The sequence below is a fragment of the Rhinatrema bivittatum genome, chromosome 4 (genome assembly GCF_901001135.1).
Source record: "Rhinatrema bivittatum chromosome 4, aRhiBiv1.1, whole genome shotgun sequence".
NCBI classification, from domain to species: Eukaryota; Metazoa; Chordata; class Amphibia; order Gymnophiona; family Rhinatrematidae; genus Rhinatrema; species Rhinatrema bivittatum.
This window is the reverse complement of record NC_042618.1, coordinates 1,260,674-1,332,762: the sequence shown is the minus strand read 5'-3', so window position 1 is coordinate 1,332,762 and position 72,089 is coordinate 1,260,674. Positions and strand designations below refer to the sequence as shown.

Genomic DNA, 72,089 nt, shown 5'->3' with positions numbered 1-72,089 from the left:
AGAGGTGGAACAGAGGGGACGTGATAGAGACGTTCAGATATCTCACGTCCCGGCGCACTGCCCGAGAAGCACTGCTCTACAGGAGGAGAGGTGGAACAGAGGGTACATGATGGAGACGTTCAGATATCTCAAGTCCCGGCCCACTGCCCGAGAAGCACTGCTCTGCAGGAGGAGAGGTGGAACAGAGGGTACATGATGGAGACGTTCAGATATCTCAAGTCCCGGCCCACTGCCCGAGAAGCACTGCTCTGCAGGAGGAGAGGTGGAACAGAGGGTACATGATGGAGACGTTTAGATATCTCAAGTCCCGGCCCACTGCTCGAGAAGCACTGCTCTACAGGAGAGGTGGAACAGAGGGGACATAATGGAGACGTTCAGATATCTCAAGTCCCGGCCCACTGCCCGAGAAGCACTGCTCTACAGGAGAGGTGGAACAGAGGGGACGTGATAGAGACGTTCAGATATTTCATGTCCCAGGGCACTGCCCGAGAAGCACTGCTCTACAGGAGGAGAGGTGGAACAGAGGGTACATGATGGAGACGTTCAGATATCTCAAGTCCCGGCCCACTACCCGAGAAGCACTGCTCTGCAGGAGGAGAGGTGGAACAGAGGGTACATGATGGAGACGTTCAGATATCTCAAGTCCCGGCCCACTGCTCGAGAAGCACTGCTCTACAGGAGAGGTGGAACAGAGGGGACGTGATAGAGACGTTCAGATATCTCACGTCCCAGTGCACTGCTCGAGAAGCACTGCTCTGCAGGAGGAGAGGGGGAACAGAGGGGACATGATAGAGACGTTCAGATATCTCAAGTCTCGGCCCACTGCCCGAGAAGCACTGCTGTGCAGGAGGAGAGGTGGAACAGAGGGTACACGATGGAGACGTTCAGATATCTCAAGTCCCGGCCCACTGCTCGAGAAGCACTGCTCTACAGGAGAGGTGGAACAGAGGGGACGTGATAGAGACGTTCAGATATCTCTGAAATAATGCACAAGAAAACATTTCTCCGTGGAAAGGACCTGGTCTGAAGATCTAAGGGGGCAGAGTCAAGAGTAACATCAGAGAATATTTCTTAATGCAAAGGGTGGTTGATGCATGAAATGGCCTCCCAGTGGAGACAAAAGCAGTAACCAAATTCAAGAAAGCCTGGGGTAAGAACAGAGGATCCCTATCTGGTGGAGAAATGAGAGAAAACCAGAGAGCATCTGGGTCTGTGACATTGTACCAGGAAGTAACTTATCTACTTCCCTATTCTTTGTTTCTCTATATATTACTGTGACCAGTTTATCTGCTGTAATCTTCACCTGCAGAACCATTTTGGCAGGTACAGGACCTAGCTCTTGTTTCCAAGATGTTGAGATGAAGGTGTGGTGACCCCCCCCCCCCGGGTCAGCCATTAGATGGCCCTAGTGGAGGAGTAGCCTAGTGGTTAGAGCAGTGGGTTACGAACCAGGAGACCAGGGTTTGAGTCCTGCTGTCGCTCCTTGTGACCTTGGGCAAGTCACTTTACCCTCCATTGCTTCAGGTACAAAATTAGACTGTAAGCCTTCTGGGGATAGGGAAGTACCTGCATGTAATCTGCTTTGAAGCACTGAAAAAAGTGTGAAAAGTGGAATATAAATCTAAATAAATAGATCTGATTGATTTTCCAGTTTAGTAGGAGATCTCAGGCCATTTCAGCCCCTCCACAGAGGCTGACTGTGATTGGAGGTCTTAGTCTAATTGGTGAGGTTAGGAGCAGAGTGGTCATTTTGGTTTGGATTTGGAGCTGAGTTGTGTATTCCCTGCTGGGTTGGGCCTACTTATTTCTGTTTAGAGGAGATTCCTTGTCAGTGTACTCTCCCTGCCTGCGAGGGTCCGCCTCAGTTTTTTTGGAAGATAGATTTTATTAATAGTTTTTAAGATTTGGTGACTGAATTGGGGTCTTGAACCCTTATGGAGAAGATCATTTCCTGGATTCTGAGGACAAGGCCTGGAGAGACCCGTGAACCACCCTTCCAGGTCAGAGAAGGAGCAGTATCCGTGGCAGCAGCATCCGGGCAGAGAAAAGGATGATTCCTCATCCTCCCCTCCCCACAGAGAGCTCGGCTTGTTTAGCTGCTTTCTGTCTGCATCAGACTTTTCCTTCAGAGAGTTCATACCTGCTAGACATTTGAGAAGGCGGCAAGATCTTTGGGGACCCTCCACAGGATCTCCACCCCCAATGGACCAGGACATAGGCTGTGGGCAAGAGACTGAACTTTGGATTCAGGTAGGATTTTCCCTTACTCACTGGGACAGTTTATACACGGAAAGGATAAGTGATAAGCCGCATCCCCAGGAACCTGAGAGACTGGACACATACATAGAGGGAGCAAGCTCATTGTATGACCTTCCCTTTTGTAAATATAGTACGCTATCTTCTGATTGGGCGTTGATGGAACTTTTGGAAAACAATCAGTAAATTTTATTTGAACATCCAGTCTGTGTCCAGCAGCGAATACATCTACACAGAGCTACACACGCTTAAGGAGAAGCACACCATCACCCGGGCCTCGAACGAGTGCCTTCAACCCCCTAGAAAGAATCCACCCTCGGGATCTGCGGTGAGGGGGAATATGCCTCAGAAGACATCTGCCCCAGAGGGGAAATAGCCAATCCCCGGAAAAAAAAGGATGCAAAGACAAGATTTTTCCTTGGCCCAGCTGCCTCGCCAGTTTATTGAGTGGGCACCTCCCAGCTTCTATCCTTGGTGATTCACATACGTTATTTTAGTCAGAGAGGGTGCACTCTGCGTGCACGGCTACTGCGTAAGTAAGCAAGCACATCATATCATGGAGCTGGTGAATGCAAACCATCGGACTCTGCCAGTTTCGTGTAAAGTCTGACCTCCTGGATTCTATCTGTTCTTGAGGTCTTGAGAGTTATTGCTGTTAGGTATTGACTTATAGGTGCTGAGGTTTGCTTGCATGCTCTGTGATGATATTTCTTCCTTCTGCTTTAGTATGCCAGGTCATTCCTGAGCCAGGAACCCTCAGTAAATGAGATCTTTCATGTCAACATTTTTTTTTTCCAAATGAAGATCCACCCATGTAATGTAGAAATGACTTTGCTTCTGGTAGCAAGGAATCGTCATTGCATAAGAGGTGCCATGTTGGGTCCCTGCAATGATGCAGAGAAGCCCGGCATCCTATCTGCCGCAGTGGCCAGTCTGTGTCACTTTGGAGTTCCTACAGATCCCAATGGGGAGATCCCTTCCCTGTTCCTCACTCCATACTTGATTAGTAGTTGTTAATGAACCTGTGCTCCAAGAACTTGTCTAAACCTTTTTTTAAACCCAGGTGTACTACTAACCTTGACCACGTCCTCTAGCAACAAATCTTATAGCTTAATTGTGTGTTGACTGAAAAAGGTTCCTGAAATTTGTTTTAAATTTGCTACTAGATGGCTGAATGGATAGGCCTAGTACTATTTGAAAAGTTAAATACCCATTTTATATTTACCTGCTCCACCCCATCCAGGATTTGTAAACCTCTATCATACCCCGTCTCTGTCGTCTCTTCTCATAAAGGACCTCTTTCTACGGAACAGAAAGTCAAGCTGCGGTTGCACCATGGAGAGAGAGAGGCATTCTGATATTCTCAGTTCTGTTCTGAATAATTCCTGACATTCAATTTTCTTTCTGGACCGCAGCTGCACACTGAGCTGAGGATTTACCTAAATAGGTAAAAATAAAGATCTGGTGAAATCTGAGGGCTGCTGGGAGGAGAGCCAAGACATTGATGAATACCCTCAGGACTGATGTTATCCAAAAGGGAAGGGCAGCTGATTGATAATGGTCCTGCTAAATAGCCAGTCTCAGATATTTTTGGTCCTGTGGCTGGTGTGAGAGCGCTTCTGACGTGCTGTTCCTCTGATAGCCCTTATGATCAGGCTCCATAGCTTGGATACGAAAGTCAGGGGTGCTGGGCTACCGAAAAGCACCACAGCATATTCCTTTCCTCAAACTGAGATTTGTCAAGTTTTTTATCAGGTAATCTGCTGCCTGCTTCCCAGTGGCACCTCAGTCTTAAGAGCGCCATTGTGGAAGAACAGTTCAATTCTAATCAGGCCAGACAATTTTTTCCCCAGCTAGTGCAAAAGATTTTTACACTTGCGTAGGAAGATTCATTCGACAGTCCTTGGGGGTGGAAAGGTTGGATAAGCAACGTTTTTATCCCCAATCCTCCTCTGATAGATAGGCCTAGAGTGATAGGGAGACTGTGCGGAAGAGGACGCCGCTGTGTAGGAGGAGGTGCAGCGTCTTCAGTGAAAGCTATGGTTTATTGCCTCTCTGTTCTTTCTCCTTTCAGGTGAAGCCATCTATCACTTTGGATGCGTGGGCCAAAAATCTAGTGAATGAGGCAAAACCCAAACTGGATCGTCCTCTTAGGTTGACCTGAATCAGGTGGTCGTTCTGGGAAGCCATACTAATACCCTGCTGTCCACTGTTGTCCTTTGCTTGTTCATTCACTTCCAAACGGTCAGCATGGATTTACCCAAGGGAAGTCTTGCCTCACAAATCTGCTTCATTTTTTTGAAGGGGTTAATAAACGTGGATAAAGGTGAACCGGTAGATGTAGTGTATTTGGATTTTCAGAAGGTGTTTGACAAAGTTCCTCATGAGAGGCTTCTAAGAAAACTAAAAAGTCATGGGATAGGTGGCGATGTCCTTTTGAGGATTACAAACAAGTTGTTATGATTTTGTGGATCCAAGGAAGGAAGTAACAGCCTTACGTCAACTAGAGACCAAACTGCGACCTTAGAGGAGTGACGGGGCTCAGTACACAATCCAGTCCACTATCCAGCGGGGTTTGAGGCAGGCAGAAGACAAATCAAATCCAATTCCAGTCAGGGGTCGAGGTAGGCACGAAGAAGCTCACAGTCAGCGAATCAAAGCACTACACAAGCCTGTTGCCAAGGCAGGGAAGTGCAGCAGAGACAGTGTTTAAACCTCTAATGTTCCCGCTCTCACCGTGGGAATTTCCGGCAGGGACTCTCAGCATGATGGGGGGGGGGAGAAGCCACGATGGAGCGTGCTTCCTGTCTCGCTCCTCTCTGAGGACGCCACTGGATCGCCAAAGACAGGCAAGGTCCTGCTCGATTCCTAACACTGGTTAAAAGACAGGAAACAGAGAGTAGGATTAAATGGACAATTTTCTCAGTGGAAGGGAGTGGGCAGTGGAGTGCCTCAGGGATCTGTATTGGGACCCTTACTTTTCAATATATTTATAAATGATCTGGAAAGAAATACGACGAGTGAGATAATCAAATTTGTAGATGATACAAAATTGTTTAGAGTAGTTAAATCACAAGCAGATTGTGATAAATTGCAGGAAGATCTTGTGAGACTGGAAAATTGGGCATCGATATGGCAGATGAAATTTAATGTGGATAAGTGCAAGGTGTTGCATATAGGGAAAAATAACCCTTGCTGTAGTTACACAATGTTAGGTTCCATATTAGGTGCTACAACCCAAGAAAGAGATCTAGGTGTCATAGTGGATAACACATTGAAATCGTTGGTTCAGTGTGCTGCGGCAGTCAAAAAAGCAAACAATGTTAGGAATTATTAGGAAGGGAATGGTGAATAAAACGAAAAATGTCGTCATGCCTCTATATCGCTCCATGGTGAAACCGCACCTTGAATACTGTGTACAATTCTGGTCACCGTATCTCAAAAAAGATTTAGTTGCACTGGAAAAGATACAGAGAAAGGCAACCAAAATGATAAAGGGGATGGAACAGCTCCCCTATAAGGAAAGGCTGAAGAGGTTAGGGCTGTTCAGTTTGGACAAGAGATGGCTGAGGGGGGATATGATAGAGGTGTTTAAGATCATGAGAGGTCTTGAACGAGTAGATGTGAATCGGTTATTTACTCTTTCGGATAAAACAAGGTTTTGGAGGCTCTCCATGAAGTTAGAAAGTAGTACATTTAAAACAAATTGGAGAAAATTCTTTTTCACTCAACTCATAATTAAGTTTTGGATTCATTGTCAGGGGATGTGGCTAAGGGAGTTTAGAACATAAGAACATGCCATACTGGGTCAGACCAAGGGTCCATCAAGCCCAGCATCCTGTTTCCAACAGTGGCCAATCCAGGCCATAAGAACCTGGCAAATACCCAAAAACTAAGTCTATCCCGTACTAACTGTAGCTGGGTTAAAAAATTCTTGGAGGAGAACTCTATTAACTGCTATTAATCAAGTTTACTTAGGGAATAGCCACTGCTATTAATTGCATCAGTAGCATGGGATCTTCTTAGTGTTTGGGTAATTGCCAGGTTCTTATGGCCTGGATTGGCCACTGTTGGAAACAGGATGCTGGGCTTGATGGAGCCTTGGTCTGATCCAATATGGCAACTTCTTATGTTCAGTTCCCTAGTCTGGCAAGGTCCTTCTGCAGGTCTTCTCATTCAGCTTGTGTTTTTAACAGCTTTGAATAATTTTGTGTCATCTGCAAATTTGCCCAACTCGCTCTGAGTTCCTTTGGTTCATTTCTGTAAATGTTAAACACCAGTCCCTGTACAGATCCTTGAGACACTCCACTATTTACCTTTCTCTGTTTGGAAAATTGTCCATCCACCTCTCTGTCCTACCTACCTTTAAACCAGTTACCAACCCACAATAGGACACTGCCTCCTACCCCTTGACCTCTTCATTTCCTGAGAGTCTCAGGAGGAATTTTGTCCAAAGCCTGCTGAAGAACCAGGTACACTCCATCAAGCATCTCAAGGTTATCTCAAGTCAAGTCATCGTTTATGGCACACTTTCCCAACCTGAGAGGTCAAATTGTGTTACAGAATACTGGAAACATTTAAGAATATAATAAATAAATAAATATGAGAATTATAACACATACTGGAAATATTTCAGAATACACTTGGCAACTACATATACAGTGTAACAAAGATTACACACATTTCAGATAGAGTACGACAAATGTAACAAATAGTGCAAATATTTCACAGGACACTGCGTAAAATAAAGTGATTAAACAGTGTGTTGTGGTCCCGGTCGCGTTCTTACCTCCTCTTCCCCCGGGGAGCTGGCGATGGGGTCCGGCGTTCTTCGGGCCTGCTCAGGCCTCTCCGTGGCGGCGTCCCCACGAGGGAGACGCCGCCGAGCTCCAATTCCTGGCTCCGCCCCCCATAGGCACGCGCGGGGGGGCGGGGGGGCATTTAAAGGGACTTTGGTGCGAAACCACTGCCAGCCCCCAGAGATGACGTCAGACGCTGGCAAGGATTTAAACCCGGCGCCTGACTGAAGACTTTGCCTCGCAACAGGGTTCACTCCTCGGAGTTGCTAGTTGCTTCTGTGATCCTGATCCTGCTTCCGTGTTCCTGGTTCCGCTGCCGAGTGCCTGCTCCAGTCTCCGTGTTCTTGGTTCTACTCCTGGGCACCTGGGTCTTGCCTCTCCAGATCCTCGGCTGGTCCTCCTGGTATCTGACCTGGTACGTTTCCTATATCCTTATCTGCTGCCAGCCTTGACCTCGGACCATTCTTCCGGTTGTCTCTGCTCCTAAGTCCCAGCGGCCTGGATCCTCACGAGCTCCTCTCGGGGGGACTGCAGGCGTCCGAGGGTGAAGCGCCAGTCTGGTCCTCTGACTTCTTGCCACCTCCCGGCCATTCTTCTCGGCAGAGGCTCTCAACTCATCATCTCATCCTCTGCCTGGCCAGCCCAAGGGTCCACCACAAAGGCGCTAACAGTTTGCAAGGCCATGGACCCTGCGGACATCTCAGGACTTCAAGCCATTCATGGAATGGCTCAACGGTTGCAGCAGCAGCAGCACTGCCTCGATGTCCTAGCCGCCACCGTCGAACGGTTGGCTAACCGTTTGGATTCCACGCCTCCAGAGCCGCCCCCCGTGCAACCTTCCGTTCCTGTTATGAGCGTGACTGCACCTACTCAGCTGCCCGCTCCTTCTCGCTACTCGGGTGATGCCAAGGGCTGCCGAGGTTTTTTGAACCAATGCTACATAAGATTCTCACTCCTACCTAGCCAGTTTCCCTCTGACTCCGTAAAGGTAGCCTATATTCTGTCATTATTGGATGGGAAGGTGCTGAGCTGGGCCTCGCCCATGTGGGAGCGCAATAATCCACTACTAACTAATTTACAGCAATTTGTAATTAACTTCAAGCAAGCATTTGATGAACCTGCAGGCTTGTCTACAGCAACGGCAGAGCTTCTGCAGTTATGACAGGGACCCCGATCCTTGGCTGACTATGCGATCGAGTTCCACACCCTCGCTCTGGAAGTAGCGTAGTGAGACGACAGTCTGCGGGGAGTCTTCCTGGAGGGCCTATCCGCCCTTATCAAGGACGAGTTGGCAGCCAGAGACGTTCCTGACGACCTTAACGGTGTAACAAACTTGGCTGGGCAAATTGATCGTCGTCTTCAGCAAAGGGCGAAGGAGGGACGTCCGCCACGCCGGACAATACCTTTGGCTCCTGTTTTCTCCAGACCAATGATGTCATCGTCAGGCCAAGCAGCTGTGCACCCAGAGTTGTCGACAGAGGAACTCATGCAGTTAGGACGAATGCCTTTGATTGCAGAGGTGAGGCAACGCTGCCGGGCATTGGGCCTATGCCTGTACTGTGGCAGTAAGGGTCACTTTCTAGCCCAATGTAAGGAGCGTCCGGAAAACGCCAAAGCCTAGGCAATTCCGGGTAGCTACTCCTAGGCTGTGTTAATTCTGCTCCTCAAATGTACGGTGCCTATGACCCTTGAATACCCTGGAGGATCTTTTAATACCCTCGCTTTTATTGACTCTGGGGCAGGTGGGAACTTTATCTTGTCCGACTTGGTGCAACAACTCCAGTTACCCACTCCTCCCCGTATTCCTCCATTACGGATTACCTCTATCCGGTGCACAGTTCTTCCAGGAAGTATCTCGACCTTCACGGCTCCTCTCACTCTCCGAACTGGAGTGCTTCATTCTGAAGAAATATCCTTCTTGATCCTGGAGAGAGCAGTACATCCGGTGGTACTGGGATTACCGTGGTTACAACAACACTCTCCGGTTATCCTTTGGGATACTTTACAAAAAGCTAGATGGAGTTCTTTTTGCTTCTCTAACTGTCTCAAAGTTCCGTGCTTGCCTGGCGTTCCCTTGCTGAACACTTCCGTCTTGCCTCCTATGCCTTACGCAGAATTTGCGGACGTATTTTCCAAGAAGAAAGCAGAGATCTTGCCACAGCATCGCCCCTTTGACTGTGCAATTGAGTTACTACCCGGAACCATGCCACCCCAATGGAGGGTGTATCCGTTATCCCTTCCAGAGACACGAGCGATGTCTGAGTATATTTCCGAAAACCTCGCCAAGGGGTTCATCAGACCTTCCAGATCTCCCGCTGGTGTGGGATTTTTCTTCGTAGGGAAAAAGGATGGCACCTTAAGGCCATGCATTGATTACAGAGGCCTAAACGCCATTACCAAGCGGGATCATTACCCTCTTCCATTAATCCCTGAACTCCTGGACAGATTACAAGGGGCCAAGATCTTTACCAAACTTGACCTTCGGGGTGCTTACAATCTGGTCCGGATGTGCCCCGGAGATGAATGGAAGACTGCCTTCAATACTAGGGACGTGCATTACGAGTATCTAGTAATGCTGTTTGGACTATGTAATGCACTGGCAGTCTTCCAAAACCTCATGAACGAAGTGCTTCGCGAGATGCTACATTCTTCAGTCATAGACGATGTCCTGATTTACTCCCGGGATTTGGAGTCTCATCGGCAACACGTAAGACAGGTTCTACAAGTTCTAAAGGACAACCACCTATTCGCAAAACTAGAGAAATGCATGCTTGAACGAGAATCTCTTACTTTCCTGGGATACATTGTCTCGTCTACAGGATTTCATATGGATCCAGAAAAGGTTTCTGCCATTAAGGAGTGGCCTCGTCTGATAGGAGTGAAAGCATTACAGTGTTTCCTCGGATTCGCAAATTTCTATAGACAATTCATTCTCATTATTCCCTTAAAGTGGCACCACTTACTGCCCTTACTAGGAAGGGAGCTGATGCTAAGGTGTGGCCAAAGGCAGCCTGACAGGCTTTTGAGGACCTAAAGGAAGTTTTCTTACTGGACACTTGTCTACACCACCCGGATCTACAATGCCCCTTTATAGTTGAAGTACTCAGTCAAAACTCCAGTAAGGGAAAACTACTTCCATGCTCATACTTCTCCAAGAAATTCTCTGCAGCCGAGTGTAATTACAGTATAGGAGACAAGGAACTCTTGGCAATTAAGTTGGCTTTTGAAGAGTGGAGACAATGGCTGGAGGGGGCAGTCCATACCATCACAGTTTACACAGATCATAAAAATCTGGAGTTTTTGTGTCAGGCCCAGCGTCTAAACCCTAAGCAAGCCCGTTGGTCCCTCGTCTTCAATTGCTTTGACTTCACACTGCGCTATCGACCAGCATCTAAGAACATCCAAGCGGATGTTTTGTCCCGAACCACGGAGCTGGAGGGAGAGGGGGAGCTTCCCCAGTACATCTTGGATCCGGCAAAGATCAACTTAGCTAGCGCTGTCTTAAGTCCTCTGGGAAGGACAGTAGTCCCACGGCGGCTCCAGAAAAAAGTTTTGGTATGGGTCCACGACTCCCTCACTGGTGGCCATGCAGGTCGAGAAAGAACGCTGGAGCTCCTGAATCGCTATTATTGGTGGCCGAACATGAGGCAAGATGTCTGCACATATGTCAGTTCCTGCCCTACCTGTGCTAAACAAAAGCCCCAATCGGGTCAACTGTGGGGTCTTCTGCAACCCTTGCCCATACACAAAGAACCCTGGACTCACATAGCCACGGACTTTGTGGTTGATTTACCCTCTTCCAAAGGGAAGATGGTCATTTGGGTCACAGTGGATCATTTCTCCAAGATGGCCCATTTCGTTCCACTTCCCAACTTACCATCTGCACCAGAGCTAGCTCAACTCTTCACACAGCACATCTTCCGAGTTCATGGTCTACCGCAGAACATTGTCTCTGACCAGGGACCACAATTTACGGCCCGATACAGGAGGGCATTATGTAAGAAATTTGGAGTTCAGCTTAACCTGACCACAGCCTTCCATCTTCAAAGTAATGGACAAACCGAGAGCATGAATCGCTCATTGAAGACGTTCCTTCGCATCTTTACTACTGAAAGACAAAATAACTGGGTAACGTTACTACCTTGGGCCGAATTCTCATATAATAATCATATTCATTCGGTCACTGGGAAGTCGCCCTTTCAGGTAGTGTACGGTAGGCAACTCAAACCACCGTTACCCTTGCCAATAACTGTTCCTTCGCCAGCAGCTCAACTGTCGTTCAACAGTTACAAAATCTCTGGAGCTCCATTCAAGACAAACTCTCAAGATCGGCGAGATCTGCAAAGAAGTATGCTGATCTGCATAGTCAACCCGTGCCTGTGTTCCTTCCTACTAGGCGACAAAGTCTGGTTAAGCACCAAGAATATACATCTTCGAGTACCGTCTCGGAAATTAGCTCCTAAGTACTGTGTGCCTTTCAAAATCGCTGAGAGAGTAGGGCTTGTTTCGTACCGCCTACGCTTCCCCACTACCCTGCAAATTCACAATGTGTTTCATGTCTCTCTACTTAAACCAGTAATTCTTTCCAGGTTTCATCGTAGACTGCCGGATCCTACAGAGACTCCTGCCAATGAAGAGATGATGTATCAGGTTCGGGAGATCCTAGACGTATGTTTTCACCATCGTCGATGGGAGTACTTGCTTGCCTGGGAGGGATGCGGTCCTGAGGAGAACACCTGGGAGCCCGCTCTTAACATCTTGGACAAATCGCTCCTGCACCAGTTCCATTTGGAGCATCCTGGTAAACCTGGTCCTTTGAGGAGGGGGCATAAGAGGGGGGTACTGTTGCTGGCCTGGTTGCGGGGCTCATGACCGGGTTCTTACCTCCTCTTCCCCCGGGGAGCTGGTGATGGGGTCTGGCGTTCTTTGGGCCTCCGATTCCTGGCTCCGCCCCCCCATAGGCATGCATGCGCGCGAGGGGGGGGGGGCCATTTAAAGGGACTTTGACGCAAAACTATGGCCAGCCCCCAGAGATGACGTCAGATGCCGGCAAGGATTTAAACCCGGCGCCTGACTGAAGACTTTGCCTCGCAACAGGGTTCACTCCTTGGAGTTGCTAGTTGCTTCTGTGATCCTGATCCTGCTTCTGCGTTTCTGGTTCCGCTGCCGAGTGCCTGCTCCAGTCTCCGTGTTCCTGGTTCTACTCCTGGGCACCTGGGTCTTGCCTCTCCGGATCCTCGGCTGGTCCTCCTGGTATCTGACCTGGTACGTCTCCTATATCCTTATCTGCTGCCAGCCTTGAGCCGGGACCATCCTTCCGGTTGTCTCTGCTCCTTAGTCCCAGCGGCCTGGATCCTCACAAGCTCCTCTCGGGGGGCCCGCAGGCTTCCGAGGGTGAAGCGCCAGTCCAGTCCTCTGACTTCGTGCCGCTTCCCGGCCATTCTTCTCGGCAGAGGCTCTCAACTCATCATCTCATCCTCCGCCTGGCCGGCCCAAGGGTCCACCACGAAGGCGCTAACATAGTGGAGGGATAAATTCAGGTAGAAGTACATGGGTGACCGGAGTGGAAGAGGTTCTCGAAGGAATGTGCAGAGTTTAACTAGGATTCGCGTTACTGTCCGGAGCCGAATCTGCTGCAAGACCAAGCCCTAAGCAGGAGATCTGGATTGCGTCTGAGGCAAGGCTTGGGGCAGATCATACCAAGGGCCTGTTTCTGGGATTGCTGACGTGCAATGCTTGAGGGGATGGAAGTGCGAGGCAAGCCTGAGACAGAGAGATCTCATGAAGCCTTGAGGACTCCATGAAGAGAATACAAATTATTACGCAGGTTATGAGCCAATTTGCAGATAAAACTGCCAAAAGTACAGCTAGGAAGCTGGGAATTGTGGTGGATAAAGGGCCCAGCTTGTGTCGTCAGGCTCCTGAGCAGGAGGAAAGGCTTGAGAAAGTGGATAATCGGGAGAGCGATTTGGAGAATCCCCTCATGGAGTACAGAAGTAAAACGGACACGCTGGAGAGAAAGTGCAAGGCAAGAGGGACGTAGAAACTCAAAGTCGGTGAAACACCATTAGAGTTGTGGGAGTGGCTGAGAAAGCCGCAGGGCAGATGAGGTCTCCTTGATAGAAAAACGGCTGCTGGGATGTTTGCACTTGGAGCTGAAGGTAGAATGCGCGTATCGGGCGTTGGCCCTGGCCCCGGACCCAGCGGGCACTCACTGTACGACCCCACAACGTTAGTAACGAGCGCTGGGGAGTGGGGGAGCTGCTGCACAACTCGCATTGGTACCTGCCCTGCAGAGGAAGAGGAGAAGTTTGCCATGATTTATCCGTCCCGGTTAAAAACCTTAAACGCTGAAATGCCGATGTTCTTTGACCCGGATCCGGCCTGTAAGCTGGCTGCGAGCAATGCTGCCGGGAGTGAGGTCTCCTACTATATATATTGTGGATTATGAGCAGACTCCCTTGCTGTACTGTTAGCTGCAGTGACCCTGCTTTGTTGCGGTGTTCATGTTTGTTTAATTTCCTTTTTTTTTTCTTTTGCTGCAAGCGGGCATGGTGATTCACCGATGGCCTTGCTTCCGGGCACCTTTAGGCACATGGACATTGCTCTGTGGTTTTCAGGTTTGTCCCTGGAGCCCTTTTAAAAACTGGCTATCCTGCAGTCTAAAGGTACAATTTCAGGTTCAAATGATAGCTTATAGATTACCTGTAGCAGGTCTGACACTAAGATCTGCAACAGAGTGGACACGCCGGAAGGAGTGGAGAGAATGAGACGGGATTTAAAGAAGCCGGAAGAGTGGTCGAAGATATGGCAACTGAGATTCAATGCCAAGAAGGGCAGAGTCCTGTATATGGGGAGTGGAAATCCGAAAGAACTGTATTCGATGGGGGGGAGAAAGGCTGATGTGCACGGAGCAGGAGAGAGACCTTGGGGTGATGGTGTCTAATGATCTGAACTCAGCGAAACAATGTGACAAGGCAATAGCTAAAGCCAGAAGAATGCTGGGCTGCATAGAGAGAGGAATATCGAGTAAGAAAAGGGAAGTGATTATCCCCTTGTACAGGTTCTTGGTGAGACCTCACCTGGAGTACTGTGTCAGTTCTGGAGTTTGTATCTCCGAAGGGACAGAGATAGGATGGAGGTGGTCCAGAGAAGGTCGACCAAAAAGGTGGATGGTCTTCATCAAATGACTTATGAAGAGAGATTAAAGAATCTAAATATGTACACCCTGGAGGAAAGGAGGAGCAGAGGTGATATGATACAGACCTTCTGATACTTGAAAGGTTTTAATGATCCAAAGACAACGAAAAACGTTTTCCATTGGAAAAAAATCAGCAGAACCAGGGGTCACGATTTGAAGCTCCAGGGAGGAAGACTCAGAACCAATGTCAGGAAGTATTTCTTCACGGAGAGGGTGGTGGATACCTGGAACACCCTTCCAGAGGAAGTGGTGAAGACCAAAACTGTGAAGGATTTCAAAGGGCGTGAGATAAACAATATGGATCCATAAAGTCTAGAGGTCGTGAATGAAGAGTGGGTGGCTCACGGGAATGACGGCTACTACCTGGAGATAATACACTTATTCAATAAACATACACACGGTTAATGCGACTCCAACATTGCTCCAACGGCAAGAGGAAGTGTGGAAAAAATGATTTGCATTCACAAAAAAGCAGGGGAGTAGCTTGCTTGTTGCGGCGGTTACTATCCCAAACCAAATAAGCCTGATACTTCACTTTCAATGCATATCCAAGCAGCTCTCTGCTTCAATGGCAGGGGGAAATAAAGAAAAGAGGATTTATATTCAGACAACAACCAACAAGGACTGAATTGCACAGGCTGGGTAAACAAATAAGAGTGGGAGTAGTTTGCTTATTGCGGCAGTTACTACGCCTAACCAATTAAGTTAGATACTTCACTTAGATGCAGCTCCAGCACTGCTCTCTACATCAATGGCAGGGGTGGAAGGGAAATAGAACCAAAAAGTTACCAATAAAGACCAAGAGTAACAGATAAGTATGAGAAAAAAATGTGTGAAAGCTTGCTGGTCAGACTGGATGGGCAGTTTGGTCTTCTTCTGCCGTCATTTCTATGCCATTTTATATTTGAGTTTTTAGAATTCTGGGTGAATACCATCAAGTCCTGGTGATTTGTTACTCTATAACTTACATTTATTTACATTTTTTTTAAAGCAGAACTTAAAAATGATGGCAGAAAAAGACCTTAGGGTCTATCCAGTCTGCCCATCAAGACCAACTGCCCAGCTTTTCAATCCCAATCACTATCTGAGATCCCCTGTTCTTGCCCATGCTTTCTGGAATTCAGATATTGTCCTTGTCTCCATCACTTCCTCAGAAAGGCCATTCCATGCATTTCTAAAAAGGAATATTTCCTTTGATTACTTTTTAATCTATCGCCTTTCACCCTCATCCCATGACCCCTCGTTCCAGAAGCTCCTTTCCTTTGATACCTTGGAGGTGTTTAAATGTTTCTATCATGCCTCCCCATCCCACCTTTCCTCTAGGGCAGGGCGTCCCACACTGTGGGTTGGGACCCCAAATAGGGTCACAAAACCTTCAGGTGGGGTCATAAGTGGCTCAAATGGCAGCCCTCTTCTGGTGCCAGCCACATTAGGGGAGGGGCGAGGGGGCTTAACTGGTGGTGGGGGGCATGTGAGAAGGATTGGAGGGGAGGAGAATGAGGAGGGAAGGGGGTGGGATCACTTGGGGGGCGAGAGAGAATCAGCTGGGGAGTTGTGATGGGCTGGGGAGGTTGAGAGAGGAGGTCCTCCTGGAAGGGTAGGAGGTTGAGAGGAGATCAGCTGGAGTGTGGGAAGGGTGAGAAGAAATGATTGCAGGGGGTCTGTACTGCTGCTGGTTTGTTTTGGTCGTCCTGTGGGTCAAGTGACTTTTTAAGTGCTAAAACGGGGTCATATTGGGTAAAAGTTTGGGATGCTCTGCTCCAGGGTATCCATGTTTAGACCTTTAAGTCTATCCCCCTATGCTTTAGAACAAGGATCACTGACCATTTTAGTAGCCTCCCTCTGGACCGGCTCCATCCTGTTTATATCCTTTAGAACAAGGACCACTGACCATTTTAGTAGCCTCCCTCTGGACCGGCTCCATCCTGTTTATATCCTTTAGAATGAGGACCACTGACCATTTTAGTAGCCTCTCTCTGGAGCGACTCCATCCTGTTTATATCCTTTAGAACAAGGACCACTGACCATTTTAGTAGCCTCTCTCTGGAGCGACTCCATCCTGTTTATATCCTTTAGAATGAGGACCACTGACCATTTTAGTAGCCTCTCTCTGGAGCGACTCCATCCTGTTTATATCCTTTAGAACAAGGACCACTGCCCATTTTAGTAGCCTCCCTCTGGAGCGACTCCATCCTGTTTATATCCTTTAGAATGAGGACCACTGCCCATTTTAGTAGCCTCCCTCTGGACCGGCTCCATCCTGTTTATATCCTTTAGAATGAGGACCACTGCCCATTTTAGTAGCCTCCCTCTGGACCGGCTCCATCCTGTTTATATCCTTTAGAATGAGGACCACTGCCCATTTTAGTAGCCTCCCTCTGGCCTGACTCCATCCTGTTTATATCCTTTAGAATGAGGACCACTGACCATTTTAGTAGCCTCCCTCTGGAGCGACTCCATCCTGTTTATATCCTTTAGAATGAGGACCTCTGACCATTTTAGTAGCCTCCCTCTGGACCGGCTCCATCCTTTTTATATCCTTTAGAATGAGGACCTCTGACCATTTTAGTAGCCTCTCTCGGAGCGACTCCATCCTGTTTATATCCTTTAGAATGAGGACCACTGACCATTTTAGTAGCCTCCCTCTGGAGCGACTCCATCCTGTTTATATCCTTTAGAATGAGGACCTCTGACCATTTTAGTAGCCTCTCTCTGGAGCGACTCCATCCTGTTTATATCCTTTAGAATGAGGACCACTGCCCATTTTAGTAGCCTCTCTCTGGACCGGCTCCATCCTGTTTATATCCTTTAGAATGAGGACCTCTGACCATTTTAGTAGCCTCCCTCTGGACCGGCTCCATCCTGTTTATATCCTTTAGAATGAGGACCACTGCCCATTTTAGTAGCCTCCCTCTGGACCGGCTCCATCCTGTTTATATCCTTTAGAATGAGGACCACTGCCCATTTTAGTAGCCTCCCTCTGGCCTGACTCCATCCTGTTTATATCCTTTAGAATGAGGACCACTGACCATTTTAGTAGCCTCCCTCTGGAGCGACTCCATCCTGTTTATATCCTTTAGAATGAGGACCACTGCCCATTTTAGTAGCCTCCCTCTGGACCGGCTCCATCCTGTTTATATCCTTTAGAATGAGGACCACTGCCCATTTTAGTAGCCTCCCTCTGGAGCGACTCCATCCTGTTTATACGCTTTTGGTGATGGACAGAATCCTGTACAGAGCAGATTTTCCCCACATTCTCTGCTTTCCTGTGCTCTGGTTTAGTTTGTTTGCTCTGTTAAACAGTGCAGAATACAATGATTTCTTGTAATTCTTCTTCTAGTATACGGTTTGTACTTCTGAGTAGTTTCTATCCTAACTCCTACTCTGAGTTGCAGCCTATTGATCTTTAGCTTGAATATGCACCAGATGAGAGCACCCTGAGCATCCAACAGAGAGACCCTCACACACAGCTCTGCCAATGCACCTCCCTCCTGCCCTGCAGCACCCCTGCTATTCCAGTACTGAGACCCTCACACACACAGCTGTGCCAATGCACCTCCCTCCTGCCCTGCAGCACCTCCTGCTATTCCAGTACTGAGACCCTCACACACACACACACACACACACACACACACACACACACACACACACACAGCTCTGCCAATGCACCTCCCTCCTACCCTGCAGCACCCCTGCTATTCCAGTACTGAGACCCTCACACACACACACACACACACACACACAGCTCTGCCAATGCACCTCCCTCCTACCCTGCAGCACCCCTGCTGTTCCAGTACTGAGACCCTCACACACACACACACACAGCTCTGCCAATGCACCTCCCTCCTGCCCTGCAGCACCCCTGCTATTCCAGTACTGAGACCCTCACACACACAGCTCTGCCAATGCACCTCCCTCCTGCCCTGCAGCACCTCCTGCTATTCCAGTACTGAGACCCTCACACACACACACAGCTCTGCCAATGCACCTTCCTCCTGCCCTGCAGCACCCCTGCTATTCCAGTACTGAGAACCACACCCACACCCACACAGCTCTGCCAATGCACCTCTCTCCTGCCCTGCAGCACCCCTGCTATTCCAGTACTGAGACCCTCACACACACACACACACAGCTCTGCCAATGCACCTCCCTCCTACCCTGCAGCACCCCTGCTATTCCAGTACTGAGACCCTCACACACACACACAGCTCTGCCAATGCACCTCCCTCCTACCCTGCAGCACCCCTGCTGTTCCAGTACTGAGACCCTCACACACACACACACACACACACAGCTCTGCCAATGCACCTCCCTCCTGCCCTGCAGCACCCCTGCTATTCCAGTACTGAGACCCTCACACACACACACAGCTCTGCCAATGCACCTCCCTCCTGCCCTGCAGCACCCCTGCTATTCCAGTACTGAGACCCCCCCCCCCCCCACAACACAGCTCTGCCAATGCACCTCCCTCCTACCCTGCAGCACCCCCTGCTATTCCAGTACTGAGACCCCCACACACATACACAGCTCTGCCAATGCACCTCCCTCCTGCCCTGCAGCACCCCCTGCTATTCCAGTACTGAGACCCTCACACACACACACACAGCTCTGCCAATACACCTCCCTCCTGCCCTGCAGCACCCCTGCTATTCCAGTACTGAGACCCTCACACACACACACAGCTCTGCCAATGCACCTCCCTCCTGCCCTGCAGCACCCCTGCTATTCCAGTACTGAGACCCCCCCCACACACACACAGCTCTGCCAATGCACCTCCCTCCTACCCTGCAGCACCCCTGCTATTCCAGTACTGAGACCCTCACACACACAGCTCTGCCAATGCACCTCCCTCCTGCCCTGCAGCACCCCCTGCTATTCCAGTACTGAAACCCCCCCCCCACACAAACAGCTCTGCCAATGCACCTCCCTCCTACCTGCAGCACCCCTGCTATTCCAGTACTGAGACCCTCACACACACACACACACACACACACACACAGCTCTGCCAATGCACCTCCCTCCTACCCTGCAGCACCCCTGCTATTCCAGTACTGAAACCCCCCCCCCACACACACAGCTCTGCCAATGCCCCTCCCTCCTACCCTGCAGCACCCCTGCTATTCCAGTACTGAGACCCCCCCACACACACACACAGCTCTGCCAATGCACCTCCCTCCTGCCCTGCAGCACCCCTGCTATTCCAGTACTGAAACCCCCCCCCCACACACAGCTCTGCCAATGCACCTCCCTCCTACCCTGCAGCACCCCTGCTATTCCAGTACTGAGACCCTCACACACACACAGCTCTGCCAATGCACCTCCCTCCTACCCTGCAGCACCCCCTGCTATTCCAGTACTGAGACCCTCACACACACACACAGCTCTGCCAATGCACCTCCCTCCTACCCTGCAGCACCCCCTGCTATTCCAGGACTGAGACCCTCACACACACACACACACACACACAGCTCTGCCAATGCACCTCCCTCCTACCCTGCAGCACCCCTGCTATTCCAGTACTGAGACCCCCCCCGCACACACAGCTCTGCCAATGCACCTCCCTCCTGCCCTGCAGCACCCCCTGCTATTCCAGTACTGAGACCCCCCCACACACACACAGCTCTGCCAATGCACCTCCCTCCTGCCCTGCAGCACCCCCTGCTATTCCAGTACTGAGACCCCCTCACACACACACACACAGCTCTGCCAATGCACCTCCCTCCTACCCTGCAGCACCCCTGCTATTCCAGTACTGAGACACTCACACACACAGCTCTGCCAATGCACCTCCCTCCTACCCTGCAGCACCCCTGCTATTCCAGTACTGAGACCCTCACACACACACACACACAGCTCTGCCAATGCACCTCCCTCCTACCCTGCAGCACCCCTGCTATTCCAGTACTGAGACCCTCACACACACACACACACAGCTCTGCCAATGCACCTCCCTCCTACCCTGCAGCACCCCTGCTATTCCAGTACTGAGACACTCACACACACAGCTCTGCCAATGCACCTCCCTCCTACCCTGCAGCACCCCCTGCTATTCCAGGACTGAGACCCTCATACACACACAGCTCTGCCAATGCACCTCCCTCCTACCCTGCAGCACCCCTGCTATTCCAGTACTGAGACCCTCACACACACACACACACACACACAGCTCTGCCAATGCACCTCCCTCCTACCCTGCAGCACCCCCTGCTATTCCAGGACTGAGACCCTCACACACACACACAGCTCTGCCAATGCACCTCCCTCCTACCCTGCAGCACCCCCTGCTATTCCAGGACTGAGACCCTCACACACACAGCTCTGCCAATGCACCTCCCTCCTGCCCTGCAGCACCCCTGCTATTCCAGTACTGAGACCCTCACACACACAGCTCTGCCAATGCACCTCCCTCCTGCCCTGCAACACCCCTGCTATTCCAGTACTGAGACCCTCACACACACACAGCTCTGCCAATGCACCTCCCCCCTGCCCTGCAGCACCCCTGCTATTCCAGTACTGAGACCCTCACACACACACACAGCTCTGCCAATGCACCTCCCTCCTACCCTGCAGCATCCCTGCTATTCCAGTACTGAGACCCCCCCACACACACACACAGCTCTGCCAATGCACCTCCCTCCTGCCCTGCAGCACCCCTGCTATTCCAGTACTGAGACCCTCACACACACAGCTCTGCCAATGCACCTCCCTCCTGCTCTGCAGCACCCCTGCTATTCCAGGACTGAGACCCTCATACACACACACACAGCTCTGCCAATGCACCTCCCTCCTACCCTGCAGCACCCCCTGCTATTCCAGGACTGAGACCCTCATACACACACACACAGCTCTGCCAATGCACCTCCCTCCTGCCCTGCAGCACCCCTGCTATTCCAGTACTGAGACCCTCACACACACACACACAGCTCTGCCAATGCACCTCCCTCCTGCCCTGCAGCACCCCTGCTATTCCAGTACTGAGATCCCCCCACACACACACAGCTCTGCCAATGCACCTCCCTCCTACCCTGCAGCACCCCTGCTATTCCAGTACTGAGACCCCCCCCCCACACACACACAGCTCTGCCAATGCACCTCCCTCCTGCCCTGCAGCACCCCCTGCTATTCCAGGACTGAGACCCTCATACACACACACACAGCTCTGCCAATGCACCTCCCTCCTACCCTGCAGCACCCCTGCTATTCCAGTACTGAGACCCTCATACACACACACACAGCTCTGCCAATGCACCTCCCTCCTACCCTGCAGCACCCCTGCTATTCCAGGACTGAGACCCTCATACACACATACACAGCTCTGCCAATGCACCTCCCTCCTACCCTGCAGCACCCCTGCTATTCCAGTACTGAGACCCTCACACACACACAGCTCTGCCAATGCACCTCCCTCCTGCCCTGCAGCACCCCTGCTATTCCAGTACTGAGACCCTCACACACACACACACACACACAGCTCTGCCAATGCACCTCCCTCCTACCCTGCAGCACCTCCTGCTATTCCAGTACTGAGACCCTCACACACACACACACAGCTCTGCCAATGCACCTCCCTCCTACCCTGCAGCACCCCTGCTATTCCAGTACTGAGACCCTCACACACACACACAGCTCTGCCAATGCACCTCCCTCCTGCCCTGCAGCACCCCTGCTATTCCAGTACTGAGACCCCCCACACACACACACACAGCTCTGCCAATGCACCTCCCTCCTACCCTGCAGCACCTCCTGCTATTCCAGTACTGAGCCCCCCCACACACACACACAGCTCTGCCAATGCACCTCCCTCCTGCCCTGCAGCACCCCCTGCTATTCCAGTACTGAGACCCTCACACACAGCTCTGCCAATGCACCTCCCTCCTGCCCTGCAGCACCCCTGCTATTCCAGTACTGAGACCCTCACACACACACACACAGCTCTGCCAATGCACCTCCCTCCTACCCTGCAGCACCCCTGCTATTCCAGTACTGAGACCCTCACACACAGCTCTGCCAATGCACCTCCCTCCTGCCCTGCAGCACCCCTGCTATTCCAGTACTGAGACCCTCACACACACACAGCTCTGCCAATGCACCTCCCTCCTGCCCTGCAGCACCCCTGCTATTCCAGTACTGAGACCCTCACACACACACACAGCTCTGCCAATGCACCTCCCTCCTGCCCTGCAGCACCCCTGCTATTCCAGTACTGAGACCCTCACACACACACACACGCACAGCTCTGCCAATGCACCTCACTGCTCCAGTACTGAGAAAACTATGCCCCTCCAGCCCCAGAACTCTGCCTGTGCACCAGGGTCCTGACTACCCCCTGCTAGTTGTGTTTTTAAAAACAATTTAAATATTGTATATGTGTGTGTGTGTGTAAATATGTTCATATATATAGCATAGAATTACACTGCTATTCCAGAGCTGAGATCCCCTCTCCCCCTATCCTTACACACAGTTCCTATCCTGACTTGTATATACAGTGTCCCTGATGTAAGGCTTTCCATGCCTAACTTTATGTGGGGGGGTGATGTGTCAGGTGTGGACAATGCTGATCTATTTCTAGTTATTAATCCTTTATTTTTGGAAAGGAATATAAATATATAAAAATATCTGTGTCTGCACACAGAGAGAGAGAGAGACACACACACACACATAGACACCCCTCCCTACCTAGGTATTCCTGTATAAAAGCAGTTCGAGCCCTCGGAAGAAGGGCACAGAGAGAGACAGCGGGAAGGGGCCACTGTTACTTTAAGAGAGCGAGGCAGGGAGAGGCAGCTGCTGGGTCCTGCTGCAGCGGAGAGAGACAACTCCATGGAGGCGGTGAGCGCAGGGAGGGCAGGCGTCAAGCAGGCACAGATACCCAGAAGGCAGTGAAGGAATGAAGCAGGCAGTTCATATCATGGAGCTTCCCAGCCCCTCCAGGTCCCTCCGATTGCACAGACTTTCCGTCTAACTGCCTGGGGGGTGGCTGCAGGCTGCCCAGCGCCTCTCCAGAGAGCCTTTGGAGAGGGGGATTATAAAAGTGGGTGTGGGTCAGTTCACAGGGTGCTGACTGCGTCAGCCTTAGGGTCCAGGCATAGCTGGGAGCCTTGGAGAACCCTCAAGGAAAATTCAGCAGCAGAGGCTGAAGGATGGAGAGTGGGGAATTATCACAAGCAGAGAAGGAGCTGATCCAGGAGACCTGGGAGAAAGTGAGCCAGAACCCACAACACCATGGCATAGTGCTCTTCACCAGGTGAGTGCTGCCCTACACTAGGTGAGGGAGTGATGGGTGTGAGTGCTACTCTCCACCAGGTGAAGGAGTAATGGGAGCGAGGAAGGGAGGGAGGGAGGGATGTGAGTGCTGCTCTTCTCCAGGTGAGTGAGTGATGCATGTGAGCACTGTCTCCACCATGTGAGGGAGTGATGGGAGTGAGTGCCACTCTCCTTCAAATGAGTAACTAATGGGTGTGCATACTGCTGTTCCCAGGGGAGGGAGTGATGAGAGTACTGCTTTCCTTCAGATGAGGAAGTAATGTGTGTGAGTGAGTGAGTGATGGGTGTGAGTGCTGCTCTTCCCCAGGTGAGTGAGAGATGGATATGAGTGCTGCTCTCTTTCAGGTGAGTGAGTGATGGGTGTGAGTGCTGCGCTTCCCCAGGTGAGTGATTGATGGGTGTGAGTGCTACGCTTCCCCAGGTGAGTGACTGATGGGTGTGAGTGTTGCGCTTCCCCAGGTGAGGGAGTGATGGGTGTGAGTGCTGCACTTCCCCAGGTGAGTGAGTGATGGGTGTGAGTGCTGCACTTCCCCAGGTGATTGAGTGATGGGTGTGAGTGCTGCGCTTCCCCAGGTGAGGGAGTGATGGGTGTGAGTGCTGCGCTTCCCCAGAAAAGTGAGAGATGGGTGTGAGTGCTGCGCTTCCCCAGGTGAGGGAGTGATGGGTGTGAGTGCTGCACTCCCCAAGGTGAGTGAGAGATGGGTGTGAGTGCTGCTCTCCCCAAGATGAGTGATTGATGGGTGTGAGTGCTGCTCTCTTTCAGGTGAGTGAGTGATGCATGTGAGCACTGTTTCCACCATGTGAGGGAGTGATGGGAGTGAGTGCCACTCTCCTTCAGATGAGTAACTAATGGGTGTGCATACTGCTGTTCCCAGGGGAGGGAGTGATGAGAGTACTGCTTTCCTTCAGATGAGGAAGTAATGTGTGTGAGTGAGTGATGGGTATGAGTGCTGCACTTCCCCAGGTGAGTGATTGATGAGTGTGAGTGCTGCGCTTCCCCAGGTGATTGAGTGATTGGGTGTGAGTACTGCGCTTCCCCAGGTGAGGGAGTGATGGGTGTGAGTGCTGCTCTTCCCAAGGTGAGTGATTGATGGGTGTGAGTGCTGCTCTCTTTCAGGTGAGTGAGTGATGGGTGTGAGTGCTGCTCTTCCCAAGGTGAGTGATTGATGGGTATGAGTGCTGCTCTCTTTCAGGTGAATGAGTGATGGGTGTGAGTGCTGCTCTTCCCCAAGTGAGTGAGAGATGGGTGTGAGTGCTGCTCTCCCCAAGATGAGTGATTGATGGGTGTGAGTGCTGCTCTCTTTCAGGTGAGTGAGTGATGCATGTGAGCACTGTTTCCACCATGTGAGGGAGTGATGGGAGTGAGTGCCACTCTCCTTCAGATGAGTAACTAATGGGTGTGCATACTGCTGTTCCCAGGGGAGGGAGTGATGAGAGTACTGCTTTCCTTCAGATGAGGAAGTAATGTGTGTGAGTGAGTGATGGGTGTGAGTGCTGCACTTCCCCAGGTGAGTGATTGATGAGTGTGAGTGCTGCGCTTCCCCAGGTGATTGAGTGATTGGGTGTGAGTACTGCGCTTCCCCAGGTGAGGGAGTGATGGGTGTGAGTGCTGCTCTTCCCAAGGTGAGTGATTGATGGGTGTGAGTGCTGCTCTCTTTCAGGTGAGTGAGTGATGGGTGTGAGTGCTGCTCTTCCCAAGGTGAGTGATTGATGGGTATGAGTGCTGCTCTCTTTCAGGTGAATGAGTGATGGGTGTGAGTGCTGCTCTTCCCCAAGTGAGTGAGAGATGGATATGAGTGCTTCTCTCTTTCAGGTGAGTGAGTGATGGGTGTGAGTGCTGCGCTTCCCCAGGTGAGGGAGTGATGGGTGTGAGTGCTGTGCTTCTCCAGGTGAGGGAGTGATGGGTGTGAGTGCTGCTCTTCCCCAGGTGAGGGAGTGATGGATATGAGTGCTGCTCTTTTTCAGGTGAGTGAGTGATGGGTGTGAGTGCTGCACTTCCCCAGGTGAGGGAGTGATGGGTGCGAGTGCTGCGCTTCCCCAGGTGAGTGAGTGATGGGTGTGAGTGCTGCTCTTCACCAGGTGAGTGATTGATGGGTGTGAGTGCAGCGCTTCCCCAGGTGAGTGATGGGTGCGAGTGCTATGCTTCCCCAAGTGAGTGAGTGATGGGTGTGAATGCTGGTCTTCACCAGGTGAGTGATTGATGGGTGTGAGTGCAGCGCTTCCCCAGGTGAGTGATGGGTGCGAGTGCTATGCTTCCCCAGGTGAGTGAGTGATGGGTGTGAGTACTGCTTTCCTTCAGATGAGGAAGTAATGAGTGTGCATACTTTTCTTTCCCAGGTGAGAGTGATGGGTGTGAGCGCTGCTCTTCCCCAGGTGAGTGAGAAATGGGTATGAGTGCTGCTCTCTTTCAGCTGAGGGAGTGAAGGGAGTGAGTGCCACTCTCCTTCAGATGAGGAAGTAATGAGTGTGCATACTTCTATTCCACAGGTGAGAGAGTGATGGGTGTGAGTGCTGCACTTCCCCAGGTGAGTGATTGATGGGTGTGAGTGCTGTGCTTCCCCAGGTGAGTGATGGTTGAGTGTGAGTGCTGCTGTTCATTAGGCAAGTGAGTGATGGGTGTGAGTGCTGGTCTGCTATAGGTTAGGTAGTGAAGGGTGTGAGTGCTGCTCTCTTTCAAGTGAAGGAGTGATGGATGTGAATATTGCTGTTCATCAGGTGAGTGCGTGATGGGTGTGAGTGCTGCTGCCCACCCAGTGAGTGAAAGAAGGCTGTTAATGCTGCTATCCTTGAGGTGAGTGAGTTATGGATACGAGTGCTGCTCTCCTGGTGAGTGAGGGAGTAGATTGTGCAAGTAAGAAATGAGCGACCAAATTGATAACTTGTTCAGGTTATCAGGTGAGTGGATAAGAATATTTGCTATAGTTAGGGGAATAGAAGTAGCTGTGTGAGGGAAATTATGGACAAGTGATGCTGGTTACTAGTTAGATGAGGTTATTTATTTATTTATTTAGATTTTTTATATACCAACATTCTCGATACACATATCAAATCAGGTCGGTTTCCATAGAACAAGACAGTCGCTGTTAAGGCGTTACATAGAATAGAGTTTAGAACATGCATTATGGTTAATGCATTATGCTCTAACGTGTGCTGAGCAGTGAGAAGGACGATCTGTATCAGATAGTAAGTGTAACCTGTGTTGAGCATTGAGTAGGATGATCTGTATCAGATGGTAAGTGTAACCTGTACTGAGCAGTGAGACGGATGATCTGTATCAGATAGTGTGTATAACTGTGCTGAGCAGTGAGTAGGACGATCTATATCAGATGGTAAGTGTAACCTGTGCTGAGCATTGAAAAGGATGATCTGTATCAGATAGTGTGTATAACTGTGCTGAGCAGTGAGTCTGATGATCTGTATCAGATAGTAAGTATAACCTGTGCTGAGCAGTGAGTCTGATGATCTGTATCAGATAGTAAGTATAACCTGTGCTGAGCAGTGAGTCTGATGATCCGTATCAGATAGTAAGTGTAACCTGTGCTGAGCAGTGAGTCTGATGATCCGTATCAGATAGTAAGTGTAACCTGTGCTGAGCAGTGAGACGGATGATCTGTATCAGATAGTGTGTATAACTGTGCTGAGCAGTGAGTAGGACGATCTATATCAGATAGTAAGTGTAACCTGTGCTGAGCATTGAAAAGGATGATCTGTATCAGATAGTGTGTATAACTGTGCTGAGCAGTGAGTCTGATGATCTGTATCAGATAGTAAGTATAACCTGTGCTGAGCAGTGAGTCTGATGATCTGTTTCAGAAAGTGTGTATAAGTGTGCTGAGCAGTGAGTCTGATGATCCGTATCAGATAGTAAGTGTAACCTGTGCTGAGCAGTGAGTCTGATGATCCGTATCAGATAGTAAGTGTAACCTGTGCTGAGCAGTGAGACGGATGATCTGTATCAGATAGTAAGTGTAACCTGTGCTGAGCAGTGAGTCTAATGATCTGCATCAGAGAGTGTGTATAACTGTGCTGAGCAGTGAGTATGATTATCTATATCAGATAGTGTGTATAACTGTGCTGAGCAGTGAGTCTGATGATCTGTATCAGATAGTAAGTGTAACCTGTGCTGAGCAGTGAGTCTGATGATCTGTGTCAGATAGTAAGTGTAACCTGTGCTGAGCAGTGAGTCTGATGATCTCTATCAGATAGTAAGTGTAACCTGTGCTGAGCAGCGAGTCTGATGATCCGTATCAGATAGTGTGTATAACTGTGTTGAACAGTGAGTAGGATGATCCGTATCAGATAGTAAGTGTAACCTGTGCTGAGCAGTGAGTCTGATGATCCGTATCAGATAGTAAGTGTAACCTGTGCTGAGCAGTGAGTCTGATGATCTCTATCAGATAGTAAGTGTAACCTGTGCTGAGCAGTGAGTCTGATGATCCGTATCAGATAGTAAGTGTAACCTGTGCTGAACAGTGAGTCTGATGATCCGTATCAGATAGTAAGTGTAACCTGTGCTGAGCAGTGAGTCTGATGATCCGTATCAGATAGTAAGTGTAACCTGTGCTGAGCAATGAGACGGATGATCTGTATCAGATAGTAAGTGTAACCTGTGCTGAGCAATGAGACGGATGATCTGTATCAGATAGTAAGTGTAACCTGTGCTGAGCAGCGAGTCTGATGATCCGTATCAGATAGTAAGTGTAACCTGTGCTGAGCAGCGAGTCTGATGATCTGTATCAGATAGTAAGTGTAACCTGTGCTGAGCAGTGAGTCTGATGATCTGCATCAGAGAGTGTGTATAACTGTGCTGAGCAGTGAGTATGATTATCTATATCAGACAGTGTGTATAACTGTGATGAGCAGCGAGTCTGATGATCTGAATCAGATAGTAAGTGTAACCTGTGCTGAGCATTGAGTTTGATGATCTGTATCAGATAGTGTGTATAACTGTGTTGAACAGTGAGTCTGATGATCTGTATCAGAGAGTGTGTATAACTGTGAGCAGTGAGACTGATGATCTGTATCAGAGAGTGTGTATAACTGTGCTGAGTAGTGAGTCTGATGATCTGTATCAGAGAGTGTGTATAACTGTGATGAGCAGTGAGTCTGATGATCTGTATCAGAGAGTGTGTATAACTGTGATGAGCAGTGACACTGATGATCTGTATCAGAGAGTGTGTATAACTGTGCTGAGCAGTGAGTCTGATGATCTGTATCAGATAGTAAGTGTAACTTGTGCTGAGCAGTGAGTCTGATGATCTGTATCAGAGAGTGTGTATAACTGTGATGAGCAGTGAGTCTGATGATCTGTATCAGAGAGTGTGTATAACTGTGCTGAGCAGTGAGTCTGATGATCTGTATCAGAGAGTGTGTATAACTGTGCTGAGTAGTGAGTCTGATGATCTGTATCAGAGAGTGTGTATAACTGTGATGAGCAGTGAGACTGATGATCTGATTAGGTATAGGTAACATTAACATTATAGCTAACATTAGGTATAGGTATTTACTAATGTAAATACCTATACCTAATGTTATTCTCTCCCTTTTCTTCTCTCCTCCCAGTTCTTTTACCTTGTTATTTGTAACTGCTTCCTTCTACACAAATAGGTTATTGAATTGTTCACTGTACACCCCTGTTATATGTAAACCGGCATGATGTGTTTGCAACATGAATGCCGGTATATAAAAATTTTAAATAAATAAATAAATAAATAAATCTGTATCAGAGAGTGTGTATAACTGTGCTGAGTAGTGAGTCTGATGATCTGTATCAGAGAGTGTGTATAACTGTGATGAGCAGTGAGTCTGATGATCTGTATCAGAGAGTGTGTATAACTGTGATGAGCAGTGAGACTGATGATCTGTATCAGAGAGTGTGTATAACTGTGCTGAGTAGTGAGTCTGATGATCTGTATCAGAGAGTGTGTATAACTGTGATGAGCAGTGAGTCTGATGATCTGTATCAGAGAGTGTGTATAACTGTGATGAGCAGTGACACTGATGATCTGTATCAGAGAGTGTGTATAACTGTGCTGAGCAGTGAGTCTGATGATCTGTATCAGATAGTAAGTGTAACTTGTGCTGAGCAGTGAGTCTGATGATCTGTATCAGAGAGTGTGTATAACTGTGATGAGCAGTGAGTCTGATGATCTGTATCAGAGAGTGTGTATAACTGTGCTGAGCAGTGAGTCTGATGATCTGTATCAGAGAGTGTGTATAACTGTGCTGAGTAGTGAGTCTGATGATCTGTATCAGAGAGTGTGTATAACTGTGATGAGCAGTGAGACTGATGATCTGATTAGGTATAGGTAACATTAACATTATAGCTAACATTAGGTATAGGTATTTACTAATGTAAATACCTATACCTAATGTTATTCTCTCCCTTTTCTTCTCTCCTCCCAGTTCTTTTACCTTGTTATTTGTAACTGCTTCCTTCTACACAAATAGGTTATTGAATTGTTCACTGTACACCCCTGTTATATGTAAACCGGCATGATGTGTTTGCAACATGAATGCCGGTATATAAAAATTTTAAATAAATAAATAAATAAATAAATCTGTATCAGAGAGTGTGTATAACTGTGATGAGCAGTGAGTCTGATGATCTGTATCAGAGAGTGTGTATAACTGTGATGAGCAGTGAGTCTGATGATCTGTATCAGAGAGTGTGTATAACTGTGCTGAGTAGTGAGTATGTGGATCTGTATCAGAGAGTGTGTATAACTGTGCTGAGTAGTGAGTATGTGGATCTGTATCAGAGAGTGTGTATAACTGTGCTGAGCAGTGAGTATGTGGATCTGTATCAGAGAGTGTGTATAACTGTGCTGAGCAGTGAGTATGTGGATCTGTATCAGAGAGTGTGTATAACTGTGTTGTACAGTGAGTATGTGGATCTGTATCAGAGAGTGTGTATAACTGTGTTGTACAGTGAGTATGGGGATCTGTATCAGAGAGTGTGTATAACTGTGTTGTACAGTGAGTATGGGGATCTGTATCAGAGAGTGTGTATAACTGTGCTGAGCAGTGAGTATGTGGATCTGTATCAGAGAGTGTGTATAACTGTGTTGTACAGTGAGTATGGGGATCTGTATCAGAGAGTGTGTATAACTGTATTGTACAGTGAGTATGGGGATCTGTATCAGAGAGTGTGTATAACTGTGTTGTACAGTGAGTATGTGGATCTGTATCAGAGAGTGTGTATAACTGTGCTGAGCAGTGAGTATGTGGATCTGTATCAGAGAGTGTGTATAACTGTGTTGTACAGTGAGTATGGGGATCTGTATCAGATACTGGGGTAGATTTTCAAAAAATGCGCGTTCGCGTACTTTTGTTGGCGCACCAGTCGCAAACAAAAGTACGCTGGATTTTAGTAGATACGCGTGTAGCCGCTAAAATCCAGGATCGGCGCGCGCAAGGCTGCCGATTTTGGGCAACCGGCGAGCGTCGAGCTGCGCAGCCTGCCTCCGTTCCCTCCGAGGCCGCTCCAAAATCGGAGCGGCCTCGGAGGGAACTCGCTTTTGCCCTCCCCTCACCTTCCCCTCCCTTCCTCTACCTAACCCACCCCCCCGGCCCTATCTAAACCCCCCCCCCCCCTACCTTTATCCCTGGATTTACGCCTCCTGGAGGGAGACGTAAATCCACGCGCGCCAGCGGGCTGCTGGCGCGCGGAGACGCGATCCAGGGGCGGTTCCGGAGGGCGCGGCCACGTCCCCAGACCGCCCTGGCCCGAAACCACGCCCCCGGGCCCGCCCCCGAAACACCACGTCCCACCCCCGAAACGCCGCGCCGATCGGCCCCGCCCCGACACGCCCCCTCAAAAAACCCCGGGACTTACGCGAGTCCCGGGGCTCTGCGCGCGCCTGCAGGCCTATGGAAAATAGGCCTGCAGGCGCGCAAGGCCCTGCTCGCGTAAATCCGGGCGGATTTACGCGAGCAGGGCTTTTAAAATCCGCCCCACTGTGTGTAACTGTGCTGAACCGTGAGTATGGGGATCTGTATCAGATGTTTACTAATGAAGATGTTGGGGGAGATACCTGTTCCAGAAACAGTTTTCAAGGATGATGATTCAGATGAATTGTATCAAATCACTGTGAACCTGGAAGGTGTAGTAGGCCAGATTGGCAAACTGAAGCGCAACAAATAGTCTGGACCAGATGGTATGCATCCTAGGGTACTGAAGGAAGTAAAAAATGAAATTTCAGATCTATTAGTAATAATTTGTAATCTATAATTAAGGTCATCCATTGTGCCTGAAGACTGGAGGGGTGGCCAATGTAATCCCAATATTTAAAAAGGGCTCCATGGGTGATCCACGAAACTGTAAACCAGTGAGCCTGACTTCAGTGCCGGGAAAAATAGTTGAAACTATTCCCAAGATCATAATCACAGAGCATATAGAAAGACATGATTTAATGGGACACAGTCAACATGGATTTACCCAAGGGAAGTCTTGCCTAACAAATCTGCTTCATTTTTTTTGAAGGGGTTAATAAACATGTGGATAAAGGTGAACCAGTAGATGTAGTGTATTTGGATTTTCAGAAGGCGTTTGACAAAGTCCTTCATGAGAGGCTTCTAAGAAAACTAAAAAGTCATGGGATAGGTGGCGATGTCCTTTCATGGATTACAAACTGGCTAAAAGACAGGAAACAGAGAGTAGGATTAAATGGGCAATTTTCTCAGTGGAAAAGGGTAAACAGGGAAAGGGGAACGACAAGTAAGTTTATCAAATTTGCAGATGACACAAAATTGTTCAGAGTAGTTAAATCACAAGCGGATTGTGATGAATTGCAGGAGGATCTTGCGAGACTGGAAAATTGGGCATCCAAATGGCAGATGAAATTTAATGTGGATAAGTGCAAGGTGATGCATATAGGGAAAAATAACCCATGCTATAATTACACAATGTTGGGTTCCATATTAGGTGCTACAACCCAAGAAAGATCTAGGTGTCCTAGTGGATAACACATTGAAATCGTCGGCTCAGTGTGCTGCAGCAGTCAAAAAAGCAAACAGAATGTTGGGAATTATTAGAAAGGGAATGGTGAATAAAACGGAAAATGTCATAATGCCTCTGTATCGTTCCATGGTGAGACCACACCTTGAATACTGTGTACAATTCTGGTCACCACATCTCAAAAAAGATATAATTGCGATGGAGAATGTATAGAGAAGGGCGACCAAAATGATAAAGGGGATGGAACAACTCCCCTATGAGGAAAGACTAAAGAGGTTAGGACTTTTCAGCTTGGAGAAGAGATGACTGAGGGGGGGGGATATGATAGAAGTCTACAAAATCATGAAAATACTTGAACAAATTAATGTAAATTGGTTATTTACGCTCTCAGATGATACAAGGACCAGGAGGTACACCATAAAGTTAGCAAGTAGCTCATTTAAAACAAATCGAAGAAAATTCTTTTTCACTCAGCGCATAGTTGGGCTCTGGAATTCATTTCCAGAGGATGTGGTTACAGTGGTTGGTGTAGCTGAGTTTAAAAGGAGTTTGGATAGGTTCCTGGAGGAGAAGTCCATAAACTGTTATTAATCAATAAGGAATAGTAGCTTGGGATCTTCTTAGTGTTTGGGTACTTGCCAGGTTCTTATGGCCTGGATTGGCCACTGTTGGAAACAGGATGCTGGGTTTGATGGACCCTTGGTCTGACCCAGTATGGCATGTTCTTATGTTCTTATGTAAAAAGGTTAGAGCTGTTCATTTTGGAGAAGAAACAGCTGAGGGGGGGATATGATAGAGATCTATAAAATTATGAGAGGACTAGAACAGGTAAATGTGAATTGGCTGTTTACTCTTTCATCATATAAAACCCACATAACAAATACAATCAAAGAAGGATCCCACAAATTACTCACACTCAGGCGTCTTAAACCTTTTCTCACACCGGAGGATTTCAGAACGGTACTACAGCTACTCATATTTTCCAACCTAGACTACTGCAATGCATTACTCCTCGGCCTACCTCTTACTACCATCTGTCCGCTACAAATACCACAAAACACAGCAGCCCTCATCGCACTACACTGGCTTCCAATAAAATACAGAATAGAATACAAAGTTCTAACAACCCTTCATAAAATAATCATAGGACAACAAAACTACTGGCTGAACAATTACATCGTACCCCACGCTCCAAAAAGGAACCTTCCATCAACTAATAAATTCCTCCTCAGAATACCTCAAGTAAGATCCATTCATCTGAACACAACTCGTGATAGAGCTATTTCCATCGCCAGCCTCGCCCTATGGAACTCATTACCATTTGAAATAAGAATGCAACCAGATACCAAAACTTTAAAAAAAAAAGATTTGAAAACATGGTTTTTCACCAGAGCCTATGCTAATGATCTCATCCAGCAACACAACCAGAATCCCACATAACCAACCTCCAAGAAAAATATACATCCTCAGAGAAACATAAAAGCATCTAAGACAACTTAATAACATACAAGACAATACACAACCCCACATACAAATGGGGTTACTTAACTATTTAAAAACTATACAGTCACCATGATGTAATTTCTATTTAACAAATATGATGTAACGATGTTTTTTTCTAATATGATTCAACGTTCTGTTTAACCAATGTGATTACTGTAAACTGTTATGATGGCGAAACTGAGTGACGGTATACAAAAACATGTTAAATAAATAGAATAAATATAATACAAGGACTAGGGGGCACTCCATGAAGTTAGCAAGTAGCTCATTTAAAACAAATCAGAGAAAATTCTTTCACTCAATGCACAATTAAGCTCTGGAATTCATAGCCAGAGGATGTGGTTAGTGCAGTTAGTGTAGCTGGGTTTAAAAATGGATTGGATAAGTTCCTGGAAAAGTCCATAAACTGCTATTAATCAATAAGGAATAGCCACTGCCGTTACCAGCATTAGTAGTATGGGATCTATTTAATGTTTGGGTACTTGCCAGGTACTTGTGACTTGGATTGGCCACTGTTGGAAACAGGCTGCTGGGCTTGATGAACTCTCAGTCTGACCCAGTTTGGCATACTTTATGTTCTTATGTTTGTTTTAAGAAGGATCAGAAATTTAGGAAGCTACGTAGTTAGGAGAGCTCTTGTTTTTCTGGCTTTGAAACGACCCTGACTTCGTCCAGTAAGGCATTCCATAATTTAGGGCCAAGCAAAGCAATGAAATAATTTGATGATGGACTTCCTGCGCAAATGTATTTCATGAACATTAGGCACCTCTATTAAACACTGATCTAAAGAAGTTTTTTATTTTACCTAAGAAGGTCTCAGAGACAAATTCAAATGCTCTCCATCGGGAGTTTATGGTTGAAACTTGAAAGTTGGAAATATCAATAGATTGTATCTTATCTTATCCTTCATAACAACTGCTTTCCCCCAAAAATATTTAGAGAAATCCTCAGGATTCGGTTCAGATATAGGTACTCCTAATGAATTTGGCTTCAAAACTTGATTAATAATATGAAATAGCTCATATGGTTGATTTAGGGACTCTTTAAACAGGATGAGCATGAGTCTTCCTTGTTGACATAAATAAGTCCCTATACTCCCTTCTCAGTTGTCTGTACTCGAATATATTTTCTTCAGACGCACGACACCTCCTCAGTCTCTCAGCTCTACACATTTCTCTTTTTTTTTTAACTTTAATTTTTGGAGTACCAACTAACTCTCTTATGCCTTTAGGTTGATGTTTTCAGTTTCCGAGGGCCTACAACATCAGTAACCTTTGTTGTGGTAGAGACCAATGATGCAGCAAAATTCCCAACTCAGTCATTCGAATAACTGCATTTTTGCATTTGCCATTCAGTTCTGAAGTCATCTATAGTTACTGAGGTACATACATACCTATTATCAAAATGCTTCCTTGCATTGTGTAAATATTTGCAACGTAGTTTTCATAAAATAATAATCGGACCAGGGAATTAGTTGAACTGACAATGGGCCAAAATATGTCGTCTGAAAGCTGGACGGCAGATAGCAATGTCAGATAACCCTGAAATATATCCTTTGGTTGACTGTCCCGATGTAAGTTAAAGTCACCTAAAATGAATAGTTTTTCAGAATGCATCTGTACATCGGATATGAAATCTGCTAGCATCGATAAGTCACTGGCCCAGGCATTAGGAGGGCAATATAACAGACCAATGAGCTAGTCATCTAATTGTAAGAACATAAGAAATTGCCATGCTGGGTCAGACCAAGGGTCCATCAAGCCCAGCATCCTGCTTCCAACAGAGGCCAAACCAATATTAAGGTCAATGGCCCAGGCATTAAGGATAAGTCACTGGCCCAGGCATTAGGAGGGCAATATAACAGACCAATGAGCTAGTCATCTAATTGTAAGAACATAAGAACTTGCCATGCTGGGTCAGACCAAGGGTCCATCAAGCCCAGCATCCTGCTTCCAACAGAGGCCAAACCAATATTAAGGTCAATGGCCCAGGCATTAAGGATAAGTCACTGGCCCAGGCATTAGGAGGGCAATATAACAGACCAATGAGCTAGTCATCTAATTTTGCTTCAATATTGTCACATTCTCCATCCTTTCACATAGTAACAAGAGCCTGACAGCAGCAAAGGACCATCCAGCCAGGACCTCTAACTGCTTAGAGGTCCTGGTCTCAGCAAACGTTTGTTCATGAGCCCACCTTGTGCTTTTCCCAGATTGATCCCACCCCCGTGTAAGGAACAGGGAAACATTACACTGTTACACCATTTATTTTAAAGCAAAGCACTCTGGGGTAGATTTTCAAAGGGTTACGCACGTACCCCCCGAAAACCTACCCCAAACCCCCCCTGCGCGCCGCCCCGGGACGTGCGTAAGTCCCGGGGCTTGCATGGAGAGGTGTGGCGGGGGCGTGGCGGTCGTGACACGGCGTTTCGGGGGTGGCGCCGTGGGCGTGGTTTCGGCCCGGGGGCATTCCGGGGGCGTGGCTGCACACTCCGGAACAGCCCCCGGGTCAGGTGATGGCGCGCCAGCAGCCCGCTGGTGCACGCAGATTTACGTCTGCCTCCGGCAGGCGTAAATCCAGCGATAAAGGTGTGGGGGGGGGGGGGGTTTTAGATAGGGCCGGGGGGTGGGTTAGGTAGGGGAAGGTGAGGGGAGGGCGAAAGAAAGTTCCCTCTGAGGCCGCTCCGATTTCGGAGCGGCCTCGGAGGGAACGGAGGCAGGCTGCGCGGCTCGGCGCACGCAGGCTGCCCAAAATCGGCAGCCTGTGTGCGCCGATCCCGGATTTTAATGGCTACGCGCATATCTATTGAAATCCCGCGAACAAAAGTACGCGCTCGCACAAAATTATAAAATCTACCCCAGCATGCGTGAATGGTTACTTATTGTTGCATTTTGTGATATTTTCTGCTTTCAAAACTGAGCATGTCCAGTCTATGCAAGACGTGGAATACAGGGTGGAGTAATTCCCTGTCTGCATTCTCCCCTCAACAATGGGTGCAAAGCAGAGCTGGGATATTCCTCTTACAAGTCACCATAGAAAATATATATTCAAATTATGCTGTCACCTCAGTAACAGGAACACAATATCCCCCGACTGCCAGAAACTTAGGGAAGTAACATAAAATCTTGCAAAAGAGACACTTAGCAGCCATATAGCAAACCCACCATACCATAATAGTACTAAGTCCCAGAACCCAAACAGCAGGTCCACCTATGAGATGACAGCACTATACTGGGATCTGACACACTGTTTGGAAAAGCAGAGTAAGTCAGCCTACACAGAAAGATGCAGCAGAATCCCTCCCCTTGTCACACACGCAGAAGACCCCTACCTGATATAGAATAAGGGACCACAAACTAGAAACAGGAACGCAAACACGCAGACCCTGAGAATCCAGACTAGTGCAGCACCAGAGAAAGAAAAACAGAAACTGTACTGATCAAAATACAAACTGCACATTCCCAAGAGCTGCACATTCCCAAGAGCTGCACATTCCCAAGGTTGACATAAGGCTGCACATTCCCAAGAGCTGCACATTCCCAAGGTTGACATAAGGCTGCACATTCCCAAGAGCTGCACATTCCCAAGGTTGACATAAGGCAATCACTACAAACCCGACCTCAGTCAAACATGCAGCACATAGACAGACTCTCACCACGTACAGAATAAAGAGACCATGAAATATAAATAGAACCACCCGGCAAAAAGTGAACTGGAAATTGCAAGAAGCCAGATTCTGTATGCAGTGCAAACCTCACATACAATCAATAAATACAAACCATCAACCATGTCAATAAAAAGAAGGTGTCAAATCAGCAACACCCAATAATAAAAAAACACATACAAAACTGTTTAAAAAATACCAACCACCAATAAAATATTTCAAAATAGCAGACACACCACAAGCAATAATTAAAACTAATAAGGATAAAAAAAATCCCCCACTCGCCATACCCGGGAACTTTCAGATTTCCAGCCTTGGTTTGGAGGAAGGCGTCGCTCATGAAAATGGTTTTTAAAGACTAACTATAGGTATTTCGTATTTGCACAAACCGTGAGATGGTGAAAACAATTCCTCCGAAGGTCCCTGAAGCAGACAAGCAGTTGTCGAAACACGGCCGATGTCGGGCAGGCGGCTTCGACCTTATGGAAGTACAGGAGTTCGTCTAGAACCGATAAGTACCTACATAAAGGAGCGAGAACGCTATATAAGGTCGAGCTGACCGCCAGGGGGAGGACATTCACTGGAAATGCAGTATATGGCAGATTGGTTTATGAGAAGTACATAGTTAAATTACAAAAAAAGAAAAAATTAAAAATTAGTAAAATGAAGCATTTGAAGAATAAAGTCGGTAGCTATTAAAAGAGAGAATCACAGAATGGTTCCCTCATATACAGCAACCGCACATCACTACACATCAGGAAGTTCCCTTGATGGTTGGCTTGGAGGAGGGCAAACAAACCTTAACCTTTCTTTCACACAAACACAGGCAGGCTCTCTTTCTCTCTCTCACATACACACACACGGATGCAGTTTTTCTCTCTCTCTCTCTCACACACACCCCCACACACAGAGGCAGTTTTTCTCTCTCTCTCTCTCACACACACCCCCACACACAGAGGCAGTTTTGCTCTCTCTCACACACACACACACCCGCACACACAGAGGCAGTTTCTCTCTCTCTCTCTCTCACACACACCCCCACACACAGAGGCAGTTTCTCTCTCTCTCACACACCCCCACACACAGAGGCAGTTTCTCTCTCTCTCTCTCTCTCTCACACCCACCCACCCACACACAGATGCAGTTTCTCTCTCTCTCTCTCACACACACACACCCACACACAGAGGCAGTTTCTCTCTCTCTCTCACACCCCCCCACACACAGAGGCAGTTTCTCTCTCTCTCACACACCCCCACACACAGAGGCAGTTTCTCTCTCTCTCTCTCTCACACACACCCACCCCCACACAGAGGCAGTTTCTCTCTCTCTCTCACACACCCACACACAGAGGCAGTTTCTCTCTCTCTCTCTCACACACCCACACTCAGAGGCAGTTTCTCTCTCTCTCTCTCTCACACACACACCCACACTCAGAGGCAGTTTCTCTCTCTCTCTCTCTCTCACACACACCCGCACACAGAGGCAGTTTCTCTCTCTCTCACACACACCCCCACACACAGAGGCAGTTTCTCTCTCTCTCTCTCTCACACACACCCATCCACACACAGAGGCAGTTTCTCTCTCTCTCTCTCACACACCCACACTCAGAGGCAGTTTCTCTCTCTCTCTCTCTCACACACACACCCACACTCAGAGGCAGTTTCTCTCTCTCTCTCTCTCACACACACCCGCACACAGAGGCAGTTTCTCTCTCTCTCACACACACCCCCACACACAGAGGCAGTTTCTCTCTCTCTCTCTCTCACACACACCCATCCACACACAGAGGCAGTTTCTCTCTCTTTCTCTCACACACACACCCGCACTCAGAGGCAGTTTCTCTCTCTCTCTCTCACACACACACACACCCGCACTCAGAGGCAGTTTTTCTCTCTCTCTCACACACACACACCCGCACTCAGAGGCAGTTTTTCTCTCTCTCTCTCTCACACACACACACACACACGCACACAGAGGCAGTTTCTCTCTCTCTCTCACACACACACACACCCGCACACAGAGGCAGTTTCTCTCTCTCTCACACACACACACACCCGCACACAGAGGCAGTTTCTCTCTCTCTCTCACACACACACACACCCGCACACAGAGGCAGTTTCTCTCTCTCTCTCACACACACACACACCCACACACAGAGGCAGTTTCTCTCTCTCTCTCTCTCACACACACACCCGCACACAGAGGCAGTTTCTCTCTCTCTCACACACACACACCCGCACTCAGAGGCAGTTTCTCTCTCTCTCTCACACACAGAGGCAGTCTCTCTCTCTCTCTCTCACACACACACACCCACACACAGAGGCAGTTTCTCTCTCTCTCACACACACACACACACCCGCACACAGAGGCAGTTTCTCTCTCTCTCTCTCACACACACACCCGCACACAGAGGCAGTTTCTCTCTCTCTCTCTCTCTCACACACACACACCCGCACACAGAGGCAGTTTCTCTCTCTCTCACACACACACACCCGCACACAGAGGCAGTTTCTCTCTCTCTCTCTCACACACACACACCCGCACACAGAGGCAGTTTCTCTCTCTCTCTCTCTCTCTCACACACACACACCCGCACACTCTGGATCTCTTCTTCTACTTCAGCCACTGACTCCAGAGGAAATACCAGTAGCTTGTCAGGGACTCTTCTGTTGCTGCGGGAACCCCACCAGCACATCATCCTGGGTGTTGCGGGTTTGCCTGCCAGCAGTGCATGGGCACCTTGTTATGCCAGACCTTTTGCTCCTCAGTAAAATCAGCCTTGCATCCAGCCCATCTGGTCTACTCTTTTATCCTGTTCATACTGCTAACAATAAATCCCAAATGCCAGCCTCAGAATGTGACCTCTGCAGGACTTCTCCTTACGCAGGATAGGCTTTGTTTGTCATTGTCTTTGTACTTCACCCTCTTGGTTGAAGACCACACAAGATCCCTTATTAGTTCTCTCCAGCACCCTCCTTTCCCATGCCTTACCATGGCTCTGTAATCTAAATATCCACTTGTGTGGTCATTGTTTATTTTATTTATTTACATAAACTTATATTCCGCTACTTCCACAACAAGAGTTCAGTGTGGATCACAATAAAAACATTCATAAAACACAAGACAATTCAAATAAAACAATACATAAAAGCACACGTGCAGTTTAAAATTACAAATACACTTTTTTGAACAAGGAGGCCTTTAAACCCCTTCTGAAAAGTTTCATATCCTTCTCTTCTGAACCTCAATGGAAGGAGGCTCCATAATTTAGGCTCAGATGGGACCGCGCCCTCTCCTGTGTCTTCTACCATCTAAAATTCCCCAAGGCAGGCAAAGCCAGCAACGTAACGCGTTGACAACCTCACCGATTATTTGAGTATAACAATTTATGAATCACCACTAGTATTCTAAATTGAGGTCTCCATTCAACCGGAAGCCAATGGAGAGATTTCATAACCGGGGTGATTATGCTCCCCATATTTCACTCCCATAATCAATCTCACTGTCGCATGCTGGATCAATACCTGGTAAGCCGACCACTCGTGTGCTACAGTAGCCTTAAGTGGCTTAAACCCATTAATATGAAACGTAAAGGGTGCAACATCTTTAACTATAAAAATGCAAACCTTTAGCAAATGCTGTACATGTGTGGTAAACATCAGCTGGGAATCTACAGGGATCCCCCAAACTCCAATCTGAAATTGTAATGGTAAGACCTCCCCCTCATGCTGTACATCCAGGTCATTGTTTACCTATCCAGAGCTCGCTAGCTTTTCCAACTTTTAAAAACCAACCATTCATTAAAAAACAATTTGGCATTACCTTCAAAATCTCCTGTATTCTAACTTCTGGTATTTTCCCCACCTCTCCACTTGGCACAAAAAAATGGTAAATAATACGCCAATCCCATTGATTTTATCAGGCTCCCAATCGGTGCCAAAACAAATTAGAAAGAATCGCAGACAGACAGGAGCCTTGTGGGACCCCCCCCAGCAAGAAAACAAAGCTCCCAGCTGGAGTCACTGCGTAAAGCGCCCGCCCAAAACATATTCACGTCACCAAGAAATCAGCCTTCCATGAGAAGTCCCATTCTGCTCTAACCAGGATGCAACTTACCTGTCAGAGACAGCAACGATAATCCCCTCCTAAGATTTATTCAGAATCCAAAACCCGGCCTCATTCAACACTGAGGCCTCCTCCGAAAACTCCTCCAAGTGAATCAGGAGACCTATCAGAATGATTCTTGTCAATGTGGGAAGATTAGAAACCGGGGTAAAGTTCGACTCGTCTTTGGAGGGATAACAATATCTTTGCGTCGCTCTAACAGTATCCGTACAGACCCCTCCATGACAGATGCATTAACGATTGTCCTAATTAACTCCTAGGAATCCTGCTTTACATTTTAATCAGATAAAAAGGACAAGGACCTAGGCAAGACGAGCTTGATTTTAAATGGTCAGTTATACTGGACATTTCCCTTAATGAAACCCTTCTAAAATCAGATCATTTCACTTCACCATTCAAACCCACGGACTCAGCCTCATCATCCATATATCTTAGCATACATTTTGGCAACCTTGTTCATAAAATAATCACAAGCAGGATGATCCCTTACCTCCATAGCACGTCCCGAAGTTACCTCCCGAGCAATGGCAAACAACAATCATAGGGCAGCTCACCGCCTTTTCAGTGCATTAATATTCCCCCAAAAGTTTCTTACATGAAAACCTATAGCTCCACAGATCTTTTTCTATAAATCTTCTGCATCTCATCACTTGGGTATTTATGCCACTTTCTTTCTGCCGTTCTACTAATAAAACCTTTGTAAACAAAGGCACCCTTTTATTAGCCACACACATAAAACCTCTCTAACAGGAGCCACTTGATCAAATGCCCCCTCAAGACTCAAATTCCACTATTCTACTAACCCAGTGACAGATAAATTCCCAGTGACAGATAAATTGTGCCTGAACATCCACTCCTAGGTCCTGTGTGTAACCTGCCAGACAGACGACGTGAGCGCCTGCGTTTCCACTAGGACTTCTAGTTATTACAGAGCCTGCAGCCTGCCAGACAGACCCGGCTACGTGAGCGCCTGCGTTTCCACTAGGACTTCTAGTTATTACAGAACCTGCAGCCTGCCAGACAGACCCGGCTACGTGAGCGCCTACGTTTCCACCAGGACTTCTAGTTATTACAGAGCCTGCAGCCTGCCAGACAGACCCGGCTACGTGAGCGCCTACGTTTCCACCAGGACTTCTAGTTATTACAGAACCTGCAGCCTGCCAGACAGACCCGGCTACGTGAGCGCCTGCGTTTCCACCAGGACTTCTAGTTATTACAGAACCTGCAGCCTGCCAGACAGACCTGGCTACGTGAGAGTTCTAGTTATTACAGAACCTGCAGCCTACCAGACAGACCCGGCTACGTGAGCGCCTGCGTTTCCACTAGGACTTCTAGTTATTACAGAACCTGCAGCCTGCCAGACAGACCCGGCTACGTGAGCGCCTGCGTTTCCACTAGGACTTCTAGTTATTACAGAGCCTGCAGCCTGCCAGACAGACCCGGCTACGTGAGCGCCTGCGTTTCCACTAGGACTTCTAGTTATTACAGAGCCTGCAGCCTGCCAGACAGACCCGGCTACGTGAGCGCCTACGTTTCCACCAGGACTTCTAGTTATTACAGAACCTGCAGCCTGCCAGACAGACCCAGCTAAGTGACCGCCTGCGTTTCCACCAGGACTTCTAGTTATTACAGAACCTGCAGCCTGCCAGACAGACCCGGCTACGTGAGCGCCTGCGTTTCCACCAGGACTTCTAGTTATTACAGAGCCTGCAGCCTGCCAGACAGACCCGGCTACGTGAGCGCCTGCGTTTCCACCAGGACTTCTAGTTATTACAGAGCCTGCCAGACAGACCCGGCTACGTGAGCGCCTGCGTTTCCACTAGGACTTCTAGTTATTACAGAACCTGCAGCCTGCCAGACAGACCCGGCTACGTGAGCGCCTGCGTTTCCACTAGGACTTCTAGTTATTACAGAGCCTGCAGCCTGCCAGACAGACCCGGCTACGTGAGCGCCTGCGTTTCCACCAGGACTTCTAGTTATTACAGAACCTGCAGCCTGCCAGACAGACCCGGCTACGTGAGCGCCTGCGTTTCCACCAGGACTTCTAGTTATTACAGAACCTGCAGCCTGCCAGACACACCCGGCTACGTGAGCGCCTGCGTTTCCACTAGGACTTCTAGTTATTACAGAGCCTGCAGCCTGCCAGACAGACCTGGCTACGTGAGCGCCTGCGTTTCCACTAGGACTTCTAGTTATTACAGAGCCTGCAGCCTGCCAGACAGACCCGGCTACGTGAGCGCCTGCGTTTCCACCAGGACTTCTAGTTATTACAGAGCCTGCAGCCTGCCAGACAGACCCGGCTACGTGAGCGCCTGCATTTCCACCAGGACTTCTAGTTATTACAGAACCTGAAGCCTGCCAGACAGACCCGGCTACGTGAGCGCCTGCGTTTCCACTAGGATTTCTAGTTATTACAGAACCTGCAGCCTGCCAGACAGACCCGGCTACGTGATCGCCTGCGTTTCCACCAGGACTTCTAGTTATTACAGAGCCTGCAGCCTGCCAGACAGACCCGGCTACGTGAGCGCCTGCGTTTCCACCAGGACTTCTAGTTATTACAGAACCTGCAGCCTGCCAGACAGACCCGGCTACGTGAGCACCTGCGTTTCCACCAGGACTTCTAGTTATTACAGAACCTGCAGCCTGCCAGACAGACCCGGCTACGTGAGCGCCTGCGTTTCCACTAGGACTTCTAGTTATTACAGAGCCTGCAGCCTGCCAGACAGACCCGGCTACGTGAGCGCCTGCGTTTCCACTAGGACTTCTAGTTATTACAGAACCTGCAGCCTGCCAGACAGACCCGGCTACGTGAGCACCTGCGTTTCCACCAGGACTTCTAGTTATTACAGAACCTGAAGCCTGCCAGACAGACCCGGCTACGTGAGCGCCTGCGTTTCCACTAGGATTTCTAGTTATTACAGAACCTGCAGCCTGCCAGACAGACCCGGCTACGTGATCGCCTGCGTTTCCGCCAGGACTTCTAGTTATTACAGAGCCTGCAGCCTGCCAGACAGACCCGGCTACGTGAGCGCCTGCGTTTCCACCAGGACTTCTAGTTATTACAGAAACTGCAGCCTGCCAGACAGACCCGGCTACGTGAGCACCTGCGTTTCCACCAGGACTTCTAGTTATTACAGAACCTGCAGCCTGCCAGACAGACCCGGCTACGTGAGCGCCTGCGTTTCCACTAGGACTTCTAGTTATTACAGAACCTGCAGCCTGCCAGACAGACCCGGCTACGTGAGCGCCTGCGTTTCCACCAGGACTTCTAGTTATTACAGAACCTGCAGCCTGCCAGACACACCCGGCTACGTGAGAGCCTGCGTTTCCACTAGGACTTCTAGTTATTACAGAACCTGCAGCCTGCCAGACAGACCCGGCTACGTGAGAGCCTGCGTTTCCACTAGGACTTCTAGTTATTACAGAGCCTGCAGCCTGCCAGACAGACCCGGCTACGTGAGCGCCTGCGTTTCCACTAGGACTTCTAGTTATTACAGAACCTGCAGCCTGCCAGACAGACCCGGCTACGTGAGCGCCTGCGTTTCCACTAGGACTTCTAGTTATTACAGAACCTGCAGCCTGCCAGACACACCCGGCTACGTGAGAGCCTGCGTTTCCACTAGGACTTCTAGTTATTACAGAACCTGCAGCCTGCCAGACAGACCCGGCTACGTGAGCGCCTGCGTTTCCACTAGGACTTCTAGTTATTACAGAGCCTGCAGCCTGCCAGACAGACCCGGCTACGTGAGCGCCTGCGTTTCCACCAGGACTTCTAGTTATTACAGAGAATGCAGCCTGCCAGACACACCCGGCTACGTGAGAGCCTGCGTTTCCACCAGGACTTCTAGTTATTACAGAACCTGCAGCCTGCCAGACAGACCCGGCTACGTGAGCGCCTGCGTTTCCACTAGGACTTCTAGTTATTACAGAACCTGCAGCCTGCCAGACAGACCCGGCTACGTGAGCTCCTGCGTTTCCACCAGGACTTCTAGTTATTACAGAACCTGCAGCCTGCCAGACAGACCCGGCTACGTAAGTGCTTGCGTTTCCACCAGGACTTCTAGTTATTACAGAGCCTGCAGCCTGCCAGACAGACCCGGCTACGTGAGCGCCTGCGTTTCCACCAGGACTTCTAGTTATTACAGAGCCTGCAGCCTGCCAGACAGACCCGGCTACGTGAGCGCCTGCGTTTCCACTAGGACTTCTAGTTATTACAGAACCTGCAGCCTGCCAGACAGACCCGGCTACGTGAGCGCCTGCGTTTCCACCAGGACTTCTAGTTATTACAGAACCTGCAGCCTGCCAGACAGACCCGGCTACGTGAGCGCCTGCGTTTCCACCAGGACTTCTAGTTATTACAGAACCTGCAGCCTGCCAGACAGACCCGGCTACGTGAGCGCCTGCGTTTCCACCAGGACTTCTAGTTATTACAGAGCCTGCAGCCTGCCAGACACACCCGGCTACGTGAGCGCCTGCGTTTCCACTAGGACTTCTAGTTATTACAGAGCCTGCAGCCTGCCAGACAGACCCGGCTACGTGAGCGCCTGCGTTTCCACTAGGACTTCTAGTTATTACAGAGCCTGCAGCCTGCCAGACACACCCGGCTACGTGAGCGCCTGCGTTTCCACCAGGACTTCTAGTTATTACAGAACCTGAAGCCTGCCAGACAGACCCGGCTACGTGATCGCCTGCGTTTCCACCAGGACTTCTAGTTATTACAGAGCCTGCAGCCTGCCAGACAGACCCGGCTACGTGAGCGCCTGCGTTTCCACCAGGACTTCTAGTTATTACAGAACCTGCAGCCTGCCAGACAGACCCGGCTACGTGAGCACCTGCGTTTCCACCAGGACTTCTAGTTATTACAGAACCTGAAGCCTGCCAGAAAGACCCGGCTACGTGAGCGCCTGCGTTTCCACTAGGACTTCTAGTTATTACAGAACCTGCAGCCTGCCAGACAGACCCGGCTACGTGAGCGCCTGCGTTTCCACCAGGACTTCTAGTTATTACAGAACCTGCAGCCTGCCAGACAGACCCGGCTACGTGAGCGCCTGCGTTTCCACCAGGACTTCTAGTTATTACAGACCCTGCAGCCTGCCAGACACACCCGGCTACGTGAGCGCCTGCATTTCCACTAGGACTTCTAGTTATTACAGAGCCTGCAGCCTGCCAGACACACCCGGCTACGTGAGCGCCTGCGTTTCCACCAGGACTTCTAGTTATTACAGAGCCTGCAGCCTGCCAGACACACCCGGCTACGTGAGCGCCTGCGTTTCCACCAGGACTTCTAGTTATTACAGAACCTGAAGCCTGCCAGACAGACCCGGCTACGTGAGCGCCTGCGTTTCCACCAGGATTTCTAGTTATTACAGAACCTGCAGCCTGCCAGACAGACCCGGCTACGTGATCGCCTGCGTTTCCACCAGGACTTCTAGTTATTACAGAGCCTGCAGCCTGCCAGACAGACCCGGCTACGTGAGCGCCTGCGTTTCCACCAGGACTTCTAGTTATTACAGAACCTGTAGCCTGCCAGACAGACCCGGCTACGTGAGCGCCTGCGTTTCCACCAGGACTTCTAGTTATTACAGAACCTGAAGCCTGCCAGACAGACCCGGCTACGTGAGCGCCTGCGTTTCCACTAGGGCTTCTAGTTATTACAGAACCTGCAGCCTGCCAGACAGACCCGGCTACGTGAGCGCCTGCGTTTCCACCAGGACTTCTAGTTATTACAGAACCTGCAGCCTGCCAGACACACCCGGCTACGTGAGAGCCTGCGTTTCCACTAGGACTTCTAGTTATTACAGAACCTGCAGCCTGCCAGACACACCCGGCTACGTGAGAGCCTGCGTTTCCACTAGGACTTCTAGTTATTACAGAACCTGCAGCCTGCCAGACAGACCCGGCTACGTGAGCGCCTGCGTTTCCACTAGGACTTCTAGTTATTACAGAACCTGCAGCCTGCCAGACAGACCCGGCTACGTGAGCGCCTGTGTTTCCACTAGGACTTCTAGTTATTACAGAGCCTGCAGCCTGCCAGACAGACCCGGCTACGTGAGCGCCTGCGTTTCCACCAGGACTTCTAGTTATTACAGAGAATGCAGCCTGCCAGACACACCCGGCTACGTGAGCGCCTGCGTTTCCACCAGGACTTCTAGTTATTACAGAACCTGCAGCCTGCCAGACAGACCCGGCTACGTGAGCGCCTGCGTTTCCACTAGGACTTCTAGTTATTACAGAACCTGCAGCCTGCCAGACAGACCCGGCTACGTGAGCGCCTGCGTTTCCACTAGGACTTCTAGTTATTACAGAACCTGCAGCCTGCCAGACAGACCCGGCTACGTGAGCGCCTGCGTTTCCACTAGGACTTCTAGTTATTACAGACCCTGCAGCCTGCCAGACAGACCCGGCTACGTGAGCGCCTGCGTTTCCCCTAGGACTTCTAGTTATTACGGAGCCTGCAGCCTGCCAGACAGACCCAGCTATATGAGCGCCTGCGTTTCCACTAGGACTTCTAGTTATTACAGAGCCTGCAGCCTGCCAGACAGACCCGGCTACGTGAGCGCCTGCGTTTCCACCAGGACTTCTAGTTATTACAGAACCTGCAGCCTGCCAGACAGACCCGGCTACGTGAGCGCCTGCGTTTCCACTAGGACTTCTAGTTATTACAGAACCTGCAGCCTGCCAGACAGACCCGGCTACGTGAGCGCCTGCGTTTCCACTAGGACTTCTAGTTATTACAGAACCTGCAGCCTGCCAGACAGACCCGGCTACGTGAGCGCCTGCGTTTCCACCAGGACTTCTAGTTATTACAGAGAATGCAGCCTGCCAGACACACCCGGCTACGTGAGCGCCTGCGTTTCCACCAGGACTTCTAGTTATTACAGAACCTGCAGCCTGCCAGACAGACCCGGCTACGTGAGCGCCTGCGTTTCCACTAGGACTTCTAGTTATTACAGAACCTGCAGCCTGCCAGACAGACCCGGCTACGTGAGAGCCTGCGTTTCCACCAGGAATTCTAGTTATTAGAGAACTTGCAGCCTGCCAGACAGACCCGGCTATGTGAGCGCCTGCGTTTCCACTAGGACTTCTAGTTATTACAGACCCTGCAGCCTGCCAGACAGACCCGGCTACGTGAGCGCCTGCGTTTCCCCTAGGACTTCTAGTTATTACGGAGCCTGCAGCCTGCCAGACAGACCCGGCTACGTGAGCGCCTGCGTTTCCACTAGGACTTCTAGTTATTACAGAACCTGCAGCCTGCCAGACAGACCCGGCTACGTGAGCGCCTGCGTTTCCACTAGGACTTCTAGTTATTACAGAACCTGCAGCCTGCCAGACAGACCCGGCTACGTGAGCGCCTGCGTTTCCACTAGGACTTCTAGTTATTACAGAGCCTGCAGCCTGCCAGACAGACCCGGCTACGTGAGCGCCTGCGTTTCCACCAGGACTTCTAGTTATTACAGAGAATGCAGCCTGCCAGACACACCCGGCTACGTGAGAGCCTGCGTTTCCACCAGGACTTCTAGTTATTACAGAACCTGCAGCCTGCCAGACAGACCCGGCTACGTGAGCGCCTGCGTTTCCACTAGGACTTCTAGTTATTACAGAACCTACAGCCTGCCAGACAGACCCGGCTACGTGAGAGCCTGCGTTTCCACCAGGAATTCTAGTTATTAGAGAACTTGCAGCCTGCCAGACAGACCCGGCTATGTGAGCGCCTGCGTTTCCACTAGGACTTCTAGTTATTACAGACCCTGCAGCCTGCCAGACAGACCCGGCTACGTGAGCGCCTGCGTTTCCCCTAGGACTTCTAGTTATTACGGAGCCTGCAGCCTGCCAGACAGACCCAGCTATATGAGCGCCTGCGTTTCCACTAGGACTTCTAGTTATTACAGAGCCTGCAGCCTGCCAGACAGACCCGGCTACGTGAGCGCCTGCGTTTCCACCAGGACTTCTAGTTATTACAGAACCTGCAGCCTGCCAGACATACCCGGCTACGTGAGCGCCTGCGTTTCCACCAGGACTTCTAGTTATTACAGAACCTGCAGCCTGCCAGACAGACCCGGCTACGTGAGCGCCTGCGTTTCCACCAGGACTTCTAGTTATTACAGAACCTGCAGCCTGCCAGACAGACCCGGCTACGTGAGCGCCTGCGTTTCCACCAGGACTTCTAGTTATTACAGAACTTGCAGCCTGCCAGACAGACCCGGCTACGTGAGCGCCTGCGTTTCCACCAGGACTTCTAGTTATTACAGAGCCTGCAGCCTGCCAGACACACCCGGCTACGTGAGCGCCTGCGTTTCCACTAGGACTTCTAGTTATTACAGAGCCTGCAGCCTGCCAGACAGACCCGGCTACGTGAGCGCCTGCGTTTCCACTAGGACTTCTAGTTATTACAGAGCCTGCAGCCTGCCAGACACACCCGGCTACGTGAGCGCCTGCGTTTCCACCAGGACTTCTAGTTATTACAGAACCTGAAGCCTGCCAGACAGACCCGGCTACGTGAGCGCCTGCGTTTCCACTAGGATTTCTAGTTATTACAGAACCTGCAGCCTGCCAGACAGACCCGACTACGTGAGCGCCTGCGTTTCCACTAGGACTTCTAGTTATTACAGAGCCTGCAGCCTGCCAGACAGACCCGGCTACGTGAGCACCTGCGTTTCCACCAGGACTTCTAGTTATTACAGAACCTGAAGCCTGCCAGACAGACCCGGCTACGTGAGCGCCTGCGTTTCCACCAGGACTTCTAGTTATTACAGAGCCTGCAGCCTGCCAGACAGACCCGGCTACGTGAGCTCCTGCGTTTCCACCAGGACTTCTAGTTATTACAGAGCCTGCAGCCTGCCAGACAGACCCGGCTACGTAAGTGCTTGCGTTTCCACCAGGACTTCTAGTTATTACAGAGCCTGCAGCCTGCCAGACAGACCCGGCTACGTGAGCGCCTGCGTTTCCACCAGGACTTCTAGTTATTACAGAGCCTGCAGCCTGCCAGACAGACCCGGCTACGTGAGCGCCTGCGTTTCCACTAGGACTTTTAGTTATTACAGAACCTGCAGCCTGCCAGACAGACCCGGCTACGTGAGCGCCTGCGTTTCCACCAGGACTTCTAGTTATTACAGAGCCTGCAGCCTGCCAGACAGACCCGGCTACGTGAGCGCCTGCGTTTCCACCAGGACTTCTAGTTATTACAGAGCCTGCAGCCTGCCAGACAGACCCGGCTACGTGAGCGCCTGCGTTTCCACTAGGACTTTTAGTTATTACAGAACCTGCAGCCTGCCAGACAGACCCGGCTACGTGAGCGCCTGCGTTTCCACCAGGACTTCTAGTTATTACAGAACCTGCAGCCTGCCAGACAGACCCGACTACGTGAGCGCCTGCGTTTCCACTAGGACTTTTAGTTATTACAGAGCCTGCAGCCTGCCAGACAGACCCGGCTACGTGAGCGCCTGCGTTTCCACCAGGACTTCTAGTTATTACAGAGCCTGCAGCCTGCCAGACAGACCCGGCTACGTGAGCGCCTGCGTTTCCACTAGGACTTTTAGTTATTACAGAGCCTGCAGCCTGCCAGACAGACCCGGCTACGTGAGCGCCTGCGTTTCCACTAGGACTTCTAGTTATTACAGAACCTGCAGCCTGCCAGACAGACCCGGCTACGTGAGCGCCTGCGTTTCCACCAGGACTTCTAGTTATTACAGAACCTGCAGCCTGCCAGACAGACCCGGCTACGTGAGCGCCTGCGTTTCCACCAGGACTTCTAGTTATTACAGAACCTGCAGCCTGCCAGACAGACCCGGCTACGTGAGCGCCTGCGTTTCCACCAGGACTTCTAGTTATTACAGAACCTGCAGCCTGCCAGACAGACCCGGCTACGTGAGCGCCTGCGTTTCCACCAGGACTTCTAGTTATTACAGAACCTGCAGCCTGCCAGACAGACCCGACTACGTGAGCGCCTGCGTTTCCACTAGGACTTTTAGTTATTACAGAGCCTGCAGCCTGCCAGACAGACCCGGCTACGTGAGCGCCTGCGTTTCCACTAGGACTTCTAGTTATTACAGACCCTGCAGCCTGCCAGACAGACCCGGCTACGTGAGCGCCTGCGTTTCCACTAGGACTTTTAGTTATTACAGAGCCTGCAGCCTGCCAGACAGACCCGGCTACGTGAGAGCCTGCGTTTCCACTAGGACTTTTAGTTATTACAGACCCTGCAGCCTGCCAGACAGACCCGGCTACGTGAGAGCCTGCGTTTCCACTAGGACTTCTAGTTATTACAGACCCTGCAGCCTGCCAGACAGACCCGGCTACGTGAGCGCCTGCGTTTCCACTAGGACTTTTAGTTATTACAGAGCCTGCAGCCTGCCAGACAGACCCGGCTACGTGAGCGCCTGCGTTTCCACTAGGACTTTTAGTTATTACAGACCCTGCAGCCTGCCAGACAGACCCGGCTACGTGAGCGCCTGCGTTTCCACCAGGACTTCTAGTTATTACAGACCCTGCAGCCTGCCAGACAGACCCGGCTACGTGAGAGCCTGCGTTTCCACCAGGAATTCTAGTTATTAGAGAACTTGCAGCCTGCCAGACAGACCCGGCTATGTGAGCGCCTGCGTTTCCACTAGGACTTCTAGTTATTACAGAGCCTGCAGCCTGCCAGACAGACCCGGCTACGTGAGCGCCTGCGTTTCCTCTAGGGCTTAGATCATAAGCGATTGCCATACTGGGTCAGGCCAAGGATCGTTCAAACCCTTTATCCTGTTTCCAACAGTGGCCAGTCCAAGTTACAAGTACCTGGTAATTACCCAAACCCACGGGACTGGCTCTGGCCTGGAATCTGTGAGTGCCAGGAGAAGGACTGCAGGAGCTGGGGAGATACTGACTGCTGAGGTGCCAGGGCTCAGGGCATGGAGATGGCAGTGTATCTTATGTGGTCTCATCACCTGCACGGAGCGGCAGTTACTACCCTTAACAGACACATAGGGGTAACCTGCACGGAGCGGCAGTTACTACCCTTAACAGAAACATGGGGGTAACCTGCACGGAGCGGCAGTTGATGCCCTTAACAGAAACATGGGGGTAACCCGCACGGAGCGGCAGTTGATGCCCTTAACAGAAACATGGGGGTAACCCGCATGGAGCGGCAGTTGCTGCCCTTAACAGAAACATGGGGGTAACCTGCACGGAGCGGCAGTTGCTGCCCTTAACACAAACATGGGGGTAACCTGCACGGAGCGGCAGTTACTACCCTTAACAGAATCATGGGTGTAAACTGCACGGAGCGGCAGTTACTACCCTTAACAGAACCATGGGGGTGACCTGCACGGAGCGGCAGTTACTACCCTTAAGAGAAACATGGGGATAACCTGCACGGAGCAGCAGTTACTACCCTTAACAGAATCATGGGTGTAAACTGCACGGAGCGGCAGTTACTACCCTTAACAGAAACATGGGGGCAACCTGCACGGAGCGGCAGTTACTGCCCTTAACAGAAACATGGGGGTAACCTGCACGGAGCGGCAGTTACTGCCCTTAACAGAAACATGGGGGTAACCTGCACGGAGCGGCAGTTACTGCCCTTAACAGAAACATGGGGGTAACCTGCACGGAGCGGCAGTTACTGCCCTTAACAGAAACATGGGGGTAACCTGCAGGGAGCGGCAGTTACTGCCCTTAACAAAAACATGGGGGTAACCTGCACGGAGCGGCAGTTACTGCCCTTAACAGAAACATGGGGATAACCTGCACGGAGTGGCAGTTACTACCTTTAACAGAAACATGGGGATAATCTGCATGGAGTGGCAGTTACTACCCTTAACAGAAACATGGGGTAACCTGCACGGAGCGGCAGTTACTACCCTTAACAGAAACTTGAGGGTAACCTGCACGGAGCGGCAGTTACTACCCTTAACAGAAACATGGGGGTAACCTGCACGGAGCAGCAGTTACTACCCTTAACAGAAACTTGAGGGTAACCTGCACGGAGCGGCAGTTACTACCCTTAACAGAAACATGGGGGTAACCTGCACGGAGCGGCAGTAACTACCCTTAACAGAAACTTGAGGGTAACCTGCACGGAGCGGCAGTTACTACCCTTAACAGAAACTTGAGGGTAACCTGCACGGAGCGGCAGTTACTACCCTTAACAGAAACATGGGGGTAACCTGCACGGAGCGGCAGTAACTACCCTTAACAGAAACTTGAGGGTAACCTGCACGGAGCGGCAGTTACTGCCCTTAACAGAAACTTGAGGGTAACCTGCACGGAGCGGCAGTTACTGCCCTTAACAGAAACATGGGGGTAACCTGCACGGAGCGGCAGTTACTACCCTTAACAGAAACTTGAGGGTAACCTGCACGGAGCGGCAGTTACTACCCTTAACAGAAACATGGGGGTAACCTGCACGGAGCGGCAGTTACTATCCTTAACAGAAACATGGGGGTAACCTGCACGGAGCGGCAGTTACTACCCTTAACAGAAACATGGCGGTAACCTGCATGGAGCGGCAGTTACTACCCTTAACAGAAACATGGGGGTAACCTGCACGGAGCGGCAGTTACTATCCTTAACAGAAACATGGGGGTAACCTGCATGGAGCGGCAGTTACTACCCTTAACAGAAACATGGGGGTAACCTGCACGGAGCGGCAGTTACTGCCCTTAACAGAAACTTGAGGGTAACCTGCACGGAGCGGCAGTTACTGCCCTTAACAGAAACATGGGGGTAACCTGCATGGAGCGGCAGTTACTACCCTTAACAGAAACTTGAGGGTAACCTACATGGAGCGGCAGTTACTACCCTTAACAGAAACATGGGGGTTACCTGCATGGAGCGGCAGTTACTACCCTTAACAGAAACATGGGGGTAACCTGCACGGAGCGGCAGTTACTGCCCTTAACAGAAACATGGGGGGTAACCTGCACGGAGCGGCAGTTACTGCCCTTAACAGAAACATGGGGGTAACCTGCACGGAGCGGCAGTTACTGCCCTTAACAGAAACATGGGGGTAAGCTGCACGGAGCGGCAGTTACTACCCTTAACAGAAACATGGGGGTAACCTGCACGGAGCGGCAGTTACTGCCCTTAACAGAAACATGGGGGTAACCTGCACAGAGCGGCAGTTACTACCCTTAACAGAAACATGGGGATAACCTGCACGGAGCGGCAGTTACTACCCTTAACAGAAACATGGGGGTAACCTGCACGGAGCGGCAGTTACTACCCTTAACAGAAACATGGGGGTAACCTGCACGGAGCGGCAGTTACTACCCTTAACAGAAACATGGGGGTAACCTGCATGGAGCGGCAGTTACTACCCTTAACAGAAACTTGAGGGTAACCTGCACGGAGCGGCAGTTACTATCATAAGAAGGTTTCTGCACAGAGTGGATGTAGCATTTGGTATTTCTCTGCCGTCATTACTATGTTAACCTGACTGCCTGTGTGTATCCTGTGTAGTGGGTTAGGAAGCCCTGCCCTCCAGCCCTGTTTTCTCTGTAACACTCTCGTTTCTTATGCAAACCCTTTGAGGTGTTTGAATGCCTCCGGCCTCCTGTCTTCGCTCCTCTCCTCTGCTCTCATTTCCCTGGGCTTTTGCTGCAGCCCCTTCACCTTTGTGTTTCCTCTTCGGAGATGCGGCCCCTGGACCCGGGGCGTGAGGTCTCCCGCAGATTCGTGATTTCCCAGAGCCCCCCCTCTCGCTCCCCCCCTAGGGCAGCGCTTCCTCTGCCGCTCCTCCTGCTCGCCTGGTGCCAGTAATGCCCAGGACCCGTTGTCGCAGCTGAGCAGCCCGGCCAGGGTAATTTCGTTCATCACCAGAGCAACCTTGCCGGCGCACATATTTTGAAGCTGCTCGTGGTGCTGCATTGTTAGTGGAAATATTTAGCAAAGCTGAGCTCTGGACTGCCCCGGCTAAGTTTATGTGCAGGCCCGACCACCGCTTTCAGCCCTAATAGCCTTCCTCGAAGGACACTTTCACCAGAAATACTGAAGCACAAATGCTAGAGGCCGATATTCAAAGGGCTGAGGAGCCCAAGTTTGGGAGTCAGGAGCCTAAGTTGGTTCTCTTAAATATGTACTGGAGCTGCGTCCCTAAGTTTAGAGTCTCACTTTCACTAGGCCCCTAAAAACTGGATGGTTCCGGGGGTGGAATCAGGTCAGGGAAAACCGTTCCGCATTAGGCTGATAGTTCAGGATCCTAAATCTAGGGAAAGGCATAGCAGGCCTAAATTTATGTGGATTTTCAGCTGAAAATGTAGGCCCCTAAGTCTGGCTGGAAATAAGGGCCTACGTTAGGAGCTTACATGTTGCAGCTCAGCCTTTTTTTAATAAGTGCCTCACGCTACTCCTGCTTTGCCCCTTCCACACTTAGGCAATGGGATCCTCTCAGTCCAGGGGCCCTCCGGAGAGACCCCCCCCCCCCCCCAAGAGTCCTCGCGTTCCTGGGGCCCTTTCCATTCTATGTGCCCCCCACCCCTCCCTCGGCTCTCTCGCCCCCGGGCCCCCCATCGCTCTCCTCGGAGGGTGCACCGCCCGCTTTCCTCCGCATTCCCTTACCCTCTCATCCTGTTTTGCTCCCGTCAGGTTGTTTGATTTGGAGCCAGATCTCGTGAAGCTTTTCCACTACAACTCGGCCCAGTTCCGCGGCGCCCAGGAGTGCCTCAGCTCCCCGGACTTCCTGCAGCACGTCAGCAAGGTGAGTCCTGCTCTCTCTCTCGTGCTGCCGCGTGCCCCCTGCTGCTGTACGCGCCCTCCTGTGGGAAGATGGATGCTCAGCTCTTGGGGGGGGTTTTATTCTTTGTACTAACCTTCCCTCCCTCCCTCCCTCCCTTCCTTCCTTGTGGCTTCTGCCTGCCTCTTCCCTGCAGGTGATGCTGGTCATTGACGCCGCCGTGAACAGCCTGGAGAACCTCCCCTCCCTGCAGGAATATCTCACCGGACTCGGGAGGAAGCACCAGGCCGTGGGGGTGAAGACAGAATCCTTCAACGTAAGCTCGCACGGTATCAGGAGGGAGAATCTCTCCTGGCTATGCCCGGGGGGGGGGGGGGGGGTGTCTGGGCTGTCTCTCGTCTGCCCCTGGGGACTCGCACCAACTCGTGTCCCCCCCCGTCTCCTGTTCCCTCTGCAGACGGTGGGAGAGTCGCTCCTCTACGCCCTGTGCGAAGGCCTGGGCCCAGCTTTCAGCACCCAGGCCCGGCAGGCCTGGACCAAGCTCTACGCCGTGGTGGTGAAAGCCATGAGCCGTGGATGGCAGGAGAGCCGGGAGGAAGAATAACAGAACTGTCCCAGAGAGAGAGAGAGAGAGGAGACCTTGAGCTGCAGGGGAATGAAAAGAAGACGAGAGAGGGGAGGGGACAGAGATTTCATGTAAACAAAAGTGCTTTAAAAAGAAACCTTTAAAATCCAAAACCTTGTCTGACTCCAGTTTTATTTATAAGTGGGCTATAAAAATGTAAGTTCCCTGCTTTATAAAATGGTGGCTGACGTCGAGGAATGTATTTCTCTGTCATATGGCAGCAGAGCTGGAGGATTTGTTTAGTAGGAATTCTTTCTGTGACCTGAGAATTTCATCCCTGAAATTGCCTCTAACTTATCCGAGACTATACTGGCTTCAGACTTATCTGAGACAGCTCTAAGAGGGTCCCAAGAATACACTGGCTTCAGACTTATCTGAGACAGCTTTAAGAGGGTCCCAAGACTCCACTGGCTTCAGGCTTATCTGAGACAGCTCTAAGAGGGTCCCAAGACTCCACTGGCTTCAGACTTATCTGAGACAGCTCTAAGAGGGTCCCAAGACTCCACTGGCTTCAGGCTTATCTGAGACAGCTCTAAGAGGGTCCCAAGACTACACTGGCTTCAGGCTTATCTGAGACAGCTTTAAGAGGGTCCCAAGAATACACTGGCTTCAGGCTTATCTGAGACAGCTCTAAGAGGGTCCCAAGACTCCACTGGCTTCAGGCTTATCTGAGACAGCTCTAAGAGGGTCCCAAGAATACACTGGCTTCAGACTTATCTGAGACAGCTTTAAGAGGGTCCCAAGACTCCACTGGCTTCAGGCTTATCTGAGACAGCTCTAAGAGGGTCCCAAGAATACACTGGCTTCAGACTTATCTGAGATGGCTCTAAGAGGGTCCCAAGACTCCACTGGCTTCAGGCTTATCTGAGACAGCTCTAAGAGGGTCCCAAGACTACACTGGCTTCAGACTTATCTGAGACAGCTTTAAGAGGGTCCCAAGAATACACTGGCTTCAGACTTATCTGAGACAGCTCTAAGAGGGTCCCAAGACTACACTGGCTTCAGGCTTATCTGAGACAGCTCTAAGAGGGTCCCAAGACTCCACTGGCTTCAGGCTTATCTGAGACAGCTCTAAGAGGGTCCCAAGACTCCACTGGCTTCAGGCTTATCTGAGACAGCTCTAAGAGGGTCCCAAGACTCCACTGGCTTCAGGCTTATCTGAGACAGCTCTAAGAGGGTCCCAAGACTACACTGGCTTCAGGCTTATCTGAGACAGCTCTAAGAGGGTCCCAAGACTCCACTGGCTTCAGGCTTATCTGAGACAGCTCTAAGAGGGTCCCAAGACTCCACTGGCTTCAGGCTTATCTGAGACAGCTCTAAGAGGGTCCCAAGACTCCACTGGCTTCAGGCTTATCTGAGACAGCTCTAAGAGGGTCCCAAGACTACACTGGCTTCAGGCTTATCTGAGACAGCTCTAAGAGGGTCCCAAGACTCCACTGGCTTCAGGCTTATCCGAGACAGCTCCAAGAGGGCCCCAAGACTACACTGGCTTCAGACTTATCTGAGACAGCTCTAAGAGGGTCCCAAGACTACACTGGCTTCAGACTTATCTGAGACAGCTCTAAGAGGGTCCCAAGACTCCACTGGCTTCAGGCTTATCTGAGACAGCTCTAAGAGGGTCCCAAGACTACACTGGCTTCAGACTTATCTGAGACAGCTCTAAGAGGGTCCCAAGACTACACTGGTTCAGACTTATCCGAGACAGCTCTAAGAGGGTCCCAAGACTACACTGGCTTCAGGCTTATCTGAGACAGCTCTAAGAGGGTCCCAAGAATACACTGGCTTCAGACTTATCTGAGACAGCTCTAAGAGGGTCCCAAGACTCCACTGGCTTCAGGCTTATCTGAGACAGCTCTAAGAGGGTCCCAAGACTCCACTGGCTTCAGACTTATCTGAGACAGCTTTAAGAGGGTCCCAAGACTCCACTGGCTTCAGACTTATCCGAGACAGCTCCAAGAGGGCCCCAAGACTACACTGGCTTCAGACTTATCTGAGACAGCTCCAAGAGGGCCCCAAGACTACACTGGCTTCAGACTTATCTGAGACAGCTCTAAGAGGGTCCCAAGACTACACTGGCTTCAGACTTATCCGAGACAGCTCCAAGAGGGCCCCAAGACTACACTGGCTTTAGACTTATCTGAGACAGCTCTAAGAGTGTATGAAGATTGCACTGGCTTCAAACTTATCCAGAACAGTTTCAAGAGTGTCCCAAGACTCCACTGGCTTCAGGCTTATCCGAGACAGCTCCAAGAGGGCCCCAAGACTACACTGGCTTCAGACTTATCTGAGACAGCTTTAAGAGGGTCCCAAGACTCCACTGGCTTCAGGCTTATCTGAGACAGCTCTAAGAGGGTCCCAAGACTCCACTGGCTTCAGACTTATCTGAGACAGCTCTAAGAGGGTCCCAAGACTCCACTGGCTTCAGACTTATCTGAGACAGCTTTAAGAGGGTCCCAAGAATACACTGGCTTCAGACTTATCTGAGATGGCTCTAAGAGGGTCCCAAGACTACACTGGCTTCAGGCTTATCTGAGACAGCTCTAAGAGGGTCCCAAGACTACACTGGCTTCAGGCTTATCTGAGACAGCTTTAAGAGGGTCCCAAGAATACACTGGCTTCAGGCTTATCTGAGACAGCTCTAAGAGGGTCCCAAGACTCCACTGGCTTCAGACTTATCTGAGACAGCTTTAAGAGGGTCCCAAGAATACACTGGCTTCAGACTTATCTGAGATGGCTCTAAGAGGGTCCCAAGACTACACTGGCTTCAGGCTTATCTGAGACAGCTCTAAGAGGGTCCCAAGACTACACTGGCTTCAGACTTATCTGAGACAGCTTTAAGAGGGTCCCAAGAATACACTGGCTTCAGGCTTATCTGAGATGGCTCTAAGAGGGTCCCAAGACTCCACTGGCTTCAGGCTTATCTGAGACAGCTTTAAGAGGGTCCCAAGAATACACTGGCTTCAGACTTATCTGAGATGGCTCTAAGAGGGTCCCAAGACTACACTGGCTTCAGGCTTATCTGAGGGACCCAAAAAACACGAAGGAAGGCGATCTATGAAAGCCGTCAGGTTGAACAAAGGAATAGATGCCAATAGTCTTGAAAAAAACTTTATTGAAGTGGAGACACAAAGTAGCCCGACTCAGGCCGAGTTTCGCCGTATCAAGACGGCTGCCTCAGGGGCTTGTGTATATTCTCTTCAGTACACAAATAAAACAAATCATATATGAAGGATCATATATACCATTATATGATCAATGAAAGTAATGAATCAGCAGTGGCAGAGGCAGGTCTCTTCAGTACTCTCTGCACAGTCCTCATCATCAGCTTAAGGCAGCCAGCAGCATGGCTCCCACAGAGGCAACCTTAGTCAAATTGGGGCTAAGGTTGCCTCTGTGGGAGCCATGCTGCTGGCTGCCTTAAGCTGATGATGAGGACTGGCTTCAGACTTATCCGAGACAGCTCCAAGAGGGCCCCAAGACTACACTGGCTTCAGACTTATCTGAGACAGCTCCAAGAGGGCCCCAAGACTACACTGGCTTCAGACTTATCTGAGACAGCTCTAAGAGGGTCCCAAGACTACACTGGCTTCAGACTTATCCGAGACAGCTCCAAGAGGGCCCCAAGACTACACTGGCTTCAGACTTATCTGAGACAGCTCTAAGAGGGTCCCAAGACTCCACTGGCTTCAGGCTTATCTGAGACAGCTTTAAGAGGGTCCCAAGAATACACTGGCTTCAGACTTATCTGAGATGGCTCTAAGAGGGTCCCAAGACTACACTGGCTTCAGGCTTATCTGAGACAGCTCTAAGAGGGTCCCAAGAATACACTGGCTTCAGGCTTATCTGAGACAGCTCTAAGAGGGTCCCAAGAATACACTGGCTTCAGACTTATCTGAGATGGCTCTAAGAGGGTCCCAAGACTACACTGGCTTCAGGCTTATCTGAGACAGCTCTAAGAGGGTCCCAAGAACACACTGGCTTCAGGCTTCAGGCCCCATCTCAGAAAAGATATAATTGCGATGGAGAAGGTACAGAGAAGGGCTACCAAAATGATAAGGGGAATGGAACAGCTCCCCTATGAGGAAAGACTAAAGAGGTTAGGACTTTTCAGCTTGGAGAAGAGACGACTGAGGGGGGATATGATAGAGGTGTTTAAAATCATGAGAGGTCTAGAACGGGTAGATGTGAATCGGTTATTTACTCTTTCGGATAGTAGAAAGACTAGGGGGCACTCCATGAAGTTAGCATGGGGCACATTTAAAACTAATCGGAGAAAGTTCTTTTTTACTCAACGCACAATTAAACTCGCAACACATACATACAGTATATAGGGTGGTAAAGCAATACATACACACAGTATATAGAGTGGTAAGGCAACACATACACACAGTATATAGGGTGGTAAAGCAATATATATATACAGTATATAGGGTGGTAAGGCAATACATACACACAGTATATAGGGTGGTAAAGCAATACATACACACACTATATAGGGTGGTAAGGCAACACATACATACAGTATATAGGGTGGTAAAGCAATACATATACACAGTATATAGGGTGGTAAAGCAACACATACACACAGTATTATAGGGTGGTAAAGCAACACATACATACAGTATATAGGGTGGTAAAGCAATACATACACACAGTATATAGGGTGGTAAAGCAACACATACATACAGTATATAGGGTGGTAAAGCAATACATACACAGTATATAGGGTGGTAAAGCAACACATACACACTATATAGGGTGGTAAGGCAACACATACATACAGTATATAGGGTGGTAAAGCAATACATATATACAGTATATAGGGTGGTAAGGCAATACATACACACAGTATATAGGGTGGTAAAGCAATACATACAGTATATAGGGTGGTAAAGCAATACATACACAGTATATAGGGTGGTAAAGCAACACATACACACACTATATAGGGTGGTAAGGCAACACATACATACAGTATATAGGGTGGTAAAGCAATACATATACACAGTATATAGGGTGGTAAAGCAACACATACACACAGTATATAGGGTGGTAAAGCAATACATACATACAGTATATAGGGTGGTAAGGCAACACATACATACACAGTATATAGGGTGGTAAGGCAACACATACATACAGTATATAGAGTGGTAAAGCAATACATACACACAGTATATAGGGTGGTAAAGCAATACATACATACAGTATATAGGGTGCGGAGGGGGAGAGGAAACCGAAACTTAACTCTTAGAACTTGAAAAACTAGACGTGGACAAAATTATGGGGCAAGATGATGCATCCTAAGATAGGAAGAGAGCTCAGCTAGCTGCTCTCGTGTGTCAGTGATGGTACAGGCTCCCTGGGAGAGAGAGTGCGGTGTGAGTGATGGTACAGGTGCCCTGGGAGAGAGAGTGCGGTGTGAGTGATGGTACAGGCTCCCTGGGAGACAGAGTGCAGTGTGAGTGATGGTACAGGCTCCCTGGGAGACAGAGTGCAGTGTGAGTGATGGTACAGGTGCCCTGGGAGAGGGAGTGCAGTGTGAGTGATGGTACAGGCTCCCTGGGAGACAGAGTGCAGTGTGAGTGATGGTACAGGCTCCCTGGGAGAGAGAGTGCAGTGTGAGTGATGGTACAGGTGCCCTGGGAGACAGAGTGCAGTGTGAGTGATGGTACAGGTGCCCTGGGAGAGGGAGTGCAGTGTGAGTGATGGTACAGGCTCCCTGGGAGACAGAGTGCAGTGTGAGTGATGGTACAGGTGCCCTGGGAGAGGGAGTACAGTGTGGGTGATGGTACAGGCACCCTAGGAGAGAGAGTGCAGTGTGGGTGATGGTACAGGTGCCCTGGGAGAGGGAGTGCAGTGTGAGTGATGGTACAGGCTCCCTGGGAGACAGAGTGCAGTGTGAGTGATGGTACAGGTGCCCTGGGAGAGGGAGTGCAGTGTGAGTGATGGTACAGGCTCCCTGGGAGACAGAGTGCAGTGTGAGTGATGGTACAGGTGCCCTGGGAGAGGGAGTGCAGTGTGAGTGATGGTACAGGCTCCCTGGGAGACAGAGTGCAGTGTGGGTGATGGTACAGGTGCCCTGGGAGAGGGAGTGCAGTGTGAGTGATGGTACAGGCTCCCTGGGAGACAGAGTGCAGTGTGAGTGATGGTACAGGTGCCCTGGGAGAGAGAGTGCAGTGTGAGTGATGGTACAGGTGCCCTGGGAGAGGGAGTGCAGTGTGAGTGATGGTACAGGCTCCCTGGGAGAGAGAGTGCAGTGTGAGTGATGGTACAGGCGCCCTGGGAGAGGGAGTGCAGTGTGAGTGATGGTACAGGCTCCCTGGGAGAGAGAGTGCAGTGTGAGTGATGGTACAGGTGCCCTGGGAGAGGGAGTGCAGTATGGGTGATCCATTCTCTTCCTTTCAGTGGTGAGGGCGGGACTGAGGGCTGCTCTCGTGTGTCAGTGCATATTCAGTGCACTGAAAAGCTTTTGCAAAGCGATCTGGGGAGACACTAATGCAAGCCCTGCAGCTCTCTGGTTTCTAGGGCTATATCTGTAGCGGATAACCATTGTGTGCACCCAAACTGCTGCCTGGACCTGAGCAGAGAGGTTCTGTGCCACTGGGCTTCGCCCTGCCGAGGCTGTAAGGTTGCCATCTTCCCCCAGGCCAACCTAACGGGCGGATCCGGTCCTGGCTTGAATTTGTACTGCTGAGGTTCCTAGGAACAGAAATGCATGCGGCTCGTGGGGAAAGCTCTGTGCCCGTGATCTGGGGGTCTGGAAGGGTTAGCAGAAGAGGTACCAAGGCAGAGCTTGTCTGCTGGGGACTTCATACATGTGCCTGCGTCCGAAGTCTTTCCTCTGCAAGCCATTTATTATCCTCAGAGGTTGGGGGAATGTCTCTGAACCACTCACGTATGAATCCCGTTATACTGATTGTGTGCGACAGAGCAGCCACTCCAGATTGTCCCCCTAGGAACTTCCCTGGCCCACTCGATCCCCTGGTCTGAGCGCAGGAGGAAGGCTGCAGCTGGTCCTGGAGCTGGCTCCGGGGTCCTCCCCATCTCTGCTCAGGATCAGACCTTGGCCTCCAGCATTTCCAGGAAGAGTTTGTGCATGGGGACCTTTCCTTGCAGTTTGATGCTGTAGAAGTGTTGCACAGCTTTGGTGGCCGTCTGACGCAACAGGGGCAAGCTGAGCAGCAGCTTGCCGGCCCTGCGAGGCTCTTCCTGGTGCTGGCTCAGCTCGTACTCGTGCAGGGCCTCGTGCAGCAGCTCCTGCAGCCTCTGTACAGCCTCCGCGTCCTCTATGCTCATGGAATCTGTGGGGAAAGGCGGACGATTCATCAGAGGTTAGAGACAGGAAAGCTTCTGCAGGAGCAGATGTTTCTCTTTATAAGATGAAGTTTGAAATTACAGGTCGGCTGCTTCCACTACTGGAGGCTCTTCAAATTTCATTCTTTTTCATTCCTTGCCACAACCCCCCAACCCCACCCCACACTCCTCCAGGTGCCTCCTCCTCCCATTTCCCCTCCATGTTGCAGTTCGTGACTGGGTCCTGCTGTAACCCCCGGGTCGAGCAGTCCCAGACAGAGACCCAGTGCACACGGTCTCGATTCACTCTGAGTGCACAGAATTCCCTAAGGGGGGGGGGGGGAGATTAACTTCTAGGCCCTAATAAGTTGCTCAACACCAATTCACATTTTAAGTCCTTTGTAAACAGCACCGATGATCAAATAGTTAAACAGCCACAATAATCATGCTGGACGTTATATGGTTTCCAACTCAATTTTACAGATAATTTGGTAGATTTCAATGAAAAGTTCCTTACAGCTCTTGATGTTAGTCCAACTGATTAACATTTCATTCCTCGATAAATTTGTGACCTTAGACTTCCAGCAAACATCTTTAGATGTAAAGCCAAGTTCTTTAATAATTTAGCTCTTTATCCTTTCCAATCAGTAGAGTTATTTGTAGCTCCTTTCCATCGTGAAATGGTTAGAACTATTTCCCAGATACCTCAGTGAATCTCCAGGCCCCAGTTCTCATCTCTCCTTCTCCTTGTAGCTCCTAGTTTCTCCTTTCCAAGCAGTAAAGTTATTTGTAGCTCCTTCCCATTGTGAAATGGTTAGAATGTATTCCCAGTCTATACTTCAGTGAATCTCCAGTCCCCACTTCTCATCTCTCTCCTTCTCCTTGTAGCTCCTAGTTTCTCCTTTCCAATCAGTAAAGTTATTTGTAGCTCCTTTCCATCGTGAAATGGTTAGAACGTATTCCCAGATACTTCAGTGAATCTCCAGTCCCCAGTTCTCATCTCTCTCCTTCTCCTTGTAGCTCCTAGTTTCTCCTTTCCAAGCAGTAAAGTTATTTGTAGCTCCTTCCCACTGTGAAATGGTTAGAACTATTTCCCAGATACCTCAGTGAATCTCCAGGCCCCAGTTCTCATCTCTCCTTCTCCTTGTAGCTCCTAGTTTCTCCTTTCCAAGCAGTAAAGTTATTTGTAGCTCCTTCCCATTGTGAAATGGTTAGAATGTATTCCCAGTCTATACTTCAGTGAATCTCCAGTCCCCACTTCTCATCTCTCTCCTTCTCCTTGTAGCTCCTAGTTTCTCCTTTCCAAGCAGTAAAGTTATTTGTAGCTCCTTCCCATTGTGAAATGGTTAGAACGTATTCCCAGATACTTCAGTGAATCTCCAGGCCCCAGTTCTCATCTCTCTGCTTCTCCTTGTAGCTCCTAGTTTCTCCTTTCCAATCAGTAGAGTTATTTGTAGCTCCTTCCCATTGTGAAATGGTTAGAATGTATTCCCAGTCTATACTTCAGTGAATCTCCAGCCCCACTTCTCATCTCTCTCCTTCTCCTTGTAGCTCCTAGATTCTCCTTTCCAATCAGTAAAGCTATTTGTAGCTCCTTCCCATTGTGAAATGGTTAGAACGTATTCCCAGATACCTCAGTGAATCTCCAGGCTCCAGTTCTCATCTCTCTCCTTCTCCTTGTAGCTCCTAGTTTCTCCATTCCAAGCAGTAGAGTTATTTGTAGCTCCTTAACATTGGGAAATGGTTAGAACGTATTCCCCGATACTTCAGTGAATCTCCAGGCCCCAGTTCTCATCTCTCTCCTTCTCCTTGTAGCTCCTAGTTTCTCCTTTCCAAGCAGTAAAGTTATTTGTAGCTTCTTCCCATTGTGAAATGGTTAGAACGTATTCCCAGATACTTCAGTGAATCTCCAGTCCCCAGTTCTCATCTCTCTCCTTCTCCTTGTAGCTCCTAGTTTCTCCTTTCCAAGCAGTAAAGTTATATGTAGCTTCTTCCCATTGTGAAATGGTTAGAACGTATTCCCAGATACTTCAGTGAATCTCCAGGCCCCAGTTCTCATCTCTCTGCTTCTCCTTGTAGCTCCTAGTTTCTCCTTTCCAAGCAGTAAAGTTATATGTAGCTTCCTTCCCATTGTGAAATGGTTAGAACGTATTCCCAGATACTTCAGTGAATCTCCAGTCCCCAGTTCTCATCTCTCTCCTTCTCCTTGTAGCTCCTAGTTTCTCCTTTTCAAGCAGTAAAGTTATTTGTAGCTCCTTCCCATTGTGAAATGGTTAGAATGTATTCCCAGATACTTCAGTGAATCTCCAGTCTCCACTTCTCATCTCTCTCCTTCTCCTTGTAGCTCCTAGTTTCTCCTTTCCAAGTAGTAAAGTTATTTGTAGCTCCATCTGTTATCTTCGTGGACCCCTGGGCCAATCAGGACAGGAGATGGTGCGCTGTGAAGGATCACAGCAAGCGTCCTGACTGGGAGGCGGCCAGACGGACTGGGAGAAGACTTGGGCAGTGGATCATGGTGGAGCCCTATGCGACCAAGGGCTCGGCAGTGAAGCGGAGAGTGGTAGATGCTGGACCCAGGATTTGAAGACCTTCACCCTGGAGACCGGTGCCCCCCCCCGAGAGGAGCTCGTAGGAGTCCGGCCGCTGGGACTTTTGGAGATTCGCCCTGGAAGCCGGAGCCCCCCCCAGGAGGAGCCCGTAGAGGCCCGGCCGCTGGGACTTAGGAGAATCTTCGGGCCCATGGAGAGAAGAACCGAGGAACAACGAAGGTCCGAGACGGAATCCAGGAGCCAAAGCCGAGTCAGTGCCAAAGGTCAGATGAAGAAGCCAAAGCCGAAGGAGCAGACGGAAGCGTGGTCAGGATTCAAGCCGGGTCAGAGCCAAAGGTCAGATGAAGAAGCCAAAGCCGAAGGAGCAGATGGAAGCGTGGTCAAGATTCAAGCCGGGTCAGAGCCAAGGGTCAATAGGAGCAGGATCAGCAGAATGCAGCAACTAGACGACAGGAAAGCCCCTGTGGAACCTCGTTGCAAGGCAGGGAATGGTTGCAACTGCAGGGCTTAAGTAGCCCTTCAGCGTCTGACGTCATCAGAGGAGGATCAGGGCCTTCCCGCGCTGGCCCCTTTAAATTCAGGGCTCAGACTCGTGCGTGCGCCTAAAGGGGCGGGGCCAGCCGCGGAAGAACGCCGACTGCTCCTCTGGAGCAGGAGCGCGGCGTCAGAGGCCCGAGCGAGGCGGGGACGGACCGGGACCGCGTCGCGGGTGAGTGCCGGTCCCGGGGCCGACCCGGGATCGCAACACCATCCCATTGTGGAATGGTTAGAACGTATTCCCAGATACTTCAGTGAATCTCCAGGCCCCAGTTCTCATCTCTCTCCTTCTCCTTGTAGCTCCTAGTTTCTCCTTTCCAAGCAGTAAAGTTATTTGTAGCTCCTTCCCATTGTGAAATGGTTAGAATGTATTCCCAGTCTATACTTCAGTGAATCTCCAGTCCCCAGTTCTCATCTCTCTCCTTCTCCTTGTAGCTCCTATTTTCTCCTTTCCAATCAGTAAAGTTATTTGTAGCTCCTTCCCATTGTGAAATGGTTAGAACGTATTCCCAGATACTTCAGTGAATCTCCAGTCCCACCTTCTCATCTCTCTCCTTCTCCTTGTAGCTCCTACTTTCTCCTTTCCAATCAGTAAAGTTATTTGTAGCTCCTTCCCATTGTGAAATGGTTAGAATGTATTCCCAGATACTTCAGTGAATCTCCAGTCCCCACTTCTCATCTCTCTCCTTCTCCTTGTAGCTCCTAGTTTCTCCTTTCCAAGCAGTAGAGTTATTTGTAGCTCTTTCCCATTGTGAAATGATTAGAACATATTCCCAGATACTTCAGTGAATCTCCAGTCCCCAGTTCTCATCTCTCCCCTTCTCCTTGTAGCTCCTACTTTCTCCTTTCCAATCAGTAGAGTTATTTGTAGCTCCTTCCCATTGTGAAATGGTTAGAATGTATTCCAGTCTATACTTCAGTAAATCTCCAGTCCCCACTTCTCATCTCTCTCCTTCTCCTTGTAGCTCCTAGTTTCTCCTTTCCAATCAGTAAAGTTATTTGTAGCTCCTTCCCATTGTGAAATGGTTAGAACGTATTCCCAGATACTTCAGTGAATCTCCAGTCCCCAGTTCTCATCTCTCTCCTTCTCCTTGTAGTTCCTAGTTTCTCCTTTCCAAGCAGTAAAGTTATTTTCCTGGCGTGTAGCCAGATGGACTCAGAACAAATGGGATAGTATCCGCGTGCTAGCAGTTGGAGACGGATCTGACGTCAGCACGGGGGTGTATATATCCCCACAGGAAGCGTAGCTATTCAGTAATTTCCGTCTCCAAAGCAGTTTGGAGTGCCTGCACGCTAGTTGAGCGTGCTTTCCAAGACTACTTTAATTTTTCTCTTTTCTTATCATTCTAGATTCTACTTTGTTTTTCCTGTCTATTCGACTTTAGAGCCCCGCGCTCCTGCGATAGATACCCAAGGGTTCCTCCCCCAGTTGAGCTCCCGGGGTGATTGTCGTGCTCCCCCCGGCGGTGGAAGTCCTCGGTCCTGCCGAAGCGCGGCAGTGACACAGCCCCCGGGCGAGGTTCGGGTGAGGCATACGAGGCCCTCTGTCCCGGCGTGGACGAGGTAGCGGGTGCATATCCTCAATTGCGGTGGTGAGGTGGTCCCTTCCCCCGCAGCTGGAGACCGCCTGTGTTCCAGCCGGGAAGCGCCGAAGCTGGTAAGGAGTACATCTCTTCCTACGGGTCTCCGAAGCGCAGAGGATCGGCGGCGTGGCACGCCGTGGAGGACGCCATTGTGGGGCCTTGCTTCAGGTACTCCGCGCCCGTAATAGGCGCGGCTTTCTTCCTCCTTGGCTTTGTTTCGGTGAATTGCTGAGCGCCTATTGAATGCCACTGAGCGTATATCGCTAGCCGCATATTGCTGAGAGCCTATTGCATGCAATTTGAGCGTATATGGCTAACCGCTTATTGTTGAAAGCCTATTCAATGCCAATTGTGCGTATATTGCTGACCGCTTATTACTGAAAACCTATTGACTGCCAATTGTGCGTATCTTGCTGACCGCTTATTGCTGAAAGCCTATTGAATGCAAATTGAGCGTATATTGCTGACCGCTTCTTCCTGAAAGCCTATTGAATGCAAATTGAGTGTATATTGCTGACCGCTTATTGCTGAAAGCCTATTGAATGCAAATTGAGCGTATATTGCTGCCCGCTTATTGCTGAAAGCCTATTGAATGCAAATTGAGTGTATATTGCTGACCGCTTATTGCTGAAAGCCTATTGAATGCAAATTGAGCGTATATTGCTGACCGCTTCTTCCTGAAAGCCTATTGAATGCAAATTGAGCGTATATTGCTGACCGCGTATTGCTGAAAGCCTATTGAATGCAAATTGAGCGTATATTGCTGACCGCTTATTGCTGAAAGCCTATTGAATGCAAATTGAGCGTATATTGCTGACCGCTTATTACTGAAAGCCTATTGAATGCAAATTGAGCATATATTGCTGACCGCTTATTACTGAAAGCCTATTGAATGCAAATTGAGCGTATATTGCTGACCGCTTATTACTGAAAGCCTATTGAATGCAAATTGAGCGTATATGACTAACCGCTTCCTGCTGAAAGCCTATTGAAGGCCATTGAGTGTATATTACTAACTGCATATTGCTGAGTGCCTATTGCATACCATTGAGCTGGTTTCTTGGCCGCCTACTGCTGTGCACACGTGGAGCGCCGGTTCTATTCAGCACCTATTGCTGCCGCATATTGTTGCTGTGCACCTGCTGTATTAAGCACCTATTGCTGCCGCATATTGTTGCTGTGCACCTGCTGTATTAAGCGCCTATTGCTGCCACATATTATTATTGAGCGCCTGTTGTATTAAGCGCCTATTGCTGCCGCATATTGTTTTTGAGCGCCTGTTGTATTAAGCGCCTATTGCTGCCGCATATTATTTTTGAGCGCCTGTTGTATTAAGCGCCTCTGGCTGCCACATATTATTATTGAGCGCCTGTTGTATTAAGCGCCTCTTGCTACCGCATATTATTATTGAGCGCCTGTTGTATTAAGCGCCTCTTGCTACCGCATATTCTTACTGAGCGCCTGTTGTATTAAGCGCCTCTTGCTACCGCATATTATTATTGAGCGCCTGTTGTATTAAGCGCCTCTTGCTACCGCATATTATTATTGAGCGCCTGTTGTATTAAGCGCCTATTGCTGCCGCATATTATTTTGAGCGCCTGTTGTATTAAGCGCCTATTGCTGCCACATATTATTTTTGAGCGCCTGTTGTATTAAGCGCCTCTGGCTGCCACATATTATTATTGAGCGCCTGTTGTATTAAGCGCCTATTGCTGCCGCATATTATTTTTGAGCGCCTGTTGTATTAAGCGCCTATTGCTGCCGCATATTATTTTTGAGCGCCTGTTGTATTAAGCGCCTCTGGCTGCCACATATTATTATTGAGCGCCTGTTGTATTAAGCGCCTCTTGCTACCGCATATTATTATTGAGCGCCTGTTGTATTAAGCGCCTCTTGCTACCGCATATTATTTTTTGAGCGCCTGTTGTATTAAGCGCCTTCTTGCTACCGCATATTATTTTTGAGCGCCTGTTGTATTAAGCGCCTCTTGCTACCGCATATTATTATTGAGCGCCTGTTGTATTAAGCGCCTCTTGCTACCGCATATTATTATTGAGCGCCTGTTGTATTAAGCGCCTCTTGCTACCGCATATTATTATTGAGCGCCTGTTGTATTAAGCGCCTCTTGCTACCGCATATTATTTTTGAGCGCCTGTTGTATTAAGCGCCTATTGCTGCCGCATATTATTATTGAGCGCCTGTTGTATTAAGCGCCTCTTGCTACCGCATATTATTATTGAGCGCCTGTTGTATTAAGCGCCTCTTGATACCGCATATTATTATTGCGCGCCTGTTGTCTTCCGCATTCAGCGCATATTTTTCAATGGATCAGAACACTGCAGAGTCTTCAGCGACGGCGCCGCCTGCTTCAGGCATTACAGCCCTTGACCTCTGCTCTGCATGCCACCTTAGGGCCATGCGCAGGGATGAGCCAGATTCTCTGTGTGCCCAATGTGAGGGGACCATGCGACCCTCGGGCCAGGACCGGTCTCAGCCACGATTTGTGGACAGTTCCCCAGGGGCTACCCCGGAGTTAGGGGGCAGTCTCGACCAATCTGGAATCCCGGGGGAGCTTGTACCCCGGCGATTAGAGGCTGCTTCCATTTCCTGGGTGGATCTCTTTAAGGGGATTCATGCCTTCGTACAGATGCAAACGGCTTCCCGTCCAGGCCCTGCGGTTGCTGCTGTTCCTGTGGTTCCTGCGGTGGCTGCGCCTGCGGCGGCTGCTGCTGCAGTGGCAGCTCCTGCGGATCCGGTTCCTGGACCCTCACGACCTTATCGCGAGCAGGACTTCCCATCGATGGACAGTCCGGATCAGTCAGACCAGGAGGTCTCACAGGACGAGTCCGAACTCCCGGACGAGGGGGACCTTCCTCCAGGGACTGAGCCATATAGAACCATGAGGCGGTTCTTCCCTAAAGAGGATCTCTCCGACCTGGTGTCTCAGTGTCTGGCAGAATTGGATATTACAGGTCCCAGCGCTTCGGTACCCTCTGCGCAGAACCCCCTGCTGGAAGGTCTTCGTCCTACAGCCCGCCATTTTCCATTCTTACAAGCAGCACAACAACTGATAGA

The 72,089-nt window shown here is 49.8% G+C and overlaps 1 protein-coding gene across 1 annotated transcript; it reads left to right on the top strand.

The window, feature by feature from the left end:
* The first annotated feature begins 22,976 nt into the window (after positions 1–22,976).
* NGB (neuroglobin) lies at positions 22,977–57,150 on the top strand. The gene is made up of 4 exons (XM_029597402.1): positions 22,977–23,500; positions 56,337–56,448; positions 56,621–56,740; positions 56,882–57,150. Exons 1-4 carry the CDS (start codon positions 23,397–23,399, stop codon positions 57,026–57,028), a joined length of 483 nt encoding a protein of 160 aa, XP_029453262.1. The 5' UTR covers positions 22,977–23,396; the 3' UTR covers positions 57,029–57,150.
* The last annotated feature ends 14,939 nt before the right edge of the window (positions 57,151–72,089 follow it).

Coding starts and splice junctions, on each gene's coding strand:
- NGB (XM_029597402.1), top strand. CDS start 23,397: ATGGAGAGTGGGGAATTATCACAAGCAGAGAAGGAGCTGATCCAGGAG. Junction 23,501..56,336: donor GGCATAGTGCTCTTCACCAG/GTGAGTGCTGCC, acceptor TGCTCCCGTCAG/GTTGTTTGATTTGGAGCCAG. Junction 56,449..56,620: donor TCCTGCAGCACGTCAGCAAG/GTGAGTCCTGCT, acceptor TCTTCCCTGCAG/GTGATGCTGGTCATTGACGC.